Genomic DNA, 70,000 nt, shown 5'->3' with positions numbered 1-70,000 from the left:
GATAAATAAATATATTATCCTGTATATATCTATTATTTGACTCAAATTTACATACTTCTATGTTTCTTATATAATATATACAGTAATATTATAATAAAATATAAATATACATAATATAACAATATAATTAAATATAAATTTATACAAAAATAAAAAAAAAAATATAAAATAATAAAAATAAATACAAATTAAAAAAATATTACAATATAACTATATATATATATATATATTATATATATATATACATACACACACACATAACACACACACACGGTTTATAAATATATATATATATATATATATATATATATATATATATAACACACACACACACACATATATAAATAAACATACACAAACAATTATATATAATATTAAATATAAAAATATAAATATTTTATATATTATATAAAAAAACTATATTTGTATGTTATGCATAATGGCAAAATATATTTATTGCACAGCAAAACTGTTACATCACAACACTATGTGCATCGATATTACAACAATATGTATTTTGATAATATGTTTATTTGTGATTTATGATATATATGATCATTTAATGGCCATATAGGGCAACAGCTTATGGTTGTATAATATCATCTCCCCTGTGATGATGGTTTTACACAAAAAATGCTCATCTAAACTGGCATCAGTCAAGAATTAACTATTATACACCTTTAGACACATTCCTGAAAACTATGACTAAGCGTGAAACTATGAAGCACGAGCGGCTGAGAGCGCTGAGATCATCATCCAGGAGAACGGATGAAAACATGTTGCCTACATTTTTTCCATTTTGATTAGCTTATTTAATCGCAATAATTGCACAGAGAATAGTGTTGGTTTTATCTAATGAAGACTGCACAGAATAAGCCGAGGGACCGTGAAATGGCACACAACTGGAAGCCAAATTTGAGTGAAACTGCGTCAAAGTCTCCAGAGTTATGCACTGGCCCAGTTCATTTACAACCAGTGCACGGTAATGAGAGCTTGTGATGGCATTAAATGAGACATAAACTGGTGATTTGTGCAGAAAAACACTGACCCCTCCTGGTCGATCTGTGTCATGCAGTGACTGTTCAATATGACACGTCTAACCTTTTTTTTTGTATCGTATTCTTAACTTTAACTTAATTTGAGGGCTGTCAGAAGGCGTTTTCCCGCCTGGAGAACCTGAAAATCCATCTGAGGAGCCACACGGGCGAGAAGCCCTACGTGTGTCAACACCCCGGGTGTCAGAAAGCCTTCAGCAACTCCAGCGATCGAGCAAAACACCAGCGAACACACGTCGACACGGTGAGTGGAAAGCGAAAACCTCATGAAACTGAGCCTGTCCACACTTAAACACTCCCACGCAACACAGCCGCAAACACCAGGCAGAGACGTGTGCACTCACAGGTTGTGTCTCTGCAGAAACCCTACGCGTGTCAGATCCAGGGCTGCGCCAAACGCTACACGGACCCCAGCTCTCTGCGCAAACACGTCAAATCACACTCCTTAAAGGAGCAACAAGCACGGAAGAAGGTACGAGAATCACCAAAACACTCCTCATGTCATTCCAAACTCTGATGCTGATCTATTTTTTCATGCACCACAAAAAGGAACGACTAAAGAAGTGTCTTCTGCTCACCGAGGCTGCATTTATTTGATCAAAAATACTTAAAAAAATTGTGAAATATTATTATGATTTAAAATAACTGTTTTCTGTGTGAATATCTGTTAAACTGTAATTTATTTCTGTGATGCGCAGCTGTATTTTCAGCATCATTACTCCAGTCTTCAGTGTCACATGATCTTCAGAAATCATTCTAATATGATGATTTGCTGCTCAAGAAACATTCTAATTATTATCAATGTTGAAAACAGTAATACACAATCATACGTTGTGATAAGTAAAAAAAAAAAAAATAGGGAGAAAATAATACTTTTATTCATCAAGGATGCATTAAATTGATTAAAAGTGACAGTAAAGACATAAATAAACAAAAAAAATATTTCTCAAACAAATAAATGCTGTTCTTTTGAACTTTCTATTCATCTGTGAATCCTGAAAAATAAAATGTATCACAGTTTCCCCAAAAAAAATATTAATGTTTTCAACATTGATAATAATCAGAAATGTTTCTTGATCAGTAAATCATCATATTAGAATGATTTCTGAAGATCATGTGACACTGAAGACTGGAGTAATGATGCTGAAAATACAGCTGCGCATCACAGAAATAAATTACACTTTAACAGAGATTCACAGAGAAAACAGCTGTTTTACATTATAATAATATTTCACTATTTTTACAGTATTTCTGATCAAATAAAAGCAGCCTTGGTGAGCAGAAGAGACTTCTTTTCTTTTTCTTCATTAACAAAGACTTAAAAAAAAGATCCTTTTGTTTTCCACAGACAAAAAAAAAAAAAAAAAAAAAATAAATAAAAGCATACAGGTTTGGCAAAACTATCCACTCAGAAAAGGATTGCACAACACAAGCAGTCTCTCCAAGAACGAACACAGAGCGTTGTGCGTTTGAGACACAGAATGTGTAACATTTGTCAAGAGGGGTGTTGATAACCAAGTCTCTAAACTTGTAACTTGTTAGCAGCCATGTGTTGAAGCCGTTCATTATCACGGAGGAACCAAATAAAGGTCACGTCACCATAGATACAGATTCCTCAGGTAGAGAAAAAATAGTGCAGCGCGTCAACCTGCGCCTCTGCTTATACACCATCTGTCCAGTGTGTGTACATTCATTTCATTCTCATCTATGATTATTACGAATTACTCAGAATATACTGTATTATTAGACAGGCTAAATATAGTCACGCAGGTCGAGAGCTCCAAACGCTGCGATGTTTTAAGCTGTGATATCAAACCATATGCTCATGATTAATTACAGTATATTCCACTCAATTAAGCAAAAGATTAGAAGCCGATTATCCGAGCCATTATCTTGCATTAAACTCGTTTGGAAAGTTAATGCAGTCTTTAATCAACATGAAATCATATTGGACAGCATTTGCTTTTTCGGTCATATTGTGAAAGATTTATCGGTGCGTGTTATTCTAAATATGATTTATCTTTTTTTTTCTCTAATCATAACTGAAATGACTATCCATTTCAGCATCTAAGCTGCAAAACAGGTATTTACACTGTTTTAGCATAAAATTCAGGTACTTCTACAGTAAATAAAACAGTGTAGGATTTACTTTCAAACATCTTTCACTCAGAAGTTACTCTTTAAATTTCACGAATAATTATATAGAGCAAGTAACAGAATTAAATGTGGGATTTTTAGGTGGAAACTGTAAAAATAGTATTTTCTTGTAAAATGTACTCTAATAATCTAATTTTTTTTAATCTAATTTCTTACAGTCAAGTCAGTTTCTCACTGATAAAATCGTTAACACTTAAAGCATTTATTTATATTGCTTTATAAAAGTATTCATAATGTATTTTGTAATGCATTCATAAATAATTGTAACCAAATATAAAATGCATTATAATATTAGAAGTTTTTTTCATGCATTTTAATGCATTGCACTTTCTAAACGGCGTAACAATGAATAGACAAGTATTATAATATAACTGTGCTTATAATTATTCATGAGGTCATACAATGCATTATAAAGTGCATTACAAGGCATAATCAATGCATTAAAACTACTTCTATAATGCATTATATATAAAGGCTTTAAGTGAAGTGTTTCCATAAAGTTGTGAAAGCGTGTCATGTTGATTTGAGGTCAGGAGGTGAACGTGACTGTGTTTGATGTGATGTAGTTGAGACGCTGCACAGATCTCAGTCAGGACGGACTCACCGAGTGTTTGACGGTTCAGCCGCTGCAGCACAGCCTCGCACCACTGGACCTGATTGAGACCAAGTGCCAGTCACCCATTGATGATCTCTACACTGGTACGAAACACTTATGAATACTTCTATACGAGTTAGAATAACAGTGTAAGAGGCTGTTCACAAAGCATTTCTGCGTTCTGCTATAAGCAGAATCAGTGTGTTTTCATGCACTGCTCAGGTTTTGTCTGTTTTGCTTCATATCGTGTCTCTTCTTTCAGACTAGTGGAAAGAAAACACCCCAAATACACATTTAAGTGTTTTTTTTTAATCACACTTTATCTATTTGTGTCTGTAGATTTCAATTCCAATCCATATCTTAAATGGGGTTTTTTTTCTGGCACACACCAGATTTTACAGCTCTCGGTTTTCTGTAGGTTTGTTCATATTTCATTCACACTGATTTAAATGACATATTACTTCTGAAAGCATGGTTAACATGTTTGTTTTGTGACTGGCAGTATTTTCTGATTCTGATTAAAAGAGAAATATCTCAACAAAATCAAAGTAGAATTTTGAATCTGGCTTCATCCGATGTTCAGATTTATCTTCTGGAAATTTATGCAAAATAGTGGATATTTAATTAGATAATGCCTCGTTTGCATATTTAAACATAACATTTCAGAAAGCCTATAAACCAGAAATGTTTGCAATCCTTTAATAGGGGAAGTATGGTGACATCTATTAGTGTTTTTTTTTTTTTTTTTTTTTTACCCCATTCACTTTTTATTTTGCCTTTTGAAATGGAAAAAAAAGCAATGTCTAGAAAATTAATTCTTTTAACTGACAGTGATTTTAAAACAGTGTGAGACGCAAAAGATGCAAACACAGCATCTGTCTGGTGCATATTTACATAGAAAAACACTGGAAAAGCAGTGCAGTGTAATGCAAAAAGTGCATTCTGTGTAAACTTTCAGTATATTTTGGTTATTTCATTTCTTTTTTCATTGTAGTGATGACCCTAAACCAGCCCAGCCAAACACACACCCTGCAGAACGTGATGCAGATCCAAGGCGGTCCACAGACCCACATGCAGCTGCCGCCCTTACAGGGAAACCACAGGTCAGTTTTCAACGAATGACATCCAGCATTACGCCATTTAACTTCTGTGAAAGTGAAAAAGAATATTCAGTGGGAACTAACAAACGGCAGGACTTCAGCTGTAATCTTACTGCTCAAAGTCAGCGTGAACCGAGAATTCAGTCTATTTTCAAAATGCATGTTATTGAAGTTACTGCGAACATTTAATCCGTGCAGGTTTAATTTTTTAAAAATGTTTTGAGCTCGTAATATTAAATCAGAATGTTGTCATCTTTCTGCCGACGTATGCAGGATTTCACCAATCATTTAGTGCACTTACGCTCCGCCCCCGCAAGCTCTGAGAGCCACGCCCACATCTCAACATCCAATCAAAAACCGATTCAAAGAAGCAGGTCCCACCCAACATTTCTTTTTTTTTTTTTTTGATATGGTTGTACATGAAAATACGGATAAAGAAATGTTTTGTGACTACTTCCGACTTTAAGATTCATTTTCCTAAACGGATTTACATTAAATGTATTACATTTTGATGAAACCAGCGTTATTTTAGGATCATTGATGTGATATTATTATTATTTTTCATTTTTAATATTTTTAATATTTAATTTTAATATTTTTTTTAATATTTTTAATTAGATTTTATTTTTAGATTTTCTGTTTTGAGTTTAATTTTAAAGTTTTAGTAGTTTTTTTTTTTTGTCTTTTTTTGTGCTTTTTGTCTATATGGCATGTAGTTTTAGATTATTTAACTTTAGTTATTTTTAAAATAAGAAATGTTGCCTTGGCAACTAGTTGAATAAAATAAGTTAAAAAAAAGTTTTGTTTTTTTTATATTTCATTATAGTTAAAATTTATTTTAAGTAACAACTTTTTGTATGGCTTGTGTTTTAGTTTTTCCTTTAGAATAACATACATTGATAAATCATTCACAATAAGGAACATGAATTATGATTTCATGATGAAATCAAATCAAGCTTTAAAGGGGTCATATGATGCCGCTAAAAAATAACATTATTTTGTGTATTTGGCGTAATGAAATGTGTTTATGCGGTTTAAGGTTAAAAAACACATTATTTTCCACATACTGTACATTATTGTTTCTCCTCTACGCCCCGCCTTCTGAAACATGTCGAGTTTTACAAAGCTAATCATTCTGAAAAGCGAGGTGTGCTCTGATTGGCCAGCTATCCAGTGCGTTGTGATTGGCCGAATGCCTCAAGCATGTGACAGAAATGTTATGCCTCTTAACATACTGTGATGCTGTCTCCCGATGCAACGGGACAAAACCAATAAAACCCATTACAAACAAGGCATTTATTACATCCAGTCGGGACATAATTACTGATTATAATGACTTATACTGTCCATTATGCAATGCATCACGCTGCGTAAACATAAAACCATGTCTGCATTTGTGATCGGAAAAATTACAAACAACAAGCGCTACTCTACACTGCTCGAAACTCGCATTTGAATAATCAGTGGCAATTTTTTTTAAATATGAAAACGTACTTACAGGCTGTGAGTCAGAACAGACGGCATTGTACTCTTCTCTCCCAGCTTCAGGAAGTTCTCCGTAAAATGTGCTACACACATCTGAATATTTGGGTTGAACTGTTCTGGAACAGTGTTGTAAATAAATGCAAATCTTCCCACATCGTGATGTAAATGTGCGTTTAAACGAGGAGTTTTAGGAGGGTGTGGACGAGTCTTAACTTCTATAAAGAATATCTCTTTGGGTTTGAGACTTTAGTCTTTGCTACTTTAGGGATCTTATCTATTCACAAACAGCTCGTAACACTCTAAAGAGAAAGGAAAACTTGAAATCGCATCATATGACCCCTTTAATATTTCTGGTCATGCCATCTTTGTCAAGTGACATGTTCACAAAAACAGATCAGAGATCTTGATTTTACAAATTTAATTAATTGATTGATTAATTGTCTGCTCACATTGAAGGAAACAATAACGATATTCGATTTCCTGGCTGTCGTTATGACAAGTGCGTGCGCGTGAGAGTTTCGTCGCCCTGAGAATCACAGCAGACTCTTTCCTCTGTAACGTCCCTGCTGGGCTCAAAACTGTGAGCTAGTTCACTCAAAGTCTGAAAGACATGAAAAAGGAGAAAAGGCGGCCGTTCATGCATCTATGACCGGAGAAAATGAAGGTACATTTGTATTCACTCAAAGATCAGAGCGCTGAAAGACAGGTTAGCCTCGACACCAAGCTGGCATCACTTCTATGCACCAGTGTCTGTGACGCTCCTTTCAAGCTTGATGAATCGAGTCTAATAATCCGCGCTGGGCCGCTGAATGCCATATGGTTTTTTTTTCCTATTACTATGTTTTTGGTCGAACCTCAATCGAGTAAGTTGCCACAAACTGAATCACTGTCTAGTTGACATTCATTTGGAGTTTCCCTTGGGGGAGTGAATCGCTGTGACCGATTCAAAAGCGTCTTTTCTTTCTCTCTGATCTGCGACAAATGCGTTCCTGGTTGTCATGGCTTTATGGCTGCAATAATCTGATTCAAATAAAGCAGGCTTTTCTCTGGTGAAAGGCTCCACTGCGCTTTTGTGTGTTTTACACGTCTGCTGTGGCAAGAGCGTTTGGGAAGAGGTTTATATTTTTGGAGGCGCATTCCTCCACTTCAAAGGCACAGAGAGGAACCTTTTCTGCCTTTCTGGAACCAGATGCGCATGGCTTCTCGCTGCTTGCGATTGTCCCCGCGCCGGCGGTGGGCACGCCATACGCCACGGGATCCAAGGAAGACAATCAGCATGTGAGATCGAGACCTGCTCTGCCTCATTGGTCCCGCGTTTGCCGACGCTATAGCCACCGACCAGAGAGCACCAGGAATTCAATAAGAGAATCATAAAATGCGAGAAATACCCAGGCAATGGGATCGGCGTAATTACCTCGCTTTGTGCTTAATCAGTTGTGAAATGTACCTCTGACCCCCGATTCTCTGTTGAAATCAGTTCGTCTGTTCCTGTGCCACTGTTCTAATGCACTTTTTACATCCAGGAATAAACACAATGCTGCTTTGGATGCGTGTTAGAAATGGAGCCCTGAAAGAGTGTCACTGATGTCACTGCAAACTAAATCAAACATTTGAGAATTGTGAAACAATATGCTTGAACTTGAAAGGTACGATTCAGGCAAAATTACTCATTTTAAACTCATACTTATTCAGTGGAAAACATCGCATGAAATGTTTAGTAGAACGTTCATGCTGTTATTTCAGGGGAAGCTGGATGCAAACTTTTTTTTTAAAATCTCTACAATGCAGACCCCAGCTCCAAATGAATCAATACTGCACAGACTCTGGCTCCAAATGAATCACCACAGTGCAGACTCAAGCTCCAAATGAATCATTACTGCACAGACTCTGGATCCAAATGAATCACTACAGCATAGACTCTGTATCCAAATGAATCAACACTGCACAGACTCTGGATCCAAATGAATCACTACAGCATAGACTCAAGCTCCAAATGAATCAACACTGCACAGACTCTGGATCCAAATGAATCACTACAGCATAGACTCTGTATCCAAATGAATCAACACTGCACAGACTCTGGATCCAAATGAATCACTACAGCATAGACTCTGTATCCAAATGAATCAACACTGCACAGACTCTGGATCCAAATGAATCACTACAGCATAGACTCTGTATCCAAATGAATCACTACAGTGCAGACTCCAAATGAATCACTACAGTGCAGACTCAAGCTCCAAATGAATCAATACTGCACAGACTCGGGATCCAAATGAATCATTACTGTGCAGACTCTGGCTCCAAATGAATCACCAAAGTGCAAACTCAGACTCCAAATGAATCAATACTGCACAGACTCAAGCTCCAAATGAATCATTACTGCACAGACTCTGAATCCAAATGAATCACCACAGTGCAAACTCCAAATGAATCACTACATCACAGACTCAAGCTCCAAATGAATCATTACTGCGGAGACTCTGGATCCAAATGAATCAACACTGCACAGACTCGGGATCCAAGTTAATCATTACTGAGCAGACTCTGGCTCCAAATGAATCACTACATCAAAGACTCATGCTCCAAATGAATCATTACTGCGCAGACTCAGACTCCATATCAATCAGTACTGGGCAGACTCTGGATCCAAATGAACCATTACTGCACAGAGACACGCCCCTTCCAACAGAGCCTTCAAATCAGAGACTAAATTCAGGATAGAAATTCTAATTCACACACACACACACACACACACACACACACACACACATATATATATATATATAGATTATAAATGCACCTAAGGATACATAAAATGTAAAAAAAAAATGCATTTTATGACCTTTAAAGGTTAAATTACTCGTTGTCAACCCGTATTTGTTCAAATGAAACATTCACGCAGTTATTTCTGAGCTGCATGCAAAAATAGTATAATTTCACAGATCTGACTTGAGCTGTAGTCTAGTATCATAAATCACACCGTGTTCATTCATTTTTTTTTTTTTCATTTCTGTCACGTGTTAGAGTTAGGGTTCCTTGCTGCTGTCGCCTTTGCCTTGCTTAGTGGGGGGTTTAATTAAAAGACTTAATATTCAATATCAATATCTGCACTGATCAGATGCGAACAAACTTGAACCGACATGAACTGAATAATGACACTGTTGTCTTCTGTACACAGTAACATGATAGTAATCATAACAGTAGGGTTAGGATATACTACTGAATAAACACTTTCATTATAGGAAAAAGTCTGGAACAACATATGACAATTTTCTTTTTTGACTGAACTACTGTACTTCTTTAAAATGCATTAAACAGCTGCCTAGATTTAATATAAATATGATTTATTATTTCTCAGGCTCAGGGTTCCTGTGTCACATCAGGTGTCCCCGGGCCCTTCAGCGCTCCTGTCATCTCATCACACGCTGGGCCACAACACTCACAAACTCCCCAGATACTCCAGCCATCCCAGGACATCCCACTCTGACAGTACGTCCCTGCTTTCTGTCATATCTAATCTAATCTATTTCATGCAATAGTGTGATGAAAATATCCATCAAATTAAGTTTCCACATTTAATTGTACTTAAATGTTAAAATGTTTTAGAAATACTAATGATCTCTAGAGAAAGAGATATTTGGCACGTTTTTGCTGCATGAATTGGTAAGATAATTTTTTCCAATTTTTCGTATAAAATTGACAATTAAAACTGAGTAGATAAAAAAAAAAGATACAGGCCAGAATTTTGTGATTCTATATCAATATGGTGATAAAAATACTACTATTTTTAGCAGTAATAGTAGTATTATAATTATTAGATAAAAATACTATTTTTTTAGAAAATAAATAGGAAATATTATTATTGTACCACTACAATAATACAGTGAAAAATTATATTTATATTTTTTTCCTGAAAAAAATTAATAAAGTATTTAAGAAAAATATTATTATTATTATTATTATTATTATTATTATTATTATTATTATTATTAATAATAATAATAATAATAATACTAAAATTAATTTTAAATCACAATTGTAAAATTACAATATTATTTTTATGGGAAAAAAGATACAGGCCAGAATTTTGTGATTGTATATCAATATGGTGATTAAAAAAAATATAACAAATAAAAAAATTTTTTAGCAGTAATAGTAGTATTATAATTATTAAATAAAAATAAAAAAATGTTTAGAAACTAAATAGGAAATATTACTATTGTACCACTACAATTATAAATTGAAAAATGCTGCTGTAATATTTTACTGTAAAAAAATAAAGTATTTAAGAAAAATATTATTAGTATTATTATTATTGATACTAAAATTAATTTTAAATCACAATTGTAAAATGACAATATTATTTTTATGGGAAAAAAAGATAACAGGCCAGAATTTTGTGATTGTATATCAATATGGTGATAAAAAAAATTATTAATAATAAATAATAAAAATATTTTTAGCAGTAATAGTAGTATTATAATTATTAAATAAAAATAAAAATTTAGAAACTAAATAGGAAATATTACTATTGTACCACTACAATAATACAGTCAAAAATGCTACTGTAATATTTTACTGTAAAAAAATAAAGTATTTAAGAAAAATATTATTTTTAAATTTTTTTTTTTTTTTTTATAAAATAAAATATTATAGAGAAAGACAGAAAGCAAACTTTTCCTGACCGATTTAATTATAGATTACAAATGTAAAATATCAATATTAATGGCGTTTGTCACATTACATGTTGTGTGATGATCACACCAAGCCATTCTGTGATTTCAGTTTTTATTTAGATTAATTGTGCAGCAAAACAAAACCTAGCAACCGTCCTAGCAACCAGATAACACCACCCTAGCAACACTAATAGCCAGCACAAGTGTGTGGCATCCAACACTATACACAAGGACATTTAATACAAGCCACATATGCAGTAAGCAGATGCAAAATGCATATTTAAGACGTGACTGTAAGCTGAGGACAAACTGATCACCGCTGAATGATTCACAAACTGGTCCTTCGACTCTTAGAGCAACAGATGGCAGTCTGTCAGGCCAAGTCGAAAATAGATCCATCTAATGCACGTCTAATCTCATCATACAGATTGTATAAAGTATAAAGTTCTCCCAAGCTCAAATGTCGCCCCGAGGAAACATCATTCAAGCCTGGATTCTTAAATGAAGGATGCAGTAGTTGATTACAGCTGTTAGATTGTAATCCGTTTGGTGTTGTCAATAATCACATGGTGTAATGTTTTATTTTTATTTTTTTGCATGAACACCCGTCAGGTTTCTCTGCTGATGCCCAGCCCGTGTTCTCATACGGTGACACACCGCAGGCTGCCAAACACATTACTCCCTGTTCCATGATGCAGATGCCCATGTTTGAGGACAACCTGGGCTCCTCAGACGCGTCTCAGTCCGAGCTGGACCTGCTGCACACAACTCTGTCAGGCATCGCCGGTAAAAACACAGACAGATACTATAAATCAGCCTGGTGTGCGCTGCAGAAACTAGCATGCTTACGGTTCTGTGTGTTTGTGACAGCAGTGTTCGACTGCCAAACCGGACCTGACGAGTTTTTGGGAGAGCAGGTGCCTTCGGTGCAGGAGGACAATTATCTTCACATCTGTAGCGTGGAGAGAAGCCCGAGCCGGATCTCATGCGTCTTTACTGAAGGGTGAACTCATGTTTCCCTACAGAGGATCTCATCAACCTGAGCAGTTTGTGTCAACTCACTAAAACACTGAGGTAGTTTTTTGGAAGGACTTTCCTCATGGACTCCTGATGGATTTTTTATACACTGTATAAGCACAGATGCCCTGAAGTATTTGGACTTTATAGCCACATTAAGCCTTCATTGGATAAAATATTGAAGCAAGTGTCTGTATCTGTGCACCTCAAATGCTGACGGATCTTTTTTTTTTTTTCTTCACACCACAAAACTTTGTTCCAAACCTGATAAACTTAATTTTGCTACTTAAAGGAATCGTTCACCCAAACATGAAAAATGTGCTGTAAACATGTTCACCCTCAGGCCATCCAAGATCATGATGAGTGTGTTTCTTCATCAGGTTTGTAGAAATGTGTCACTGCATCAGTGTCTCAGCAATGGATGCTCTGCAGTGAATGGGTGCCGTCAGAATGAGAGTCCAAACAGCTGATAAAAACATCACAATAATCCACAGCACTCCAGTCCATCAGTTAACATCTGGAGAAGACAAAAGATGAAAACACATCCAGCATTAAGATGCTTTTTAACTCAAATACATAGAGTCTATAATCCATAATAACACTTCCTCCAGTGAAAAAGTGCATCTCCTGCTGTCTCTCACATCAAAATCCAGACACATATTTGTTTAGAGCTGTTTAAACTCTGCTTGATCTGTGCAGATTTCTCTCCTGATTCACACCAGAACACTTTTTCACTGGAGGAAGTGTTATTATGGATTATAGACTCTATGTATTTTAGTTAAAAGCATCTTAATGCTGGGTGTGTTTCAGCTTTTGTCTTCTCCAGATGTTCACTGATGGACTGGAGTGCTGTGGATTACTTGTGGATTATTGTGATGTTTTTATCAGCTGTTTGGACTCTCATTCTGACGGCACCCATTCACTTGCAGTGAGCAAGGGATGCAATGCTACATTTCTACAAACCTGATGAAGAAACAAACTTAACTTCATTATAGAAGGCATGGCAGATTTTTGAGTGAACTATTCCTTTTAAAAGAGTGTTTGTGCATCTTTCTTTACAATAAATGACATGCTTTGATATTTTAAGTATACAAATGTTTTTGGGGGCCACTATATGTAAATATTTCATGAATAAGCAAAAGAATGCACTTATCACAGATTATAGCCATATTGATGTAAATATTTCTACACAAAGGATATGTTTGTAATGTTTTAATAACTAAAATCATCTATGAACATGAATTGCCTTTAAGGTTTACATACCCTCGTCCAGTTTGTGTGTGAGCACCTTTTAATTGCTGATCATTGACAGCAGTAGTTGTGTATTTTTGGATAAATTCCTACATAACAGAGAAAGTGGTTTGGCGCATAAGTCCCGCCTTTCGCTTTCACCTCAACCAGAGCTGCTTTGGAAAGCCCCGCCCACAAAGTGACGGGCGCCTCCTATTGGTGCATTACATACGGTGTGTGAAAAGCCCACAATATTACTTTTAACAATAGACGCTTGCGTTAGTAGTGTGAGATTTTTATGATAACACAATAAATGTTAATAATTGTACTTTATTAAGCACATAATTAATACACACAGCTGGGTAGATTACTTAAATTTATTCCAAATTACATGGCAAAAATTGTAGATAGTAACGTGATCCATTACGATACACATTTTAGGTCAAATAATCGGATTACTTTTAGATTACTTTTGATCTAACTTGTTTCTCCTAATGATTTAAATCGGATAATCTTGTACCATATTAATATAAAAATGCATGAAAAATAAAATATATTACATTTGTTGTTAATAACATAATGAAGTGCATTAAACATTATATTACATTACGCAAGTTTGTGAAGGAATTCTGGGGGAGGTCTTTATGAAAAACTAATAATTAAATCATAAAAGTGTAAAATTAAAATGAACCAATTTTAAAACAACAACATTCAAAATAAAGCACTTACTAAAAAATGTTATATTTGTTTACCTGCATGTCACGTGATCATTAACCAACACCGCAGAACTGTGAACATGCAAATGCATTACTTAATTATTAACTTATTACTTTAAAACCTCAGGGGAGGATTCAAATAAATATTCTGTGAAAGATTCGGCTGATAAAAATTAATAAAAAACAGTTTGGGAATCCCTGCATTATATGTAAATAAGAAATTACACAAATGTGTTTGAAAGAAAAAAGCCTTCCAAAGACACAGTTACACATGGTTAAATAAACTTCTGAGTGATAATTAAAATACAAACTGTTCATTAGTAGATGATGCAATGTTGAAATGCTAAGAAAACGTTTAAAATTCTAATGATTTTTGTAAGTCCAGTGGTCAAATTCTGTTCCTCTCAATGTTGTGTGTAATGACAGCCACCTTTTTTTTTTTTTTTTTTTTGCATTTTAACCCCTTAACTGTCACTCACATTTTTGAATATAGACTTGAAAGTGCACTTTCCAAACAACATTTTTTTTAATTCATGAACAAAAACATTTTATAACATGATATTGATGTACCATTTTCGTGGTAATGCAATGTCTGATTTTAAAATGGGTTTTAAAGGATGAATTTTGAGATTTTAAGTTTTTAGTTGATATATCATTTCTGATTTTTTCTAAAGTGTGACAGAGAAAAAAGCAACGAAGAAGACTTTTTTTTTTTTTTTTGACAAGGTCAGAACTCCTGTTATGATGATGTAGATTTTTGAGGGTGCACTCGTCATAAATTAATCTATTACTTTTCCTACATAATTTTTTAACCAAAAACATTGGTAAAATATCTATTTAGGAGTCTTAGACCTTTCCAACGACATAGTTTGTCATGTTTAGATAAGGATTTAGTGAAGTAAACGTACGCGTCCCGTATACGGGACAGGGTGACAGTTAACAGGTTAAATGCCTTTTTTCCTTTCGTTTTTTGTCTTTGTGTGAAAACTAAGACTTTCTGAATGTGGAGGAATTAGGGAGAATCAGTAAATTATGAATAATTTATTGCCATTGTGTGAATAATACGCAATCATGTAATCAATAAAAAAAAAAAAGTAACTGTAGTCTGATCACGAGGTTTTTTCAAATGTAATTTAATCTAATTACAAGAATCGGATTACGTAATCCAGCCTCCGCCCTCTTTCCAGGTCTGTTGTACGGAGCTCCAACGCAGCCGTCAGCGGCCACGCCCCTTTCCCGCATAGCGTCACGTTTGGTTGCGCGCTGAGCTTTATACGCTCCGCCTCCCTCCGCAGCGTCAAGTTCGTATGCGCGGCGAGCTTTATAGCAACCGTTGCCCTGAGCTGCAGCGCCGTAGTCACCGTAGTCCTGGCGACTGTAACCCACCAACAATAACAACAACAACCTCCTCCTCTCCGCGCCATCCTAACCGCCACCTTCCTACCATCCTCATCCTCATCCACACACCAGTCCAGGTGAATATTATTCAATATTACCCGCTCGCTCAGTGTTTACCCGCTGCATAACGTTACTGCTCGCGGCGTTCCGTTTCTGTGTGCCGGTCAGAGTAAATAAGTAAGAGTGTAAGTGTGTGTAAGTGTGTAGTGAAGGTGTTATCGGTGTCGATCTGCTGCTGCTTTCTCCGATGCTTTATTCCGCTTCTATCGATCCAGATGTTCCTCTTCCCATCTGCTTTCACTCTTCAAACCTAAACCTCACCTAATGTCATCTTTCGCGATCTGAATAGCGTCTACGAATAGCGATTATGAGACCAAACCGCGGAAAACGCGATGAAAATGGTGTTTTATCGACGCGCCGCGTCATTTTCTCTCGAAGCAGGTGTTGCTAAGCGGCTAGCGCTAGCATCGTGAGAACGAACGGAACGGTTGTTCATCACTTAACGTTCAAAATCACAACGTTCTGTATTCTTTTCCATGTCTGTAGTCGCTAAGCGAGCTTCGGTTGTATTAAACATGCGTATCTTTGTCATTTCGATCGCTCGGTGTTGCACTTTATCATTAGCCTCATTCTGACGCTCGTTTGTGGATTTTCTCCTCACCGAAGTGTTTGTGTGTTTGTGTTCGGTTGATAAATGCATCTGGAGGACTGTAAGTGTGCTTCTGTGTGCTGTAATGCCGCACATGTAGGTTATCTATCGGTCTTCTATTGTTATAAAGCAGGAGTGAGCCTTGCTAAGCTATTGGCCCTCAGCTCTGTGGCCGCGTCTCGATACCTAGTGTGCTGCCTACATAGGGCACCAGACGCACCCTTGAGGGTGGCGATCTAGACCTCATTTTTGAGCAGCTGTCTGTCTAGATAGAGGTTATATTGCACACATTCAGTGATTAATTAGTGTCTTCATCACTTGTTGAATCAAACAGTATTATAATTATGATATTATAATTTATAGTTTGTCTGGCTTTATGCGTCTTACATTGGATAAATGATGAAATGCAGGGGAGCTCGTGCAATTGAAGATGCGTCCCAAATCATTTTGCTGATTAATGCTGTCAGAATTGCTCAGCTGGTCCGTATTTTTATTATATTATCGTTATAATTTAAAGCATTTATTTACAGAATAAAAAAATCCTGATGATTTATTTACTCAGCCCCATGCCATCCAAGATGTTCATGTCTTTCTGTCTTCAGTCGTGAAAGAAATTACTTTTTTTTTTTTTTTTTTTAAACATTCCAGGATTTTTCTCCATATAATGGACTTCGATGGGGACCAACAGGTTGAAGGTACAAATCACAGTTTCAGTGCAGAGCTCTACATGACAGGCTTCTCAAGTCTTTGTTGGCGACGTAAACAAACTTATACACTCCCACTGACACAGATGCACCAGCTAAACCTTTTCTGGAGAGCTTGGCAGTTCCCGTTAGTCTGTAACCGCTAAGAGAGCGTGTCAGTTTGAGCAACACGTGTTAGTCGTCTCTTACGCCGGATGCAGAAACGCGAGCGATCCTCACGTATTCCAATCCGCAGCAGGTTCGAGTCACATCGTCTAAACGAATCGCTGAGGGTTTCCTAGAGTTGCATCAGGGTCCCCTGTTGTCTTCATTATAGACGAGGAACAGGTGTGTGTCAGGAGATGCCGGAGAAGACCTGACGTGGGGCAGCATCGCTCCATCCATCCTGCTTCACTGATAGAATACAACTTTTGATATTGTGGAAATCAAAGGATTTAATGAATTTAAAGAGTAGCTATTTTTCTTGGAAAGTTGATCGTGTTATTCCATTGGTTTCTCTCGGGTCCGGTGTTTTAGGTTTATCTTCGGTCGTCCGTTAATGGTCAAACCGAGAGGATGGGGATGTCAGAAACCGCTAGTCATCGGCTCACGTTACCACTTATCTACGGTCAGGTGTGGAGCTGAACCGGGGCCGTGCCACCTGTCCGCAGTATCCCCTTGCCTTTCCAATCTCTTTAAGAGATACCGATTGAGTAAATAATTCATATCCATTTCATTTCAAGCTAAACCCTTTGAGCCTCATGGCTCTCGAGCGTGTGGGCGGATGCTGCTCGGAAAAAATCTTTCAGAGCATCTACAATAGTTTTTTTTTTTTTTAATTAACATTAATCAAGACTCTTTATTTTAGTGTTTTTAATCTAAACCACCCCTGGCAATGCTAAATATACACCAGCTGCTGGAATCACTTCAGATGTCTTTGTTTTATTGATTGTTACTGTATTCTGGTCGGTTTCACTTCAAGCTCGATTGGCGCGGTGGATTCGGGTTTTTTGGACACGCTCTTAAAAATAAAGGCTCTGGAAGGGGGGTTTCGTCACGATGCAATAGATGAATAATTTTTGGTTCCCTTTTCAGTGAACAGTTCTTAAAAGAACCATTTTTATAATATTTTCTTAATCTTTAAATACCTTCTTCAACTACAAAGAACTTTTTGGTCAATTGATGATAAAAGGTTCTTCGTGGAACCATCGATGCCAAAAAAATAACGTTACTTTTAAGTGTGTAGTGTTTTTTTTGTTTTTTTAATGACCGATTCGAATGTCTTAAGATAGCAGTGCACTATTAAAAATCAAGGTTCTATAATGGCATTAAAGGTGCAATGAAGAACCATGCAATCTTTATATTTCACAAAAGGTTCTTTAGGTTATTAAAATGCTTCTTTTAAGTGCTGAGCACTGGATGGTTGGTTGGGGAACCAAAAAATGGTTCTTTCTGTGACACTGTAGCAAAAACCCTGTTGTAGCCTTTGGTTTTAAGAGTGTGTATGTATGTACAATTTAATGATTACAAATGAGACTCAAACTTTACTGGACAATTTATTGGTATGGCGTCCCAAAAGCACATTTGACCCCTCACTCCGTGCCGGGGCAGATTCAGGGCCGTGGGGGAAGAGAGACGGAGAGTGTTGCCCTCCTCTCGGGCCTTTGTTACCCTTCGGCTTTTGAGTCTGCAGTTGCTCAGTGTTGCTCTGGGTTTAAGTGGCCCACAGGGGAGCGGATGAATGAGAGGAGGTGAAGTCAGCCGGGGCGGGGGGGTACGAGGGATCAGACAGGTGCCTGTTTATTCACAGCCACAGGGAGCAGGTGGGGTTACTCAAGACAATATAGAGCAGTGCTTCAAGACATTGGACGTCAAGTGCCATAATTATTTATCAATTGGTTATTTACCAAAAATGTATTTTTTCCATGAACTGCATAGACGGTGAACTAAATTATTAACATTGTGTTTTTTTCACACTGGCACATATTTGATTTCTAAGTGTCTTTAAAAGTGATTTATTTTATTTGCTGTGCTAAATGCATAGCTGTTAATCCTTGTTGCGTGTGAATCTGTATTTAATGTAGCCACGGTTGGATTTTCTTTCACCTTTGTTTGTGATTTTTAGGCTAAGATGAGGGTGTGTCACAACTCATCCGTGTTTCATAGGCCATAAACATCTGTTTCTGCATCCGTCTGATTTATCAAGTGTCTAAGAAACAGATAAATATGTGCTGAAGTACCAAAGAGTTTAACTGGACATCACTAAGTGCACAAATGGATTGTATCATTTGCATTTACCATATTTTCTTTCCTTGAATCTGATGCATAGAGATTAGGGACACCAGAAAGTAATAAACTAGCGACTGTCATCCTTGTAATTTGTCACAAATGCATTCAATGTGTCTCTGATTTCTTAGCATATTTATGAACAGGGTTTTATGTGTGTTTACACTACACATCCTCATCTGTCAGGACATAGCATTTACTAAGAAGGGTTTTAATTGGATTTGAATTAGAATGCAAGTCTGTTTAATGTAGAAAAAAATAGTAATTTAATTATGGTGCCATAAGATGCTTTAAGAGCGGTGCCGATTAACAAAACTGATGTCGATCCACACTGTCTGGCATGAAATGCTTGAATGTTATCTCTGAATAGTTTAAGCGTGTTCTGGATGAAGTCTGTTGACTCGTTAGCGTGTGCATTGGAAATGGCGGTGATTATGTGTGAGTCAGGAATGCTGGGTAATCAGACGTTTAGGGCTGAGGGGGAGGTGAACTGAACACAACACCACCTGCACCCTTCAGGTAAATGAGGAACAGAGGAAGAGGAGGTGGCCGGGAGCTCTGGGGAGAGATGCTCGGCTGTCAGGAGGCACGAGGGTAATTAACCTGCAGAGACCTGATCATGGAAACTTCTGCGGCTCGGATCCTTGGGCTGCGTGTGCGGTCGAGCGCCGCTGCTCAAACACGGCTTGTTTACATGCCGCATTACGACTCGCATGCAGCGGGAGCAAGAAAAACCAATGTGAACCATTCTGACGTACATGTTTTCTTACATTAATGAATACTGAATGCAGGAGGAACGCTAGCAGCGAGCCGTTGCTGTTGAGCGTGAGCGGAGAGACGCCTGCCGAGGGGATTAAATATTAACTACATTTATTGCTTTGGGAACAAGCAGCGATCTCCACACATTGACCTGCCCAGAACACACAGAGCCCGTCCACATCAGCGCTGTGTGTCTATGCAAGCACGATCACACCCTGCCGAGGACAGGAAGTGACCCAAGACAGATAACAAAACATTATCTTTAATTCTGTTTAGTTTAGAATTCTCAGGGGTTAGTATCTTAGTCGTAGCGTTTGCAAGATGAGCATCGCTATTACTAGTGATTGAAGTGTTAATTAGGCACAGCATTTGTGAATGATGTGGGTTTTGTGTCTCCAAGGCGCCATGCAGACCCCAGAGGCAGGCGCGGACTCCTCGTCCAACGTGCCGCTCCAGACCAGCGTGCCTGCGGTCAGTGCCCAGCAGGTGGCGTCTCAGGTGCCTGTCCAGCAACAGGTGAGCCCGTGTGTGTCTAAAAACATATTAGGGGGCGCCCCTTTAGGCTACTTAATTTTATTTTCTCTATATCTCTATATCACAACAGACGGCGTGTCATTTCTCTCATTTCTCATGTTTACTACTTGTACTAAAGCGTGCCTGACGCTTCTGGTGATATTAACGTCTGCCATCTCACTAATGAGATTATAAATACATGAACTGAATCTCCAGAACTGATCTGAGAGTCACTTCATGAGCATTGTACCGTTTCATTTGAGTAAAACTATCCTCATATATATAATAAAAGTTCGGTTTTTATACTGTTTATGGTAAATACACAGGATAATTTCTGTGGATAAAATCATAAAGCTATTGTAAGAATAAATAAAACTTGTTTTTATGCTTTCAAATAATTAGACGTGCTAAAACACAGCATTTGGTAACAATAAAACATAAGGCTGGAAAAATAAAACATTTCATTGGGTCCTAAACATGCAATTTGTTAAACTTTTAATAAATTTATATTAAATTGTTTAGGTTTCATGATTTTAAGTTATTAGACATGCTTTTTGATTAATACAATTTAATTTAGCCATTAAAAAGGAGTCCAGAAATATTAAAACGGAAAAAAACGGATGAGTACATAATCATGAATATTACAGTATTTAAACATTATTTAAAGCACATCCTAAATGACTGAAACAATCTTCGTCATAGAATACACTTGTTTGTTCACTATGTGTTGATAGTTTGAACTAAGGCTGCAACAAACGATTATTTAGATAATAAATTAATCTAACGATTATTAGTACGATTAATCGTCGATTATTTCGCTGATTAATCAATAGACTTTGATTATTCAGCTTTTGCGATTAGTTAAAATATTGAGTTATACATATTCTAACAAATAAAGGTAATCACTTCAGCGTTTGGAAATCCTATTATTATACAATTAATTTATACAAATAAATATATTTGGCTCAAAATGATATGACAGAAACTCAAATTCATCATTTAGTTAGCTATATGAAAAATCATTCTGCGTAACATCTGCTTCTGTAAGGATAAGAAACTAAATAAAGGTAAGAGATAAGATGCTTTATTTTGGGGTAAAGTATTTTATTCACAACATAATCTCTCTTAAAATACCTTATAGTGTTATGATAATCAAAAATCATAATCTGATGCTTTCTTAACTGCTGCTTTCTCACCGCTGCAGCATATGTTTACATAATCATCCAAACGCGCTCAGTAGCTTCAGGTTCGGTTCTGCTGCGTTTGCTCTGAAGCGCTGGGTCTTCTTCTCTTGAATTGCATCAGGAGAGCTGAATTAGTCTTTCGCTACAGCGCCACACTGCATGATATAAAAGATCCTCGTGCACGGGCAGTCCGTAATAATGGTAGCCTTTTAGGTCCATATTGTCGGGGTAATTGTGTCGTGTGTTTTCAGGCGCAGACTGTTCAACAGGTCCAGCATGTGTATCAAGCACAGGTGCAGTACGTTCAGGAGGAAAACAATGCCGTTTACACCAACGGAACCATGTGAGTGTGTTCACGAGGCATACATGAATACATGCATGTGATTTAGTGCACTCCAGCTCTGTCCTGTCACTGACACATGCTGCCTCTGATCGACTCGAGCATCAGTGTGAGAATTGTGTTCAGTCACCTGGAAATGACCACAAGTATCCACGAGTGCCCGGCGTAAGAGGGACGAGAGCACTCTGGGATCGTGTGCTTTTCACAGAAGAAAAACACTCCCATACATTCACCTGAAACTCTCCCAAGTGCTTCTCTCTCGGCAACATTCGGATCGCTCATATTTAGAAATTCACTCAGCAAGAGGCTAAGATCTTTTAAATTGGCTATTATAAATAAAATGTCATCAGACGAGGAGAAAGCACATATCAGAAAGGCAATCAGAAGCAATGTTCTCTATCAAATAGTTATGCTTTGGTGATTTGTGTATCCATGGAAACAGCACTCTCACCTGAAGCTGAAAGGATGCGAAACCATCAAGACACGACTTATGTTTCTCGAGTCAATTAAAGAAAAGCGTGTGCACTGATATAATGTCAGAAATCATTTGAGTGGGAAAAAACCAGCTGGCAGCCGTGTTTCAAGCGCTCTTGTTTTATCGGCAGACGGACGTATTCATACTCAGAACCGCAGCTGTACAACCAGAACAGCGGCGGGAACTACTTCGATACGCAGGGCGCCTCGGCTCAGGTGAGCACTCACAGTATGGCCAACAACGGCAACGGGAACGGCGCTCTGGCCATGGGGCTGTCAGGAGGCCAGATCATCAGCAGCTCAGGAGCGTATCTGATTGGAGGAAACTCCATGGATGGCTCCGCCCCTCACAGTGCGGCTCAGACCACTAGAGCCTCCCCCGCCACGGTGAGCTCCAATCACAGACGCACACGACAGTGTTCAAAAACATGCTGAACTTACTCTGAAAAGTGCTCGGGATGATTAAAGCCAAAAATAGATTTTTTTTAAATTAAGGGCTAGTAATTTTCCTCTGGGTCATTTTTAATGAGAGACATCTATGAGAGCCTAAAACACACTTCAGAATCAAATACTTCAATCTAATTTATTAATCAAGATGAATTGTCAATTTGTATAATTATGTGTGACCCTGGAGCACAAAACCAGTCTTAAGTGTCAATTTTTTGAAAATGAGATGTATGTATCGTCTGAAAGCTGAATAAATAATCTCTCCATTGATGTGTGGTTTGTTAGGAGGACAATATTTGTCTGAGATACAACTATTTGAAAATCTGGAATCTGAGGGAGCAAAAAAATCTAAATATTGAGAAAATCATCTTTAAAGTTGTTCAAATGAAGTTCTTAGCAATGCATATTACTAATCAAAAATTAAGTTTTGATATATTTACGGTAGGAAACTTACAAAATATCTTCATGGAACATGATCTTTACTTAATATGCTAATGATTTTTGGCATAAAAGAGAAATGGATAATTTTGACCCATACAATGTATTTTTGGCTATTGCTACAAATATACACCAGAGACTTAAGAATGCTTTATAGAGTTATTATAGGGTAATTATTTATAATATGTAGTACGTCAGCCAAAGAGAAACCTGTATCAGCTGAGCCAGTGTTATTTAAGTATTATTTATACACTATTATAGTATTTATTAATATTTTGAATTAGATTTTATTTTCATATTTTCAGTAGCTTTATTTTTAGTGATTTAGTATTGCAGGGACACATATATGCTGTTATCTATTAAAGTAAATCAACATATTTCATGATAATTGGTCTGTTTTAAAATGTTGTGAGCTTTCTACTACTACACTATGCTCTTAAAAAAATAAAGATTCCAAAATTCAAAGTAATTAGACATGCAAAAAAATCTAAAAAACCATTTATGCAATGGAACACTCTTACAAATATTGTAATATTCTTTATTGGCATTGATGGTTCCACGAAGAACCTTTTAAGATCCATGGAATCTTTCCATTGCACAAAAGGTCTTTATACTGGAAAAGGATTTTTAGATGATTAAACTATTCTTCTTTATTTTCCACCTTATTTTTCAATGCAGAAGTAAGCTATTTTCTGTGAACGTTCAGAACTTACGACTGATTAGCTAAATAACTAAAGAATCGCATGCACAAATACTACATAACATTTTACATTTTTAATTCGATCGGACCATTTACTGATATAAATAAACACGTGCAGCGCAAATGCAAAACAAGGCAGTAAAACTGAAGCCTTTATGTCAGGTGCACTTACTGCAAGATCTTAAAATATTCCCTATGTAGGCAGCTCATTAGGTTTTGGCACAGAGCCAGTGTCTAGAACAGATTTACTTTCAAATTAGATGTTAAATAAAGAGTAGAGCATAGTTAAAGAGTAATTTTTGATTTTCAGCCAGCTTTTTGTTGTTGCACTCTCAGAACTATATGTAAACAAAAACTTAAAATGCATCCTTTTCTGAAAACTACAGATCGTACTTCAGTGTTTTTGTATCCCCATTCAGAGATAGTTGGATCAGGTATAGTGCATTTGGCAAAAGGAAACACTGCAATCATTTTACTGAAGTCATGTAGAAGCCAAGTTTTATTAAAAGCCCATCTTGTCAGCAGTGAACTAACTTTAATTTCGGACTAATTGGTCTCATTGTCAATGTAATGTTGCTTTCTTAGATGATTCTGTATCTATTATAGTGTGGCGTATCCGCGGTGCAGGGCTGTAGTGTGTGTTTTTGGTGGCTGGGATGCTTTAGTCGGGTCTATTTCTGCTGCTCATCTCTCTGTCGCTACAGCCTTCATTTGATTTATTTCCCCCCTTTTTGTTTTTGTTCTCCTTTATTCTTTTGCTCTTTGGTCTATCAGATTGAAATGGCGATTGAGACGCTCCAAAAGTCTGAAGGTTTGTCCAGTCAGAGAAGTTCGCTGCTCAACAGTCATGTAAGTTGTGAACATGACCAGCACGCACAGCTTTGCTTTGCACGATCTGCTTTGGTTTCTCTCTCTCTCTCGCTCACTCTCTTTCCTGTACTGTGCCATTCAGAAGCGTCACATGATCAAATCGGAACATTTCTTTGCATTCTTTACATTTAAAAAAAAAAAAGTTCTGCAAGTGTGTTTTTTCAGATTACAAGTGTGGACTTTCTAAATGGCACTGTATTTTTTTTTTTAGGTTATGCAAGTGTTATTTTATTGTAAAGTTCTTTTAGCATTTGTAATGTTAACTCTTGTATTGGTGCGGGACGAGATGTTTAATGATTTCTGAGGTTATAGCACCATTGCCATTCCAAACCTGTGACTTTCTTTCTTCCATAGAACACAAGATGCAATTTTTTTTTTAACCCTCTGGGCCTCTTCGCTCATTTTTAACCGAAAAAAATAGTATGTTTTGAAATTTTAAAAATCGTAGCTTCATCGGAATGAGATGACACTTGGTGACTTTTGTTGCATTAGATATGTGAACACACCAAAAAATTATGGACATGATTTGGATATGTTAAAGAGTCAAAACAAAGTCGTACTTAGCTCCTTCGTGGTCAAAAATGACTGACATAGGAAATGAATGTGAAAAAAATAAATAAAATAAACTCTTTTGGTGGTACAAACTACAAATCAGCCACTGTGCAGAAAAAAATGTGAAGCAATCAAGGAGTGACACTCTTAAATATCAAGAATGCAAAATAGACACACGTACATGCAAACGATACGCATCTAACCAAAAATATCTAAACTTTGACAAAACTTAGTCTTTTAGAATGTCTAACTATATATCTAAATGCAAAACCTGATTAAATGAAGGTTAGGTTGTCTAAAATACAATGGGAATCCAAAAGCCTTTGTTTATGGTGATATAGAGAGCTATGCAGGATTTTACGCAACATTACACAAGTTTTTATATTTTAATGCCTCCAGATGGCACAGTTCTCACTTTAAAAAACTGAGTTTAAATGCCTTCACTATTTTAATGTGAAGTATTGTATTTATTTTAAAAATAATACAGAAACGAAGAAATAAAATAAAAAATATGAATTCTAATGGAAAAAAATAGCTCATTAAAATTGTGTAAGTATTGCATAGTATCACAAAATTCCCTTAAAATTATAATTAAGAATCAAAAAATATTATTGAACAAAAATGTATTTGATACATTTTCCTGAGAGAGAGAAAAAAAATATTTTTGAGGCTTTGGTCACTTTGAACGGCGAAGGAGCCAAGTGTGACTCCCATTCGAAGAGGCTCTGAGGGTTAAAGAAATGTGAACTTTGAGAATCCAGCTGACGAATTTATCTGTCCTCCACAGCTGCAGTGGCTCCTGGATAACTACGAGACAGCAGAAGGCGTGAGTCTGCCGCGCTCCACCCTCTACAATCACTACCTGCGCCACTGTCAGGAGCAGAAGCTGGACCCGGTCAATGCTGCGTCATTCGGGAAGCTCATCCGCTCCATCTTCATGGGGCTGCGCACCCGCCGCTTGGGCACCCGGTAAAATCAGCCCCTCCACATCCTCTCTTTGACACATGCTCAGCTCTGTTCTGTACTCTCCACAGCTGCATCCATTCACAGCAGACTCGTTCTCTCACTTTGAATATAGAGGGAACTCTAAATATCACTATTACGGGATTCGCGTGAAGCCGGACTCTCCTCTGAACCGGCTGCAGGAGGACATGCAGTACATGGCACTGAGACAGCAGCCCGTCCAACAGAAGCAGAGGTACTGTAGTCTCCATTAAACTACACGAAAGAGAAGAGCGTGGCGCTAGCAACGCAAATGTCAAGGGTTCAATTCCAAGGAAATGCATGAACTTGTACCTTAAATGTCACTTTGGATAAAAGCATCTGCCAAATGCATGAGCGGAAATTAAATCTCTCGCTCCCTCTTCTGTAGATTCAAGCCAGTACAGAAGTTGGATGGCGTTTCGGGGGAGAACTTCTCCAGCGGGGGGCAGCACACGCCCAACGCTGCAGAGCAGACCTTCATCGCTCAAAGCCAGCACCATCAGCAGTTCCTGGGTAAATCACTGGAGACCGTTAGCTCACGTTCATGTTTCAGAGAAGCTTTTCTGAGTTTCCTCGTATGCCTCATTTAGACGGGTCCAGAGCTCTGCCAGAGTTCGTCGAACTTGACCTCGGAGAGCCCTTGGAAGGCGTCGGAGCTGAAGACGTCAGAGCCCTTCAGACGCTGTACAGAGAGCACTGCGAGGTCAGTCGGTCAGGACATGAGTTACGGTCCAATTCTTAGTTCAAAGTTTAAAGGTGGTGTCGCCGTTTTCACATGTAGGCCATTTTGGACGTAGTGGTGAACCTCCAGTTCAATCTCATTGAGAACCTGTGGCAGACCTTCTGGCGCTATTCTCCATCCAGCTCCGTCGAGGGCGTCACCATCACAGAAAACAGGTGTGTCACTCGTTACCGACCTCACTGGTGCATCATCAAGTTTATTATTAGATTAAACAAGTACTGTTAAAATATGATGATTTGTGATTCAGTGGCATGAGCGAGATCGAGGGCCGCCTGCCGCGGAGCACACTGACTCTTCTCTGCCGAAACGAGGCGGTGCTGAAGTGGATGAACACCTGCGATCACCTGATGTATCAGGCCCTTGTGGAGATCCTCATCCCTGACGTTCTGAGACCCATTCCTAGTGAGTCAGAAGACACACATCATTACGGATCATCACGACACTCCTTGTTATAAAGCGGATAGCTCCTTGATTCTGATTGGTTGAGCCACGTTCAAAGCTGTTGTAAATTACAAAGTAACATACACCTTTGTTTATGTTTGTGTGTTGCTCGGCAACCACTTTGTTGCAACCACAACTGTTTCTGAGGAAGTACATCGTTTGGTGGAAGAATACTGTTTTACTAAAATCATCACACATTATTTGCTGTTTTATTTAAGCCTTACTACGTACAGTACAGGTCAAAAGTTTGGAAACATTACTATTTTTAATGTTTTTGAAAGAAGTCTCTTCTGCTCATCAAGCCTGCATTTATTTGATCAAAAATACAGAAAAAAACAGTAATATTGTGAAATATTATTACAACTTAAAATAATAGTTTTCTATTTGAATATACTTTAAAAAAAATAATTTATTCCTGCGATGCAAAGCTGAATTTTCAGAATCATTACTCCAGCCTTCAGTGTCACATGTAACATCCAGTCTATCACATGATCATTTAGAAATCATTCTAATATTCTGATTTATTATGAGTGTTGGAAACACTTCTGCTGTCTAATATATTTGATGAATAAAAGGTTAAAAAGAACTGCATTTATTCAAAATAAAAAAAAATTCTAATAATATGTATTCTAATAATATATTTTCTTTACTATCACTTTTTATCAATTTAACACATCCTTGCTGAATAAAAGTATTGATTTTATTTAAAAAAAAAGAAAGAAAGAAAAAATTACTGACCCCAAATTACTGACCAGTAGTGTATATTGTTATTACAAAATATTTATATTTTATAGCTTTTTTTTTTTTTTTTTTTTTACTTTTTATTCTTCAAAGTATCCTAAAAAAGTATCACGTTCTGAAAAAATATTAAGCAGCAGAACTGTTTCCAACTTTGATAATGAATCATCATATTAGAATGATTTCTAAAGGATCATGTGATAATGATCCTAAAAATTCAGCTTTGCATCACAGAAATAAATGATAATTTAAAGTATAATAAATTTAAAAACAATTATTTTAAATTGTAATGATATATCACAATATTACATTTTTTTTCTGTATTTTTGATCAAATAAATGCAGGCTTGATGAGCAGAAGAAACTTCTTTCAAAAACATTAAAAATAGTAATGTTTCCAGACTTTTGACCTGTACTGTATGTGGAATAACCGTTTTATAAAAACAGTAAGCCCTGTGAAGCCGTGGTTTCTTGGGGCTTATTGCTTAATTAAACACTAGCCTATTATTGCACCAAATTACAAATACTAAGTGTAAACACTAGTCTGATAACACCTTTGTATAATTGGCTGGTTCTCACCAGACTTTGTTGATAGTCTGTAATCTGGCTGATAACACTTGTGTTCGACAGGTGCCTTGACTCAAGCCATCCGTAACTTTGCCAAAAGCCTTGAGGGCTGGCTCACCAACGCCATGAGCAGCATCCCCCAGAGGATGATCCAGACCAAGGTAAGAGCGCAGAGGCTTGCCAGCTGTTTTACTGCAGTCCCACAGTCGATAATGAAAGCCTTTGTCCACCATAGAAATCCCGAAGAGTTGATCCTTTGTTTGGCAGGTTTCCGCTGTTAGTGCCTTCGCTCAGACGCTCCGCAGATACACGTCTCTGAATCATCTGGCGCAGGCGGCCCGTGCAGTGCTGCAGAACACCTCTCAGATCAACCAGATGCTCAGCGATCTCAACCGGGTTGACTTCGCCAACGTACAGGTGCGTCGTGCGCTTTGTGGCATCCATTCTTAACAGGAAAAGCTGTCCATTTTGGGGGCGGGTATTAAAAATAAATCTTATTTAATCATAAAATTACTACTGTTTTGGATTAATAACTGCAGCTATTAATAATATTACACGTTTATTTCTTGGTAATACAGTAAAGCACCAAGCTTGAGTTGGGAAGCACGTAAAATCTACTTTTATTAACAGTAATGTGCAAAATCTAATTTTTATCAGAAAATGTATATTTTCTACTCTTTTTAAATGTACTAATATTCTTATATAGTATAATATTAAACTGACCGACATCTTCAGTGATTATAAAAGGAGTGCTCTTTACTTGCTTTATATGTGATTCAGTCACAAATTGAAGAAAAGTGTGTGTTTTTTTAAGGCACTTTGTGACTTTTCTTACTTTATACACAAAAAGAGCAAAATGTGATTTTCTTTTTTTTTATATAATAGTGATTTTTATAATATCGTAATTTAAAGCAAAAAAAATTGGAAATAAATGACTAATAAGCCAATCAGTGCTGCCATCTACAGGATTTGTTGTGCTAATTTGCCTTTTTTAATTTTAAACAAGTGTTTATTTATCACAATGTCTAATTTGGTCATCCCATTAAAAATAACATTTGAATTGGATAATTTTCAGAGATTTAAAGTGCTGGACATAGTCATAGTCAAACCCTGAAATAAATAATATAATAACATTTGACTATTTCTGCCACAACACCATGGTTATAGTTGTCCTTACTACTTCTGGTATTCTACGTCAGCGCTGTTTGATCCGTTTATAACAGAGAATTCAGAATCTCCAGACCGGCTCTGACTTTTGGGAACTTGTCCAGACTGCAAATCAGGGTCAGAAATCAGTGCAGAAGTTTTGTAGCCATGTCCATTATAAGATCCATGGCAGTGATGTTCTGACCGTTGTTGATGACGTACAGGAGCAGGCCTCGTGGGTGTGCCAGTGTGAAGAGGGCGTAGTTCAACGCCTCGAGCAGGACTTCAAGGCCACCCTCCAGCAGCAGAGCTCCTTGGAACAGTGGGCAGCTTGGCTGGACAACGTGGTCACTCAAATGCTCAAGCCGTACGAGGATAAACCCAGCCTCCCCAAAGCTGCACGCCAGTTCCTGCTCAAGTGGTCCTTCTACAGGCAAGACTTTTCACACTCGGTTCAGTTTGTGTAGATTGTAACCACACTGGGATCTCCCCAGATCCTTGTTTTTAAGTAGACCAACCAACTACCCCCTTACGATCGAACTCTACTTTTTACTTGCATGCTTTGCTGGACTCTCACAGCTCTATGGTCATCAGAGACTTGACCCTCCGCAGCGCGGCGAGTTTCGGCTCTTTCCACCTGATCCGGCTGCTGTACGACGAGTACATGTTCTATCTGGTGGAGCACCGCGTCGCACAGGCCACGGGAGAGACGCCCATCGGAGTCATGGGAGAGGTACAGACCGTCTGTGTAGCTCAGCGTGAGCCGGAAAGAGCCACGAAGCCAGTCTTTCTCTCTAATCACCATTTCTTTGTGCAGTTTCAGGACCTGAATACCATGTCACCTGCCAACATCGACAAAGGTAAGCTCAGACTGCAAGCTGAGACCCCATTACACACACAGTTACATAATTACAGTCCAGACTAACGAGCCCAGTAGGGGACTCTCAGATGCAGTCGCTTTGCTTTAAAAGACTGGATTGCTGGATGAGCCATTACTGTACGAATGCTGTACTGTTTGTGTTCCTTCATCATGAGGCAGGGATTCATCATTGCACATTACATTCTGTTTGGCTGACATCACCAATCCCTCTTCATTTTCTTAAACTCGTGTCCTTTTAACTAATAGAGACCCTGCTGGTTGTCCAGTTTTATTTTGATGGATAAAATCAAGCTAGATTGTGTGAATAATTTTGCGAGCAGGACATTTAAAAAAAAAAAGTGGTCCGAAAAAGAAAGAAAGGCATACTGCATTAGAACAACAAAAGTCTGAGTAAACTTCTGAAGTGACGCTGGTTGTGAACGCCATTTCTTTCTCATTCTGGTGTCTGCTAGACGAGGTGAGCGAGATGGACAGTGATCTGGACGAGGAGATGGAGGAGTCTGACGAGCCTCTGGCCAAGCGGGAGAAAGCGGAGACGGAGGTCATCCAGGTGCTGCAGGTGGGAGCGATGGAGGACGGCAGCAGCGCGGTGGTGAGCGTGGTTCAACCCAGCATGCTCAGCGCTCTACCCTCGACCGAGCACATCCTCAGCTCGAGCGGAACCAGCACCATCCGTCACTGCGGCAGCCTGGGAAACACCTACGCCTCGGTCTGAACGCCCGTCCGTTTCGCTCTCATCTCTCATCTCTTTCAGTACCATCCGTCTCCAAGACATCCGTTCTTGAAAGCTCCCACGAGCTGTTAAATCAACTCTATGATGTGACGAGATGCTGATTGTAAAGTTTAAAGCCCTGATGTTAATAGAAAACATTCCTGGATGACCCAGAACTCAAATCCAAGCCACTAGTTCCACCAGCCTAGTCGATATTCATCACTTCTCGATTACTGTACTGGATATTGTTTACAGTTTTGTTTAGAGCGTGTAATCGGCCAAATGTTGCTTGCTGTTTGGTTAGGGAGTGGAAAGTCTCGCTGGGTAACTGCTGCTATAATCGAAGCAGGCTAGACGGCTCGTACCGAACGTAACGAGCTTGCCTTTTCACCTTACGTCAATGCAGTCCGAGTTTTTCCAATTGCCTTCTGTTTGTAGATTTAATCGTTTGGTAGCTATAAAGGAGTTGCTGTTTTTTTTGTCATTGTACAGATATGCTGCATGTGCGAATTGTGTTGAGTTTTTCTTTTACCGACTGGACCAAAAACACAAGTGTGAGAGGCGACAGGGCCGTTTCGAAGCTTCGTTGCTTCTCGCGCCGGTGCGATGTTGCAGAACAGAGCGAATGTCAGGGATTTTATGTACCTCGGGTTCATCTTAGTGCCTTAACCCAAACAACAGCTTTTCATTTCGTCTGAACCGGTGAAGCCACACCGAGGAGGCCGTTCGTGTTTGTACTGAAAACCACACCGCCGGAGAATATTCATAGTGGACATCTGCCGCCCGATTCGTGACGGTGGACACGTGGCTGGATTTGTGATCTGACACCGAGCACCTACATCAAAATTCAGGGTCATGGTTTGCTAAAACGTGTCTGTGGCTCCCTAACTAACGTCAACGTTCGTTCCTTCGCCTCTGGAATCGGGTGAAGTTATATGTGTGAAAGCGTGGATTTGGTCGAGTTGTTTCGTCGTGGTGTGTTTTGCGTCGCCCTACCTCACGCCGGCGCTGCCGGTCTTAATCACAAGTCCTGATGGGATTGTGTCTCGTCTTTGCTGACCCACATGTTCTTGTTTTAAGTTCACATCGGCTGCCTCCACATCACGATTGGTGGACCAAAAGCTGATAAAGAGTTAAAACATTGGGTCCCGTTCACAAACAAGCAGATCTCAGTATGAAAACATTTACGTTAATTGTACGACTGACAAACCATTTGTTTCATGTACGAGACTTTTGATTTTATAATTTTTTTGTAATGTGCATGAATAGATGATGAGTTTAGGAATCTGTTTAGTTTGCTGTTTAATTACTGTGAATGGGAAATGTTAACCCTCTTCTGGAGACCACAGCATATGTTCGTAAAGTTCAGGATCACGTCGGCTGTTTGGTTTCAGACTCACTTATGGATAATTTTTGTACTGCTGTACTATTGTGGAAAACACTGGAAAATTGTAGTTTTATTTTCTTCACTACTGATGTTATTTTCAACGAGTGACTGTGTGCGCCGAAGCGGTTCCATGTATGTTTTATGCATCTTTTTAATCGGAACGTATTATGAATCTTAATTTTAATGACCATTTTAAACACCATCAACTGAAGAGATCTTACGCGTCCAACTTTCTGATAATCGTGATGTTGATTTATATTTACGTGTGCAATCTGTGAAAGTCACCTTTTTAAGCGTAACGACGAGCGAGCTACTAAAGATTTTCTACAGCTGGAGAATCGTTTCTGAGATTACGTAATTTGCTCGTTATGGTTTTTGTACTCGCGTATAGAAGAGAGTTTTAGTTCAGGTGGTTTTCTCACAGAAGTCTGTGTTTCTTCTGTCCTCGTGCCTGGACTACAGACAGCTCTTCACTCTTGGATAGTTCGGTAGATGTGTTGATGACACTACGCAAAGTGCTTTCGGTCTTGCATGCCTTTTCTCGTGCTGCTAGAATATCATGAGTTCGCTTTCGGACACCGTGCCAGAAAGTATAGAACAGTTCAGTGCGTTCATTTCAAACCACATGCCTGTTTCTACTCAAACTCTGCCAAAACGCGGTTCATGTTTTCTTTTGCCTTTGCTTTGCTTTGTCGTGGTTTTATTTCCTTTTCTGAACAAGACACTAAAATTTAAATGGAAATCCTCTATGGACCTTACTCTGGATCTCAATGCAAAGAAACCTGCCCTTCTTTTGATATCAACATATCAACCCCTGAGGAGCGTGAAGACAGCTTCACTGACTAGAGACTTCAGTGCCTTTGATTTCACCAAGACCTCCAGTACAAGCCAACGCACGGACGGACGTCTCCCAGAACTCACCTCTGACACATATGCAGTTTCAAGGCACCCAAACTGATTCACCTGCTGATGAGATGATGACCTGAACAGAACTATATTGGGACTCCACCAATACGAGCACTGCACTATCAGTGTCATCATGAGGTGTTTCTGTTTCGTTTCGGTTTCTTTCTATCGTGACATGCTTGGTTTCTATGTGGTCTTATTTCGGGGGTTTTTCGGGATATATTTAAGTGCCATCTGACTGTTTACGTAGTGAGTCGTGGCCTGCTGTAGCGCGTTCGAATGCAAGCACAAGCATACTCTGAGAAAACTCAGAACTGAAGTCCTAGATGTAAATATTCAGATGAAATGGAAGGATATTTATTTACAGTCCCTTACTTCGAGCAGTTTAATGACAGATATGCTTTGAAAGTGTAAATTGTGTTATCCCCCCCCTCTCTCTCTCGCTCTCTCTTTATCGTTTTTGGATGATGTATCTTACATATACAGTACATATGTATTTTTTTTTTTCCTTTTCTTTTTTTGTGTGTTGTTCCAATTTACCTCTTAGTAAATTATATCCTCTGAAAATTGGTAAAAGCTGACTAATATGTGTAGAGTGATTTGTATTGTGTATTTTACATGAAGGATAACAAACCGGGGAACTTTTATATTTATAAAATGATATATTAACATTTAGTGTGTCGATATGAGGGAAATATAGGAATTATCCGAGACACATGTAGTTTGTTTTTTCTGAATATTTCAGACTCGAGCTCAGGCTAGCTTATTAGTGTCGTTTTCTTAAATCTGTGGCTTGTCTTTCAATTAATAAACCTTTTCTTGTTGAAACGAGACCTTGTCGTGAAAATGACTCACCCTCACGTCGCTCCAAAACCTGGACGCTGTTGTTTTTATCTGTGGAACGGAGAAGGAGAAACGATGGAGAATCAAGAGAAAAACAATCACTTTTTCATACAGTGACAAAAGCTCTCAATTAAATGTTCTGTTACAGTAATAGTATTTACATCAATAATGACACCTTCAATGATTTTACAGGAAAAGTAAGTTTCTTGAAAAGGAAAAAGTACATTTTAAATTATTAAACAATCAAAAAAGGGATTTTTCTGGCTAGCAATTCCAGCTGCAGTGCTGAACCGCTTCCACATTACCTGTCTTCTCCTGCGTTAGTCTCGAACCCAATAGTATGCTCCTGCAATTCCTGCTGCAGTGGACTGAAGGACCCCTGGACGACTAGCTATTTTGAGGAACTCAAATAATTTAATCATTCCAAATACTCAATATACTATAAATCAATTACAAACTTAAAATATTCTATAAATTCAAAAGTTGCAAAATACTATAAATCAGCTAATTACTGAGGAGAGTCTCGTTTACTTATCATTAAAGTTGAGGAGAGTCTTACGTTTTTACTTCACGACACAAGAATGTTGGCTTAAATAAGCTTACCTAAAATTAAACATGAAGCACATATATTCGGGATAGCAAACTTGTACTGTTTCAAAACGCAATTCAAAGTAATGAAGCACATATATTCGGGATAGCAAACTTGTAATCTCACAAAACACAATAAAAAGTAAGGCATATTAGAAGTTACTACACCACAATACAAACATTTACAATAATTAAACAACCCCCGATGTTTGTAGCTCAGCCGACAAACCTGTAAAAATTATTGTCTTTAAAGATCCCACGCCCACTTCATGAATATTCATATTAGGAGGTACGTCACTGCTGGCGTAAGCGCACAAATAGTCCTAATAAATCCCTAAATTAACCAATAAATTTAAATATTATTGTCTTTGCAGATCAGGTAACATTTGGAGTAAATAAATAGTTAAATACGAATACTTTGAAATCTAATTTCTATAAAAAAACATATAAAAAAATAAACTTGGTCTGATTGCGAGAGAAGAGAGACGAAAAGAGTGCACATTACAATAATGAAAAAAATATTTTTCTATTTGTAATTCATCATTTAGCAAATATTTTCTAAATATATGTTTTTGGTCTATTTGTGTTTCATCAGTGCACATTACAATAATGAAAAAAAGAGTTTTGTGTTTGTAATGTTTCATTAAAATGTAAATGAAGCTATATATATAAAAAAATGCTTAGGTATTTAACAAACGTTTCAGGATCAAATCAACACCTCACCTAAACATAAGCTTTTTTTACTTGCAATAATTCTGTTTTATGTTGATTTTTAAATTGAAGGAGGTTTTTCTCGGATATGAAAAGCACAAAAACACATTTCTGTGAAGATGAATAAATATGCACACAAGACTTCAAAATCAATTTAATAACATACTGTATTTGATAACCTGCTAAAAGTACGAGCTATCTGAGGAAATGCTCACTTCTCGTTCAGAAATTTCTCATTTCTTATTAAACAGAGTATGAATTCGGGCTCAACAGAAGTATTGATCTGTCACCTAGCCTCACTCCCAGACATGATTGTGTAAGTTACCTCTGTGTGACATCTCAAGAGCAAGTCACACATCAAAAACAAAAAACACACCACATATAAAAAACACAACACCTCCAATTAATACAGAAAACACACCACCACATATTAATACGTCACTGCTGGTGTAAGCGCACCATACAGGGCCATTCACATCAAAACACTCTTCCAGTTCATCTCATATCCATACAGGGCCATCACTTATTATAACATCAAAACACTCTTCCAGTTCATCTCATATCCATACAGGGCCATCACTTATTATAACTGATAATCTCAGGCATCAGAGGGGAACATGATGTGCACTCTACAAAACAGAGATTAATGGTATAAAAGGATCTTTAGAAACAGATCAAATCAAGCCCTTGTGACCTCTGACCAGCTGTGAAAGCTGCATTTAAACAATAATGTGTTAAACGAATACTTCAAGATACTTGTACAAGATCAGGATGAGTTTGTGTCTTCATCAGGTTTGTAGAAATGTAGCACTGCATCAGTGTCTCAGCAATGGATGCGCTCTGCAAAACAGAGATTAATGGGGTGCCGTCAGAATGAGAGTCCAAACAGCTGATAAAAAATATCACAATAATCCACAGGAGCAATCCACAGCAGTGTCTCAGCAGTCCATCAATGAGAGTCCAAACAGTGAACATCTGGAGAAGACAGAAGATGAAACACATCCAGCATTAAGACGCTTTTAACTCAAATACATAGAGTCTATAATCCATAATAACACTTCCTCCAGTGAAAAAGTGTTCTGGTGTGAATCAGGAGAGAAATCTGCACAGATCAATCTTTTGTCTTCTCCAGATGTTAACTGATGGACTGGAGTGCTGTGGATTATTGTGATCTGTGATTTTTTATCAGCTGTTTGGACTCTCATTCTGACGGCACCCATTCACTGCAGAGCATCCATTGCTGAGACACTGATGCAGTGCTACATTTCTACAAACCTGATGAAGAAACTAACTCATCCTGATCTCAGATGAACTGAGGATGAGCACACTTTCATGTTTGGTTGAACTATTCCTATAAAGTCAAATTAGTTTTTCTGTAAAAGAGCTGCATTTTTATTCACAGGCTGCAAAGAAGAGAAACTGAAAGATGGAAAGAAAAAGAAACATACATAAAGTCCTAAAACAAATACATGGCTAAAAGAAAATAAAAAGCATTCAGCATTCACTGGTTGTTATTGGTTGTGCATGAATGAGTTAATGCATCTTGCTATGATGGATAACAGAACGCAGTCAGAAACTAGCAAAAAAAAGAAAAATAAGTCAAGCTAATTAGCTGCTAGTGAGAAGCTCAAAAGAAACGCACATCTTCTCATACAACCGTGAGTCCAAACCTCTTTAACCCAGACACTGCAACTCAAGAGAAAGGAAATGATGTCACATGATACTTCCAGACCACTGCGTTCGGCCGGAGAGAGACCGGTCTGCATTAAGAGATGATGACCAAAACAAAGTAGAAAAGAAAAAAAAAAGAGTGAAATTAGACCGTCTGATTGAAACGGACACAATGGGAGACTCTAGTGAAGCAACAGCATGAAGCAAACGTCTAAGAACAAATTCATTTACACAGCTCAAATGAATCCCAGCATGCACCTCTGCAGAGCTGGCAAACACACATCAGCTTCATGCAAACACTTCTGAAGCTTTAGATGATCGGTTCGGTTACTACAACACTGGGTCCTGTGCACGTCAAGATCTGAATGTTAGAAGAACATAAGCAACACGGGCAGAAACAAAAGAAGCAAATGAAATAAACGCAGCCGTGACGTTGACCCCTGAACCCTGTTGGTGTCTCTGCAGCGCTCGCACAGTTCGGCGGTCCTGGTGTGTCGGGTCTCAGTCCAGCGGCGTGGGGTCAGCGATGGGCATGGTGTGCAGAACCTCGTCCAGCAGCTGCAGCGCGCGGTGCAGGTGGATCTCGATCCAGCAGGGCGTCTCCTTGATGCTCTGTCGGGGGTAATCAGGACCCCAGCCCTTGACGAAGCTCATGCGCAGGATGCAGAGCCGGCGGAGGTCATCCACACCGATCCCAGCCGCCGCAGACAAACCTACACGAGCGAATGACATCGAGTGAATCTGTGATAACACCTGACCACATGATGCACTTCACACCTAAACAGATTCAGAACTACGGAAGCTTGTTTCTGCCGTGCAATGAAAAAATGCAAAGGTAGCCGCGGATTTTTAAACTGCACAATTATTCGTTTTTCCTTACAATCGCGAGAGAGAAAGTCAGAATTGTAAGATTGAGAATTCTAAGAAAAAAAAAGTAAAAAACTCAAAATAAAAACATTTATGAAAAAAAAATATAAAGAAAAAATATTAAATATAAAAAAAAAAACTAAATAAAAAAAAAATTAATACTAATAAAATTATAATAAAAAATAATAATAAAATAAAACTAGAAATATTACTAATTGCAAGATATGAACTCATTCTGAGAAAAATTAACATTGCAAGACTGTAGGATTATCAATTTGGGATATAAAATAAGATTAAAAAAAAAAACTAATTTTCACATGCATAACTTGCAATTGCTAAATATAAACTTGCAATTCTGAGGAAAAATGTCAGAACTGAGAGAGGTATATTCACAATTTAACAAAAAAAAACAACAGATTTTTAAGATAAAAAGTTGCAAGTAACTTTTTTTTTAATTTTGTCAGAAAAAAAGAAATATTACAAATTGCAAGATATGAACTCATTATTCTGAGAAAAATTAACATTGCAAGATGTAAACTAAGAGTTCTGGGGGGGGAAACAGATTTTCACATGCATAACTTGCAATTGCTAAATATAAACTTAAAACAGATTTTCACATGCATAACTTGCAATTGCTAAATATAAACTTGCAATTCTGAGAAAAATAAAGTCAGTAAATTGTGAGATGAAAAACTCTCGACTGCAAAAAAAAAAAAAAAAACTGAATTCCATTCAAAGTCTCAATTATCTTTATTTAGTTTATTCCGTTGCAGAAACAAGCTTCCACACATAATACTACTGCAGCAGAAATCAATCCGGAAAACTCTGATATAACAACAGAACCACGCTTGTTTAGGAAGAGACTTTGTTTTAAAACAACACCGATGTCTGTGCTATTAAAATCTGCCATTTAAACTGCCTCTATTGTGGATTTTTTTTTAAAGGACCTTTCATGCAGTGTGTAATGTGAATGCAAACAGTCTGCAAAGTTGTAAAGCTAAAAGTGCGTCTCTCAGAGTCGAAACGAGTCGTTTGTAATTCAAATCCCATTTCTGCGAATCCAAAGATGAAAGCAAAAACACCATCAAAACTATGAATAAAAACTCCTGGGATCTGCACAAATCATATGAATCATGCGTGTGCAGGTATGAGACGATATGATCGACTTTATGACAAAGTAAAGGTAGGAGCACTTACTGATAGCAGGAGCGATTCCTCCCACGGATCCGGGGCCCGGGATGTTTCCGGCCACCGCTGCTGCTTGAGCGGCCGCCGCTGCTTGTGCCGTCGCCGCCTGCTGCTGCATCTGTCTGTGACACTGACGCAGATCAAACACCTGCAGGACAGGACACCAGCTCAGGTCAAGCTCCTGAGATCAGCATCGACCGAGAGACAAGACAAGACCGCTTGACCAACGAACAGTCCCCGCTCAGTCCTGTGCACCCACAATCTAAAATGTGCACCGATTACAAATGTGACGCTGGAGCACAAAACCAGTCTTAAGGGTTAATTTCTCGAAACTGAGGTTTCTACATCATGTGAAAGCTGAATAAATAATCTCTCCATTGATGTATGGTTTGTTAGGAGGACAATATTTGTCTGAGATACAACTATTTGAAAATCTGGAATCTGAGGGAGCAAAAAAATCTAAATATTGAGAAAATCATCTTTAAAGTTGTTCAAATGAAGTTCTTAGCAATGCATATTACTAATCAAAAATTAAGTTTTGATTTATATACAGTAGTAAATTTACAAAATATCTTCATGGAACATGATCTTTACTTAATATCCTAATTTTTGGCATAAAAGAAAAATGGATAATTTTGACCCATACAATTTAATTATCAATAAAACAAAAAATAAAAACCAAAAACATAATACTTCTTGATTTCAAAATAAATAAAAAAATACATAACTTGAAGCACATTTTTGATTTTCAAATATTTTGGAGTAAATACTTGTTTTATGTATCTTGCATTGCATATCAGGAAATATACAGTGAGGTTCAAAAGCCTGGGCTCCAGTAAAAAAAAAAAAAAAAAAAAAAAAAATCCACCTTCTGTATATCACAAAAATTATTTTAAAAGATGAGTGAATTATCTTTTTTATATTTTAAAAAAAGTATATTTTTAGGCCATTTATTATTACCAACTAACAGGCTGCATATTTATTATTGATAATTAACAGAAGTTTAAGTCCTATGTAGTGTTTTTGATTATATTTAGTTTTTTTTTTTTATTGATTACAGTGATTAGTTTCTTCTATTTCAGTTAGTATTGTTTTGGTTGTCTAACCTACTCGGTTTATTGATCTTGGATCCACAAATAATTAAAATGAGGGCCGTTCTTCAGCACTGGTCCAACTAAAAAACACATTTAATAAGCATTTAATTATTCAAATCTTAGATGTTTACTAAGATCCTTCTCTTCTCTGTTGAAACCTACACTAATATTAAAAATGTTAGCAAGCTTAATATATATAAAATTATCATTTATTGGGTACTTTCATTTGGGAGGTAGCTGTCCCGAACCCTAACCCACTAAATTTAGAAACATGGGATGTTTAGTCAAAAATAGAGTATACTGAATTATCAAGTAAGATGTTATGATAGTTTTTGGTTGAATGTATATTCAAACTAAAGAATCCTTAACTTTGATCAACTTTATGCCTTTTACAAAGAAAGATCGGATTCAAAATGCAACAAATCTCATAAATTACACATGAAATATTATTAAAAATGTAATTGTTATTGATTTACCTCTGAATTCTTTTTTTTATAAAATAGCAAAAATATATATTTACAATTTAGATGCAAGCAAAAACTAAATATGTCAATATAACCCTTCTAATTAAATCATTACAACATTACTTTATTTAATAAATAAATTTGAAAAAACAAAAAATATTCCAAAACTTTCTGAAAATACAATATGAGAATTAACTGTGCATTTACTAGAAATGTGTACCTTGGATATTATACAATTTGCATACATATAATTTTTTTTGGAATAAGACCAAAAATAAAAAAATCAAATTTAACTGAAATAAGACCAATCCTCTAAAAAAGCCCATATATATATATATACATACAGTAAAGGTCAAAAGTTTAGAAAAATTATTATTTTTAATGTTTTTGAAAGAAGTCTCTTCTGCTCATCAAGCCTGCATTTATTTGATCAAAAATACAGAAAAAACAGTAATATTGTGATATATTATTACAATTTAAAATAATTATTTTTTAAATTTATTATACTTTAAATTATCATTTATTTCTGTGATGCAAAGCTGAATTTTTAGGATCATTATCACATGATCCTTTAGAAATCATTCTAATATGATGATTCATTATCAAAGTTGGAAACAGTTCTGCTGCTTAATATTTTTTCAGAACATGTGATACTTTTTTAGGATACTTTGATGAATAAAAAGTAAAAAAAAAGAAAAAAAAGAAGCTATGTTTTAAAAATATAAATATTTTATAATAACAATATACACTACTGGTCAGTAATTTGGGGTCAGTATTTTTTTTTTCGTTCTTTTTTTTAAATAAAATCAATACTTTAATTCAGCAAGGATGTGTTAAATTGATAAAAAGTGATAGTAAAGAAAATATATTACTAGAATATATATTATTAGAATTTTTTTTTTATTTTGAATAAATGCAGTTCTTTTTAAGCTTTTATTCATCAAATATATTAGACAGTAGAACTGTTTCCAACACTCATAATAAATCAGAATATTAGAATGATTTCTAAATGATCATGTGATAGACTGGATGTTACATGTGACACTGAAGGCTGGAGTAATGATGCTGAAAATTCAGCTTAGCATCACAGGAATAAATTATTTTTTTAAAGTACATTCAAATAGAAAACTGTTATTTTAAGTTGTAATAATATTTCACAATATTACTGTTTTTTTCTGTATTTTTGATCAAATAAATGCAGGCTTGATGAGCAGAAGAAACTTCTTTCAAAACATTAAAAATAGTAATGTTTCCAAACTTTTGGTCTGTACTGTATATATATTTTTTTTTTTCTCCCCAATATATTCCGATATTTCTGATATATTTTTTATTTCCGATGACTTCAGAGAATTTCAGAATCGATGCAGAATTATCTCTGGATTGGTGATGCATCCCTCTCGTTCTGACCTTGATGTATGCGCTGGGGTAGATCTTGTGCACAGCGTCTCCAGGAGCTCGACCGGCTTCACGGTCCAAGTAGTAGCTCTGGACGAAGACGGCGTGATCGCTCAGACAGCGAACCCAAACGTCCCCCTCGCCTTTACACTCCAGCTGGACGCCCTTCCCGATGTGCAGTCTGAAAACAGACCACAACACACCAGATCAAGCCGAGAAACCATCAGTATCATCAGGACCTCGGTGTCAGCTGTACCTCGCTCTCTCGATGGCCTCCGTTCTGTGGACGTTGCTGAGCTGGCCGAGGCAGAAGCGATCTCCTCCGGAGGGGTCCACATACCCGTCCACGGTCACGATGGGACAGGACGAGGGAACTTTGAAGGTCTCGCCCACTTGAACGTCCATCTCGAAGTAAGCGATGGAGCACCAGTACTCTGGAGCTGCCCGAGAGCAGGAGACCATAAGACATCCGCACACGAGCGAGACGAGATCGTAACAGAATCAAACTCTTACCAGGGTGGTTGGATATCGGAGGCTGGAACGCGATTTCATTGTGAACAGGCCCTGAAGATGAAAATAACACAGACTGAGTCCATCCCGCACAAATCACATTAATACTGTACGACCAAACCATATAAATCTCAGATCGTTTTACTCTGTTAACAGGCTGTGGCACACGTTCAGCTACAAAGCAACTGAAAGTACTTCAGCTTAAATAATCAAGACGTGCTTTATTCAATATAAACATGGGTCAAAGATGTTAAGCTGTCCGCGTCAAAAATTAACAAAAGTGATTTTATGTCCATAGAAAGCACATTAACCCCTTAACTGTCACCCCCATTTTTTAAAATAGGCATTAAAGAGCACTATCCAAACTTAAGTTGTTGTATTTTATGAACACTTTGGAATATAGACCTAAGGTTGGTCTCTTTTTAATGTAGAAAATTAGCTTAGAAATTAAATTGCCTTAGATTTTCGCAAAAGTGGGAAAATCTGAAAAAAAAAAAAGAATTTTGTCAAAAAATTAAAGTATCAAAAAGTTATAGAAGTTAAATGTACTGTAAATAAAATGCGCTATATTAATTTTTATTTTATTTATTATAAATATTTTACATAACAGGTTTTACTCTAAAATCGGTATAAAATTAAAGCCTTGTCTAAATAAGTTATGTTCCAAATTTGAAGTTGATATAAAAAAAAATGAGGTTCCTGTGAGATTGTATTTAGGGCGTCATACCACAAACAGCCACTGGGAGCCACCAAAACTCCTTTGAATTTTGTTTAATGAATTGTTCCCTAGATTTGTCTGTCAATTTTACTTCAGTACTCAAAAGAACCACCAAATATGGAATCCTGAGACTCAGACCTTTCCAATGATATGTTTGTTGCCAAGATTATAACAAGTTTTGATTGTAAAAGACCGTAATGCATTTTGTAATATGACACTTGACTCCGCCCCCACTAGGGGGGAGGAGACCCACCATAAGATTTTAAAGTACCATTTCCATGGTAACGCAATGTCCGATTTCAAAATGGTTTTCACAGGATGAATCTTGGGCTTCTAAGCTTTCAAATGATATATCATTTATGATGATTACTAAAAGATTTTATAGAGAAAAAGGACAACAAAAAAAAGAGCGCCAAGCATCCCACAGGTGGGACGGTGAAGTGTCTACATTTAAAGTTTCAAATTAGTTTTGGGAAAATAAAATGTCAAAATTTGGTTGAAATAATGTTACATTGTCATTCAGTGTAACGATGTTTATGTAAAAATTCAAACATGCTTATTCTGACATGTACTTATTAAAATATATAAAAGAATAAGGGAGCATATTAAATTTGTTTGTTTTAAATTCTTGCTGACAAATAGGCAAAATTTTACGGATTAGTGGCAAATTAAAAAAAAAAGTAAACTAACAACTAATTAGTATTTGGGGTGAAAGTAATTAGTTTTTTAATGTGTCATAAATTGATTTTTGTTGTAAATATGCCTGACGATGTTGTTACACTGAATGAGATTTTAGTGGGTCTCTTCTGTAAATCAGAAGAAATATATATTTATTTTTTGCTCAGAAAAACAAAAATACAATTACATGAAACATTTTTTTGGAAAAACATTAACAGTTTAAAGCGCTATTGTTTTTATGCTTAAACCCTTTTTCATCTTTGACCTACATGTATTTTTTTTTTGTACTGTACTGTTGATGATCATAAGTGTTTATGTTATCCCTTACTGTAAAAACTCCAGACAACTGTTACAGCAAAAATTCATTTTAAAGTTTACTTCATTATATTACAAATAAATCCTAATCTAATCATGACAAACTCCTAAATAGATATTTAACCACTGTTTTTTGTTAAAAAAATTATGTAGGAAAAAAACAGATTAATTTATGACGAGAGTGTACCTTTAAAAATCTACATCATAACAGGAGTTCTGACCTTTGTTCTTCGTTGCCTTTTATCACACTTTAGAAATCATCAGAAATTATACATCAATTGAAAACTTAAAAATTAATCTTTTGAAAACCATTTTAAAATCAGACATTGCATTATCATGAAAATGGTACATCAATATCATGTTACAAAATGTTTTCATTCATGAATTATAAAAATTTAAGTTTTGATCGTGCACTTTTACGTCTATGTTCAGGGGTTAAAAAAAAAGATTATGTGCCAGTAATAGACAGTTAAGGGGTTAAAAATATATATATTGTGCCAATATATAGTAAAAATATATATATATATATGTAAGACATGATAATGTTCTTGGCCTCCTTTCTGTGATGGGTGGTGATTATTCTATTATTTTTATGTCTTCAAATTCTGCTTTAATTAAACTCTTCCCCCGTTTATTATTTTTTGGACTGCATTTAAATTAAATTTTATAAATAAAAAAAACATGTATAATTAATTGAAATCATGAAACTTGTACTATTTAACTAATAAATTTGTTAAAAGTAAAAAAAAAAAAAAAAAAAAAAAAAAAAACATTTTTAGAGCCTTATGAAATACTTTTTTTCTCTTCAAATTCAGTTTTATTTTTTACCAAATTCTGTGTTTTCCATTTTAATTTTCCTGGATTCAATTGTAATGGTTAAAATAATTGAATTTAAATAATCACAAATCATGTGTATTGAATTGAATTCGTAAAAACAACTTTTTAAAACTTTTTCTGCATTTTATTTCACAATAATAGGGCCCTAACAAATTTTTTTAGTGCTTTTTTGTTTGTTTGTGTTTAAATTTTTCCTAATATAGTCACTCTGCTTGTGTCTAACGATGCATTTTCTCATTTATAAGATCCAGAAGAGCTCTAGCCTGGAGCTCAGTGTAGTTCTGTCTGAGGTGAGACTCACAGAAGTGTGCTGGGTGGGCCATGGGCGGATGATGCTGCAGATGGCCGTTCTCACGGTGAGGCACAGTGGGGGGGAAGTTACTGTTCCTCGTCCAGCTGGAGCTGGCGTCTGTGGACAGAAGAGCAGAGAGCGCACGTCTGACTCCGCACATCAGATTAACTCATGCTCTGAATACTGAATGCAGGAGATGCTGAAAAGCTTTCGGACTCTAGGAGGAGCTGCTGGGTGAGGTACACTGAGGGCTTACTGTGATGGTACGTGGAGGGCTGGCCGGGGGGGAAGCCATTCTGCTGTGAGCCCTGCCCCGTCCCAGAGGCAATCTGCAGCAGACCATCGCTGCTGTGGCTTCCTGAGAGAACGCTATTGGGCTGAGCTGGGGAGAGAGAGGGCGGCATGCACACATCAACACACACACAAACCATGAAACACCAGGACTGAGCGCAAGCGTGCATCGCTGTACCAGCCATTTACATCAGGTTTAACTGCATGCACACGACAGGTAAACAAGCCAGCTGTGTGAACACTAGGACTGAATTAAAGAAGATTTGTCATTCTGATGAACCGAGATCTTTTAGTCTGTGCTGTTTTCTGTTGATGCATGAACAAAACTTACTCCTACCATCAAATATTTGCATTAAGCTTTGTGCTTTTTTTTTTTTTAACTTTTGATATGAAAGACAAACAAGAAACAAAATACAAACAATAAAAGTGGTTCTGTCGCTCTTTAATGTGAATTAATGAAATATTTAAAACGAATTAATGAAATGTGCAATTTTCAATTTTATATACAATTTTACATTTAATCAAAATACATCTGATATATGTGTCTCTGCAGCACAGAAGCAGTCTTAAGTCTCTGGGGGATTTTTGTAGCAATAGCCAAAAATACATTGCATGGATGAAAATTATAGATTTTTCTTTTATGCCAAAAATCATTAGGATATTAAGTAAAGATCATGTTCCATGAAGATATTTTGTAAATTTCCTACCGTAAATATATCAAAACGTAATTTTTGATTAGTAATATGCATTGATAAGAACTTCATTTGAACAACTTTAAAGATGATTTTCTCAATATTTAGATTTTTTTGCTCCCTCAGATTCCAGACTTTCAAATAGTTGTGTCTCAGACAAATATTGTCCTCCTAACAAACCATACATCAATGGAGAGATGATTTATTCAGCTTTCAGATGATGTAGGAATGACTGGTTTTGTGCTCCAGGGTCACATATAGCATTAAAAAGCTGATATAAAAACTGAAACTGCCTTGTCTGCAATAAACATTATATACAAAAATTATAGTATTGATTAATTTGAATGCATTATATGAACTGAATATTAAATAAACTTTGTATTTAGTGTCAGTTTTTGTCTGAACAAAAACTTTATTGCTAGCTTTCTGTGTTTCAGTAAAAAATTAATTACGGTGCATCACTAATAATATTTGTTTTTTGCTGGAAATTCGATGCATTTACGTTTTATACCTTACAACAGCTGAAGTGTAGTTTCTGAAGCAACGAGAAGGTCATGAGTTTGATTCCCAGGGAATGCATGAACTGATCAAATGTATACCTTCAATGCAGTGGAAATGCATAGAAATACATTTGCATATGGATTTGCACATTTACAGGAAGCTGCTCTAGTTTCCGTGTCGTTCTGGTGTGTAAATAACATAATGGTACAAACGCAACAGCTGAAGCTCTACGACGGTCACAGCGTAAACACCAATCAAGAATACGACGCCTCCACGAACGAGAAAGCTTTTCAGCATGGCCTGTGTGTTTAAGGATATGAGGGAGGGACTGTGATGCATGTCGTACTTGTGGATCCCACTGCGATGCTGGAGAAGGCGGAGGTGGAGGCCGAGCTGCTGCCCTCTGCTGGCGGGAGCATGGAGGGCGTGTTGAAGGGCTCCGGGGCCACCGCTCGAGAGGGAGGGTGTTGAATCGTCTGCATGTGTCCCTCAGTGCCAGACAGAGACTGCTGGCCTTCATAATCATACTCATCCTTCACCATCAGACCCGACGGACCTGAAACAATCACATGGACTTACACTTTAAAGCACGCCAAAATGAAACCGCATCTAAAAAAACTGGGGTTTTTTTATGTATTCACGTTAACACAGTTATGTCTTAAATGAACATAAACAGTTGGGTATATATCAGATATTAGAATATCAGATGTGTGTCTGTAAACTGGATCCGTGCAAAAACAAAAAACAAATAACACTGGGTCTTAAAGTGACAGCAGCCTAATAAATCTGCTGCATACACACATGTATATATGTATAGTATTTATATATACATTTTTTGTGTATATACAGTGCTTAGTAAGGTTGTAAAATAAGGTTTAAACCTCAGCAGCCCTAAACTAACAGTATTGGAGATTACCAAAATAATTTTTTATGTTTCTGTAATGGTTAATCCACCACTATGTGTAAGCTCTTAAGTCACAGTAGGGATACTAATGCTAAAATATAATTGTTGTTATCCATGAATTTTCAAATTTACTGTTTTATTTAATTTATTTATTCAGATGCCCAATTACAGTTAATAAATACAGTATGTGCTTAATTTTATTAAAGTGAACATAAATATTTTAGGAATGTGTCAAAAACAGTTTAAAACTAAAAATTGCATTGTCTTTTATTAGGCAAATAACAAATTGAAACAACCAACTATTCTTTATTCACACATAATAATAAAAAAATAATAATATTTTGCATGGCCTCCTTTAACGGCTTGCATTCTTGCTGCTGTTTTTATTTACTTTTCCACAGTCTCTGTTGTTACTGACTGTAATTACGCATCTTAATAAATGATAAAAAAAAAATGATAAAGTGCTTAACTATTTTTTCTGCCTTTCTTGTAAAACAGTCAATTAGAAAATTCATAGATAACAACAATTATTATATAATACAGTTTTACAAGTCAACATGAAATCAAAATCAGACCCATATGGGTTTATATACATAATAAGTATTATACACAAAACACTAATATATATATATATTTATTAATTATTGGGTCTTAAAGTGACAGCAGCAGCCTAATACATCTGCTGCTGTCTGTGTCCTTAAAGGGACATTTCACCCAAAAATAAAAATTCTGTCATCATTTACTCTCCCTCATGTTGTTCCAAACCCGTACGCATGTCTTTATAGATATTTATAGATACAGTTGCTGGTCCCCATTGACTCCCATAGTATGGAAAAAACCTACTATGAAGTCAATAGTGACCGTCACCTGTCTGGTTACCAACATTCTTCAAAACATCTTTTTTAAAGTTCCACACAAGAAAGAACAACACGAGGGCATTTTAGGGTGAATTATCCCTTTTAATTTGGATTAATCTCGACAAAAACACCCAGAAACCAATTCTTTTTCAACAGAATATCACTCACCAGATCCTGACAGTGTGAGTCCTGATAAGTCTGGAAGAAAACACAGGATAGTTGACTTAAACCGAGGCCATCACGAACAAGCGTTACGCTATTAAACAGACATCAGACGGACCTATTCCTGGAGACACGACTCTCTCGTAATGGTAAGGGTTCACACACACGCTGTCACACTTCAGGTCAAAGGCAAACTGGCAGTACTTGACGTGTTTCAACTCGTTCTTATGAAGGTCCGGCCATCGCCATAACCGTGCGTAGATGACATGTGGGAATCCTTTACGACCAGCCACCTAAAGGCAGAAGAGAGTTTCAGGAACACACACACACACACACACACGAGAGCGTGGAAGCAGTCCTGGCGCACCTGCAGACGGCCGTCTAGTGTTCTCTGTATGGTCACACACTTGCTGGGATGAGCGCCGTTGGTGGTGATGGCGGTGATGAGCGAATCCAGCTCGTCTTTCTTCTCCTTCAGTTTCTTCACCAGACTCTCGATGGCCCGCTTGGCGAACGTCTCGCTCTCGCCGCCCTGTCTGTGACACATCAGACTGTGCACGATGCTCAGACAGGCGTCGTTACTGGTGGGGGTGTTCGTGATGGACATCCTGCGCTGGTTATGGGCCTCAGAGAGGCTCCCGTGTGCCGCTTCAAACTCGTTTCAGGAATACACTGCCGCCGGTGAAGGGTCCATCCAAACGTCCCCTGCGGAAGGATCGAGATCGATGATCATTCTGAACATATTTACAATTAGCTGACAGACACAGATATAGACGGAAGCCTTGTGGCTTTTCATCTCAAAATTCTGCCTTTTTTTCTTGCAATTCAGAGTTTGCATCCCAGAATTATTTTCTCAGAATTGTGAGATATAAAGTCCAATTCTGAAAAATAAAAGTCAATTCACACATTTTCTTACAAGTGTATATCACACAATTCCAACTTTATAACTTAGACACACACACATTGCAAGTTTATATCCGATAAAATTCTGAGAAAAATAATAAAAAAATAAATTCTACTATTTATATATATATATATATATATATATATATATATATATATATATATATATAATAGTATATATATGCATTATAGTATATACTAATACAATATAAAATAAATATATGTAAAATATATATATATATATTTTTTTTAACATATTTTATATTATATTTAGTATTACTATATAATGAGTATATATATATATATATATATATATAATACTATATAAAAATACACATTACATACAAATACCACATTACATGACCATTGCTGTTCAAAAGTTTGGGAATTATTAAAAATTTTCATGTTATTTAAGAAGTTTCTTCTGCTCATCAAGGCTGCATTTATTTGATCAAAAATACAGAAAAGAAAACCGTAAAATTGTGAAATATTATTGCAATGTAAGATAACTGTTTAATGAGCTGAAGAGACTTCATTAAAAAGTAATAAAAATCTTATTGATCCCAAACCTTTGAACAGCAATGTATATAAATACTATAAAATAAAATAGTAATAATGTCAGGATATCAATTTCATATCAGGATACTGGTTTTACTAAAGCTAAATGTGCTTGTTCAAAGTAAACACATACCTGAAGTTGTTTAAAGCAAATATAAGCACCTAAAATAAATCTTACAGTGACCTGATCAATACTCTGACCGCGCAAACACGGTGTTTACTGAGAGTTTAATCAAAAAAATTTAAAAAAACCAAGATCTACCCTTCACACACTTTACTTCACACGAGCTGTGGAGTCTTACACAGGTGCAGAAGTGTCGAGAACTCGTGAATGTGGTGACAGTGATGAGTATAAAAGAGCCGAACAGAATGTAAACAACGTGAGATCTGCGGGTTAGCATAACATGCTACATGCTAACACACGAGCGGCGGTTATTTCAGACCGAAACTTATGACGGAGACAAACAAAACACATTTAAATACGAAAGCGGGTATTAAAATGACATACCTGCTATCTCTCCTGTGAATGAATCTGTCTTTATCTGTGCAGTTTTGGTGTGAATCTTGTTAGCGGCTAACGCGCTAAGCAGTCTTCAGCCGGAGTAACGCGATATCTAACGATTTAAAGCGACAGCAGATGTCCAGAGATCTTCATTTGAGCGAGAACTCTGTTAGACGTGATTTGTATCAACAGGAGGGCAAAAACAGTCACTGCGAGCAGCGCAATCAAACAATGTAGTCGCGATGGTCTCACACCCTGCTGCGCAATATGGCGAGCCGCGCATGCGCACTGCGCCTCTAAACACACCGCGCGGACTGCGTGTACAGCTGGCATTTCTGCTAACATTTGGCACTTATACTGTCATGTATAAACACCCAATTAATTCTGTGGATTTATTATATGCTACTATATATTATAGTTCTCTCCTGTGACCTTTCTTTCTGTTTTAAAGATTTTTTTTGTTTGGATTGTTTGACTACTCAGAAGAGAATATAAGGAAATGTCACTTAATTAATTTGTGTTTCCTGCCAGGTAAATTTAACATACATAAACAAATCTAAAGTTCTGTTATTCCTGCAGTGAAAACTGCATCTCTATATTCATCCAATGCGTCCTCTTAAGGTGTAAACTTATAAAAATGTTATACCTGTACTCTGAATCGAGCACTTCGAAACAGTAGTGAATCATATTTCAACGCATTCAAATCATATATATACTGTATATCCATATAAATATATATATATATATATATATATATATATATATATATATATATATATATATATATATATTTAAACCAAATCTTTTTTATTTATTAATCAAATATCTTTGAATATCATTCATTATTTATTGCTTTAAATTAGATTTTTTTTTAAGTAATTAAATTTTTATTTAAATTTAGTTAGAATGTGTAGTTTACTTTGCAAAACAAATTAAGTTTAACAATAAGGTGATAAATATAACTCAAATTAATAATTTAAAATTTGGCATTTTTTTCTTTCAATTATTATTTTGGTCAAAAGTTGTTGTTTTTTTTAATGAATGAATTATGTATTAATTTTTATTTTATTTCTTACAATCAGTGCATTTTAATAATATATTATTTATTTGTTTAGATTACATTTGATTTATTTTAATTATTTTTAGAATTATAATGAAAATTTATAATAGGGTAAAGCTCAGGCTACACCTCCTGCAGTTAATATTTATAACTATAGCCTGCTGTGTGTGTTTTTCCGAGCGGTGCTGAGGAATGATTTCTCGTGGTCTTGTGTGTGTGTGTACTGTATATCAGTTCTGTTGTGTATGGCTCCCGATATGCCTCTGTATCTCCACTGCTAAAGGTCTTTACACTGAAACACTTAGTGCCCCAGATAAGACGTCCAGTTTAAACAGATACCGGTGCGATTTTATTGACACATGAGAGAACGGTTGCTTAAGTGAGCATCTGCAGGATTATTCACATTACACACACTCATGAAGAATAAATACATTTCATGTCAGATTTAACACTGCAAGGAAATAAAGCAGAAAAATGGAAAATGTACTGTAATTTTGTGCCAGGATGCTATCTTTTGAGCTCATGGACATTTTCTTGAACCATACACTCGTTCTTTGTCAGTTCTAGGAGGGTTGCCAGATCCCAGGAGAAAAAACAAACAAACAAACAAACAAACAAAAAACGGTTGACAGCTTAATCTGTATTTTATCTTCTTTAGTTCCTTTTTTTATTTTGGTACTTTGAATTATTTTACTCTGCCTTTGGTTTTATTTTCCATCACTTTGCATGATAAATTGCTTAAAATATAAGCACAAGTCAAGTCATATTTAGGCTATTTATATCGCACTTTTCACATCGTTTCAAATTAGTTGCCCATTGCTCAAAGAAGTTTTTGCTTCAAAAGATGTATTGTCTGTGCACTTCCCCAATTCTTTTAACACAATGTAGATTGTACACATCTTCATAACAATAAATGAAAACTTTTTATATATATATATATATATATAAAGCCTAGAAAAGTCAACATACTCTTCGGTCCTTGGGTTGCCAGGTATTCATTCCAAGAATCAACACACATTAGTAAAATTATGTATTTACATTTTCTTTGTCTAAATATAAACTTTGTGGTGTCTGTGGTACATAAGTAGCCCAAAAAACAAAAGCAAAAAAATCTCTGAATTCTCAAAACAGCCCAATTGTGCAGGAAAATAAATCACCAATCTGGCAACCCCATCGAAACCTTTTTATTGCGCAAAAGGCTCTTTATAATGGAAAAAGGTTCAACAGATTACTAAAATGTTCTACACACTTAGAAAACAATTTTTATTTAAAGAAATCTTCCAGCCAAAATGGTTCTTCTACGGAACCTTTATTTTTAAAAAACTTAAAAAGCTGTTTTCAAGCACAGTCAAAGATACCTCACTCTTAAAAAAAAAAGGTTCTTCATGGACATCGATGGTTTCATGAAGAACATTTAACATCCACAGAAGCTTTCCAATACAAAAATGCAGTTCTTTATAGTGGAGAAAGTTTCTATAGATGATTAAAATGTTCGTCACACTAGGAAATAAATGGTGAACTGTTCACTGAAAGGTTCTTTGAGGAAACAGAACTATTCTTCTGCACTCTTAAAAATAAAGGTTCTTTCTTTGGCATCGATGGCTCCATGAAGAACCTTTAACATCCATGGATTCACTAAAGGCTCTTTACAGTGGAAAAGATAAACACACACTGAGCCCTATGTTTACGTATGTATCTCAGGCTGAAGTTCAGGAGGAAGCGGAGGCATCGTTGGAGACCGTTGCTGTTGGCGCTCAGGAATCTGACGGCTCTCGGCTCCAGCGACACAGCACTTGGAGTGAGGTCTCATCCTGAGTGAGGGGTCCAACACGTCTGGCTTTTTCACACCTCCTTATCACGGCTGTGGAAGAGAACGTGGCTGTGGCTCGCACGGCATGTGGCCATCAGGGCTCCAATATTCACACTCGTTTTGGTTACAATCGGCGCTGTTCGACTGTACAGCTGCAGCACAAAACATTCACATCCACTGGACAACAGCATCTTTACACACTCTCAACTCTCAAGATTCCAAAAGGTGTGTCATAGAAGAATTATATTTGGTTTCCCACATTTCACAGTTCAAAATGTATTTCAGGAGCAAGAAAATACATTTCAAATCTTACAGTATATAGCCCATATTTAGGCTAAATCCAGATGTGGATGGAAAATACCAGCGTGTCACATAACAAACACTGTAAAAATGATATGATCAATAAGTCATATATGTTTCTGTTAAGTTTAGCTCATCAAATTAAACTGGTATAAACTTAAGTTTTCAAGTTATACAAGACTCAACTCAATTTTTTAAATCAGTTTAATATGATTTAAATTGAAACGTCTTGTACAGCCAATTATTGATCATACTTTTAAAAAATTAATAAAAAAAAAATTAAGGCAGCAACTGAACTGAAGTTAAAAAGTTGAAGCAGGTGGACATTTTTTACAGTGAATAAAGCTTTTCTTTAACTGTGACTTGAATGTATTTCCTTGGATTGATTTTATTTATATATTTATAAATATTTATATTTTTTAAACATTTTCAGAAAATGTCTCCAAGATCAATTTACTTTTGAATTTTAAAAATTATTTTAGCTTTATATACAGGTCCTTCTCAAAAAATTAGCATATTGTGAAAAAGTTCATTATTTTCCATAATGTAATGATAAAAATTAAACTTTCATATATTTTATGATTCATTGCACACCAACTGAAATATTTTAGGTCTTTTATTTTTTTAATACTGATGATTTTGGCATACAGCTCATGAAAACCCAAACTTCCTATCTCAAAAAATTAGCATATTTCATCCGACCAATAAAAGAAAAGTGTTTTTAATACAAAAAAAGTCAACCTTCAAATAATTATGTTCAGTTATGCACTCAATACTTGGTCGGGAATCCCTTTTGCAGAAATGACTGCTTCAATGCGGCGTGGCATGGAGGCAATCAGCCTGTGGGCACTGCTGAGGTGTTATGGAGGCCCAGGATGCTTCGATAGCGCCTTAAGCTCATCCAGAGTGTTGGGTCTTGCGTCTCTCAACTTTCTCTTCACAATATCCCACAGATTCTCTATGGGGTTCAGGTCAGGAGAGTTGGCAGGCCAATTGAGCACAGTAATACCATGGTCAGTAAACCATTTACCAGTGGTTTTGGCACTGTGAGCAGGTGCCAGGTCGTGCTGAAAAACTAAATCTTCATCTCCATAAAGCTTTTCAGCAGATGGAAGCATGAAGTGCTCCAAAATCTCCTGATAGCTAGCTGCATTGACCCTGCCCTTGATAAAACACAGTGGACCAACACCAGCAGCTGACATGGCACCCCAGACCATCACTGACTGTGGGTACTTGACACTGGACTTCAGGCATTTTGGCATTTCCTTCTCCCCAGTCTTCCTCCAGACTCTGGCACCTTGATTTCCGAATGACATGCAAAATTTTTCTTTCATCCGAAAAAAGTACTTTGGACCACTGAGCAACAGTCCAGTGCTGCTTCTCTGTAGCCCAGGTCAGGCGCTTCTGCCGCTGTTTCTGGTTCAAAAGCTCACGCCTGTGCACGGTGGCTCTGGATGTTTTCTACTCCAGACTCAGTCCACTGCTTCCGCAGGTCCCCCAAGGTCTGGAATAGGTCCTTCTCCACAATCTTCCTCAGGGTCCGGTCACCTCTTCTCGTTGTGTGCAGCGTTTTTTTGCCACACTTTTTCCTTCCCACAGACTTCCCACTGAGGTGCCTTGATACAGCAGCACTCTGGGAACAGCCTATTCGTTCAGAAATTTCTTTCTGTGTCTTACCCTCTCGCTTGAGGGTGTCAATGATGGCCTTCTGGACAGCAGTCAGGTCGGCAGTCTTACCCATGATTGCGGTTTTGAGTAATGAACCAGGCTGGGAGTTTTTAAAAGCCTCAGGAATCTTTTTGCAGGTGTTTAGAGTTAATTAGTTGATTCAGATGATTAGGTTAATAGCTCGTTTAGAGAACCTTTTCATGATATGCTAATTTTTTTGAGATAGGAATTTTGGGTTTTCATGAGCTGTATGCCAAAATCATCAGTATTAAAACAATAAAAGACCTGAAATATTTCAGTTGGTGTGCAATGAATCTAAAATATATGAAAGTTAATTTTTATCATTACATTATGGAAAATAATGAACTTTTTCACCAATATGCTAATTTTTTGAGAAGGACCTGTATATATATATATATATATATATATATATACAAAATCATTTATGCCAAAATGTTTTAAAATAAATTGTTTTGCCGTATGGTCCAAAGAAGCTTTCGGTGAGGATCATCTTTTTTTAGTGTGAAGAACATTCTAATAATCTAAAGAATCCACTATAAAGAAGGTTTATTGGTTTCATGGATGCCAACGAAGAACCTTTATTTTTGAGAATGTATCAGAAAATGTTCTTTAGATTTCTAAATGTTCTTCAACTAAGAAAAAAAAGAAAACTTTTAATAATAAGAAACTAAAACAAGAACAAAAAATAAAAATTCCTCTTCCAAAACTACAAAAACACCCTATTTATTTAAAAAAAACAAAAACAAATGCACAGCTCAAATCAAGCAGGTTTAGTTTGAGTGTCTCTCATTTAAAGTGACAAATGATTAAACACCCCAAAGCAGCGTGTTGTATATTACAACAGAAAACTAATTTACACCTAATAAATAAACATGAGGACTAAATAAAAAAAAGCTCTTAGGGGCGCCAAGACTCTGAATGTTTAGTTCATGAAGAAGCACGTGTGTGAAACTACTACGATTTCATCCTGTTTCAGTTGATGAGCTGCAGAGGATTCACATGTGGGTTCAGTCTTTTCTTCCGGTGTTTTGGACTATCTGCATCCGCATTCCTTGACCACCATGCCCTCGTATTTATTATTCAAAACCAGCACGCCGTTCTCGTTCTCGTAGAGCAGGGAGATGGGCTTGAGCTCGGTGGGAACGCAGCAGGCCTGCGCCGCTCTCTGAGGACTCTTCAGATTGAGCAGCGTCTGGACGATGGCGTGTTTGGTGGGCGTCACTTCTCGGGTCAGAGGATAATTGCACGCTCCGCGGCAGGTGAACGCCTGATAACCGGATGGAGCCAGGACGAACGAGTCCCAGCCGATGTCTTTAAAATCCACGTACATCTCGGCTTTCCTGCAGTTCTCTCGTTTAGCGCTGCGCCGGACTCTCGGCCCGTCGTCGTAGATCAGGTTCGAGCGCGTTTGGGTCAACAGCGCCTCGTCTTGACCCTCGCTCTCATCCCTCCAGCGTTGGTTCTCCTTCCTTTTGAGTTCACTCCGGGCTTCCTGATGGATGTCACTCGTGTCGTCTGAGAAGACGATCAGCGCAGGCTCGTGTTTTCCATCAGGATTCCCATCGACGTCCAGATCTAGCACTGGCCAGTCGTTGGTATTCCTAAACGCTTGCAGGTTTTCGATACGGACCTCCAGGCTGGGGGTCACAGTATTGATCTTCCTCCAGTGCTGGACGGCGTTGGTCATATCGAACACCTCCCAGCCGCTCTCCCTGCGATGCACGTGTTTTGACGCCAGCGGATCTCTCTCGTAGCGGCCCTCGAACACGCTCACCCTCCACCCGGCTCCGGTGCGCTGCTGCGAGTCTGTCTTGAGGAGCACGTGGAGCCGCAGCTCGGCGCTGTCCACACGCTCGTGACGCGGGACAGAGATGTTGAAGAGCAGACGGTGCGTCCGCAGGCTCTCGCCGTGTGAGGTGTGTTCTGCAGATCAGAGACAGATCAATAAAACAAAGAATCTGAATTTTCAATTTAAAGAACGGTTGCATAATTTGAATAATAAGAATCATGTGTCTGTCTGTCTGTGGATGTGTGTGTGTGGTGTGTGTGTGTGTGTGTGTGTGTGTGTGTGTGTGTGTGTGTGTGTGTGTGAGGAAAGAATCTGAATTTTCAATTTAAAGAATGGTTGCATAATTTGAATAATAAGAATCAGAATAATAAATAAATAATATCATATTTATTATAATAATGATTTTAAATAATTATTGTTTAAAATAATTAAAAATGGGCTATATAGTTATAATGTTATTAATAACAAATAACATATTTGTTAAAATAATAATATTTTAAAATAATTATTTAAAAAGTTGAATTTAAAGAATGGTTAAATAATAATAAATATAATATTTTTTATTAAAGTAATAATACTAATAATAATAATCAAAATGAATTATATAAAATGTGTATGAATGAATGGTTAAATAAATCTAATAATAATAATGAAGAGAAATAATATCGTATTTATTAAAATAATAATAATTTAAATAATAATTGTTTTTATTTAAAGAATGGTTGTTAAATATAAATTATTATTATTGTTATAAAAATAAGAATAATGATTTTAAGTAATAATTTTGTTTTTTAAATTAAATAATGGTTAAATAATTCTAATAATAATAATAAATATCATATTTAATAAAATTATAATCATTTTAAATGATTATTTAAAAATGTTAATTGAAAAACTGGTTAAATAATTCAAATTCTAATAATAATAATATTATATAATATGAAGTGAAGTAATAATAATCATTAAAAATAATTATTATTTAAAAACTTTTAATATAATTATAATAATAATAATAAAATAAATTATTATTTTTTATTTACAAATGGTTAAATAATTCTAGTAATAATAATATTAAAATAATAATAATAATTCAAATAAAAAAGTAACATTTAAAATAATTATTTGTAATAATAATTTCATAAGTTAATCTAATCATTACTGGAAAAACTGCAAAGCACAAAAACATAAAAATGGACAGATCTCTGATCTCTAATGGTCAAATTCAAGACACAATATATACACACAACAATATTCAACAATAAAGGATTAATACATCACAGTCAGTGAACTTTGCAACATTGAAGCTAAACTGAATGAATCTTGAACTGAACGGATCTGAATAATGACACTGTTGTCTGTAGAGCTGCTTTACAGCTGAAATTGAATGTTACATAATCCATTAATAAAATAAAAAAAAAGTTATTTTCCTGTTTATTAATGCTTTGAGACAATCTGTGGTGTATAAAGAGCTACGGAAATAAAAGATTCTGAAAATGGATTCCTTTGCGTTTTGTTATAAATATTCACCAAAACAACTGAGCGTCCTCACCTTCACTCCTGAAGCTCCTGACGATGTTAGCTGACGGCGCGGCGCTGCGGTCGCTGGTGAATCGCTCGTACAGTTCCAGCATGTACTCGGGTGGTTCAGTGCGGGGCCTCGGCCGGGGCCCCTGATCCGTCCAGTTCAACACCTGCAGAAACTGACCCAGAACCTCCTGCATGTCCACTTCATCCACAACACCAGGAGCGGAGCGAACCAGAGACGGCAGCAGGACGCAGAGGCTCAGGACACAAACACACCCAGAAACAGGCATGACTGCGCTCGGAGACGTGATGATGTGAAGGATCAGGATGATGTGAGGGTCAGGGACACCTGCGCAGGTCCGTCCGTGTTGGCCTGACAGCTCGATGTGGTGCGAGAGGAAAAACAGCCTCGTCCTTGTGGATCTCGTGATGGAGTGTGGAGGGCAGGACTACGCTGTCGACCCGCTTGTGCTGACAAGTTTGGAGATGTTGCATTTCATAGTGTGTCCGGGTTCTTCACACTTCCTGTATCTTCTTTCCATGCATGCCTTTCTCAGACGTCCAGCTCAAACCTATGTGCTTGCTACATTCACATTTACACTGAGCAGACGCTCCAGAGCTACCTATAGACAGCGCTTTAGCTTCTCCCTCGCAATCAAAGGATGGCAAACACGTCATTACAAACAAGAAAAAGTGACTCCTGTCCAAATACTAATAGAAAAAAGAGCATCAGGTTGAAGCTGGGTTATTATTTCACTAATTAGTTAACTAAAACTAAAACTAAAACCATTAAAAAAAAACATTTTTGTTACTTGAAATAAATTCAACTTTAAAATAAAATACACACAACCTTAAATTTATGTCATTTCAGCTAATTGCCTGGCCAACTCATTTCCATTTAGTTTAAGTTGATCTTCTAAAATAACTAAAACTAAAACTGAAAATAGACATATTTAAAAAAATAAAATAAAATACACAAAATTACTGAAATGTTAACTTTAAAATAAATAAATAAATAAATAAATAAATATATATGACTTGACCTTTATTGATCACAATTATTATATTAACCTGATTATTTTTCTCTTTCAGGAACGGGCTTGACTTGCCCTTTATTGATCACAATTATTATATTAACCTGATTATTTTGCATTTAAAACACATTTATGTTTATTAGCATTAATACAGAAATCTGACCGGGTTCATTTATGTATGACTGACAAAAATGCATAGAAATATTATTTCAAATATTACTTTGTTAAAACTCTGTAATCCAAAGGAATGTAAATTTCATGCGCCATTCAAACACGTCTCCTGAATCCAGGCCTGAATGTTATCATGAGAGCACCAGTTTGAGCAGGATTCTCCTGTGTTTCTGAACATCCACCAGGTGTCAGAGTAAAGCCATGCAGGTGCTGTAAGACTCTTCCTGTAATAACATTATCAGTTTGATGAGATGTGTATGCAAGCATCACTCTGAAAGAGAGTTTTCAGAGAGAGTCGCACATCATTACAGTTTTCCTGATGCTTGATTGAGCTTCTGGCATTTATTGTGTTTCTTTTGCTTCTTTATGTACAGCACCAGTGACACACATGTACAGCCTCTAATATTTGCTGCAAAAAAAAAATAAAAATAAATAAATCATAGCATCATTTATTAAAGGGATAATGCACCCAAAAAAATGTTGGTGTACATGAATTTCTTCGTTCAGAATACAGTCGGAGTTATATTAAAAATATCCTGGTTCTTCCAAGCTTTATAATGGCAGTGAATGGGTGTTGAGTATTTGAAGCTAAATAAAGTGCATGAATCCATCATAAAAAGTGCTCCACGCGGCTCCGGGGGTTAATAAAGGCCTTCTGAAGCGAATCAATGTGTTTTTGTACGAACAAGTCATATACAGCTGATGGCTTGATGGTGAGTAAATCATGGGGTCATTTTTTTTCTTTCTTGGGTGAACTATCTCTTTAAATATTTGCATCTGTTTGATTTTAACGTACAGTTGGTTTTATAAACGTAATTTTAACTTTAAGTTGAGTGATTTCAACTTCTTTTTATAAGTTATCCAATTCAAAAATAAGCTAAAAATAATCTAAATATAACTTAACTTGAACATCAAATTTAAAAACAATTTTAAAATCAATGCAAAAACAAAACATAAACTTAAAATAAGTTTTTAATATTTCTTTTTTGATTCCATTCAGTTGCTATTCAAGTACCTAAATCACTAAATTAATTAATTGATATATTTATGTACTTATTTATTGTGCAAGGGGAGGATTATGAGGGAATAATATCTTAAAGTTCAGTTCATATAGTATATACTATATAGTGTATAAGTGTATGAACTATTTATATCTCCTGTGCAGACAGCTTTGGTTCTCATGATTGTGAGTAAATGATTGTCAAATTGGGTCGATTAATTCCTGAAGTATAATTGCAGATGACTGTGTTTTTCTGACTTCTGATCACTTCAGTGACCTCTCCTCTGATTGTGTTAAAAATAAAACCCATAAACCGCAGGACATGTCTCTCAGGACCTGAGCCAAACTGACCGCTCTTCAGCGGCTGTACGGTGTAATCATTAGAGTCCAAACTTTGACAATCTGTCCTGTAAAAGGAAACTCATGTCTCATATTCCAGTTTAATCTTTATTTTTGTCTATCTATATGCTGATGCCAATTTATGCATAAATTACACATTTCACCTCTAACCCGTTTAAAAAAAAAAAATTAATAAAAAAACAAAACACTTCAAATTTCAACTACACATATGCATCACAATCACACCAAAACAATGTTAATTAAGCATACAGTTTAGCTCAGATTGTAAAGAGATTAAAATCATAATTCATTTAATAACCAAAAACATTTCTGCAGTGTGCAATTATTTATTTAATCTCGCAAAGTATCAGACAATTTTACATTCCAGTTAAAACGGTTTACAAATGTACATATAAATCACAATGAATCAGACCGGAAGTGAAATAATTCAGTGTCTGTAAACACAATGTTATACATCTGCAACATATTGACAGTTTAATTTTGGTGTTTTTTATTATTATTAAACTAGCCCACTAGTTGAAACAAATATCTGTGTAGAGACATGGCACTACAGATACTGACATAGTGTTTAAAGACAGTAAAGAAATCAATGAGATGACACCAAAATATATCAATAATGATTCAAAGTAAAGAAACTGTTCACACAAAATGAAAACATCTGAGATCAGGATGAGTTTTGTTTCTTCATCAAGTTTGTAGAAATGTAGCATTGCATCAGTGACTCAGCAATGGATGCTCTGCAGTGAATGGGTGCCGTCAGAATGAGAGTCCAAACAGCTGATAAAAACATCACAATAACAAATAACAAAACTAAACTCCAACAATCCAAACAAAAAAAACCAACAACCCCCCCAAATACCCTACCAAAGCGCAAAACAAAAACCTAGCAACCACCCCGAGTACTCTACCAACCGCAGAGCAACACCCTAGCAACCACCCAGAGTACCTTAGCAGCCGCATAGCCACACCTTAGCAACTGCCCCGGGTACCCTAGCAACCGCATAGCAAAACCCTAGCAACCATTCAGGGTACCCTAGCAACCGCATAGCAACACCCTAGCAACCATCCCGGGTACCCTGCCAATCGCATAGCAACACCCTAGCAACTGCCCTGGGTACCCTAGCAACCGCATAGCAGCACTTTAGCAATCGCCTCGTGTACCCTAGCAACCGCACAGCAACACCCTAGCAACCACCCCAAGTACCTTAGCAGCCGCATAGCCACACCTTAGCAACTGCCCCGGGTACCCTAGCAACCACATAGCAAAACCCTAGCAACCATTCAGGGTACCCTAGCAACCACATAGCAACACCCTAGTAACCATCCCGGGTACCCTAGCAATCGCATAGCGACACCCTAGCAACTGCCCTGGGTACCCTAGCAACCGCATAGCAGCACCCTAGCAACCACCCAGGGTGCCGTAGCAACCGCACAGTTAACATCTGGAGAAGACAAAAGATGAAACAAATCCATCAAGATGTTATTAGTTAACATAATCCATAATAACACTTCCTCCAGTGAAAAAGTGTTCTGGTGTGAATCAGGAGAGAAATCTGCACAGATCAAGCACTGTTTAAACAGATCTAAACAAATATGTGTATGGATTTTGATGAGAGAGACTACAGGAGATGCATTTTTTTCACTGGAGGAAGTGTTATTATGGACTACTTGTGGATTACGGTGATGTTTCTATAAGCATTTTTTACACCCATTCTCACCTCAACATGTTTACTGATGGACTGGAGTGCTGTGGATTACTTGTGGATTACGGTGATGTTTTTATCAGCTGTTTGGACTCTCATTCTGACGGCACCCATTCACTGCAGAGCATCCATTGCTGAGACACTGATGCAGTGCTACATTTCTACAAACCTGATGAAGAAACAAACTCATCCTGATCTCAGATGATCTGAGGATGAGCACGTTTTCAGCAGATTTTTGAGTGAACTGCTCCTTTAAGATCAAAGCGTGAACTTGGATCAGGATCGTTCCTCAGTTAAAGGTCTCTCATATAAATTGTCAGTCATATTGGTAGCACAACAGCAAGACAAACAACATCCAATAATAAAAGCGTGATGTGGTTCACGTCAGTGAGCTGCAGAATATTACACCACTGCAAGCTCTGAAAGACACAGAGACACACACTGCACAAGAACACTTCAAAACAGGCTAATAAACCTTATGAAAACGTCAGTTTCACTCAGATTAATGCCACACTGTGTTCCATGATAAATGACTGACTGCATGTGCCATTTGTCACAGTACTATAAATATTACAGAAAATGTAAATAAAACCACTCTCATATTTGAAATTGTGCTGCATATAAATCAATCTTACTCAGGATTATTTTATACCTCACTACGCAAAAGAAAAACAGTATGAAACAGCACATTTACTTCTGCAATTTAGGATAGAAACAGAACAAAAAAAGGAAGGCATGATTCAATTTTGACGGGAAATTTTTATATAGACTGAAAAAGTGGATGTTTCATAATGAAGTTTGCGGTCAGTTAACAAAACACTGTTGAATGAAACCTAAGTGATGTCAGTGAAAAGGAAACGTTTAATGAGACTTTATGAAGACACACATTTCTTCTTAAGAACAATGTCACTGATGTATAACTTGAATTAAGAAAGTGAACGTGGACTTTAATAACGTAGAGCAGCATACAGCAAAGTTTCAGTGAAATACTAAAAACACATCTGAGGTTCCAGTGGCTCTGAGGACATTTGATTTTCATCTTCAATACTCCAGGTACGTAAACAAAGTAATCCTTCATTTTCCAGCGTATTCTTGCTGGTCAGGAACACAGCTTCGTCTCTCAAGGGAAATTCTGACTTTCTGCCGTGAGAGAGGCTCACAGTGCTGTAATTTGCTGCAGGTGTGTGTAGTTTTTCTGTCATTTTCTCAGAAACGCTTCCGTTTGTCAATAGCTCTATTGTTTTTCTAGAGAGAGGGAGAGCAGTTCATTTCACTCGTTAAATGTCAGCTCACACATTTCCTCTGTAAGGCTAAATGATAAAAGGCTTTACAGTCAATCATTTACAGTTATTATGGAATATAATTTTACAGGCAACGCTGCAATCACGTTCATCTTGTGTATTAAACTCTTCTCTAACTAACATTCATGATTAGTTTATAAAATCTGAGAGCTTTCTTCTGGTTAGTTTTATGTCTGCAGTACTGCACCAAAATACTGCTTCTCATACGAGCTGCTTCTCATATATATATATATATCCATACTTTTTTAATCAAGGATGCATTATATTGATCAAAAATAACAGTAAGGACATTTATTATGTTACAAATGATTTCTGTTTCAAATAAATGTTGCTCTTTTGAACTTTCTATTCATCTGTGAACCCTGAAAAATAAAATGTATCACAGTTTCCACAAAAAAATATTGTGCAGCACAACTGTTTTCATCACTGTCAACATGATAATAATCAGAAATGTTTCTTGAGCAGCAGATCATCATATTAGAATGATTTCTGAAGATCATGTGACACTGAAGACTGGAGTAATGATGCTGAAAATACAGCTGCACATCACAGAAATAAATTACAGTTTAACAGAGATTCACATAGAAAACAGCTGTTTTAAATTATAATAATATTTCACTATTTTTACTGTATATTTGATCAAATAAATGCAGCTTGCTGAGCAGTAGACTTGTTTTTAAAAATGTAAATAAAATTGTAAATAATTAAATTTTACTCATTTATAAATAAATAAAATGATTCCAAACCTTTTACCACTAGCACAAATTATAAATATATATATATATATTATATATATATATATATATATATATATATATATATATATATATATATATATATATATATATATATATATATATATTTTTATTTTTTTTTTTTTTTTTTAATTATATGGGTTTATCATTATTGTCTTTTAGGGCTGCTTTGCAGCAAAATACGAATTTTCTCCATAACTTGTTTCCATAATTGAATGTCATTTTCCTGTTCATTACTGTGAAGCTGTTTTGAAGCCATTTGTATTGTATAAAGCGCTACAGAAATAAATGTGACTAAGAAATTGAGAATTAAAACCAGAACCATGTCAGCGCCAATAAATCAGCAGATTAATCAGGATGGCTGATAAATCAACGCTCCCAGGCGTTATATATTTTCCCTCCTGCTGAAGACACTTTCTCGATCTCTTCAAAGTGAATTTCCCTTTTTGTGGACATGCTGCTGTTTCCGCCTTCGGCCGAAGAGCCCTTGGTGTCCATCTCCAGACGAACACATCCCGTCAGGTCACTTTCGGTGAAGATCCGGTTCGTTCTCGAGCCTAAGCTGAGCGGGTGACCGCTACCAGCCGTATTCAAAGGGCTTCCGGCTCTGGGCCGTTTGATGCTGAATCTCGTCTTCTTTCGGCCCCAGCAACAAGCCTGATGCTGACACGCGGCCTGGAAGCCTCTCTTGAAGTTCTCGTTGAAGTAGCCGTAGATAATAGGGTTTACGCTGGAATTGGAGAAGGCCAGCCAGTGAGAGAGAGGGAATATATAGCTAGTGAGGAGCTCTAGATTGTCCTCGTCTGGACTGGCGTAATCGGTCAGCAGCATGAGCGTCCACAGCGGCAGCCAGGACAGCATGAAGAGCAGAGCCACCACAATCAGCATCTTTATCACTCGGATCTTCCTTTGAGACACGGGAACATCGGGCTGCTCGGCCAGGACGGCTGTGGCGTACAGCTTTGCTCCGATCCGGCCGTACATGAGCACGATGAGCGCCAGGGGAATGACGTATATGTGTAGGAACAGGACGGTAGTGTACACTTTCCTCATCTCCGGGTCGGGCCAGGTCTCGTAGCAGGAGTACAGCGGGTATGTGCTGTTGTCACCGTGAACCAAACTGTAAATATATACCATGACATGCCCTTTTTCTTGCTCGACGGTCAACATTAACACGGAGGGAAACATTATGGTGAGCGCGAGCACCCATATCGTCCCTATAGACACCTTTGCCACAAAGAGCGTAAGTTTGGGCTTGAACGGGTGAACGATGCAGCGAAACCTGGGTTTCAGACGAGGAGAAAACACATACGGGGACATTAACCCAGATTTACTGCTTTCTACTCTCTTAAATCTTGCACACATATATTTTTATTCATATACTCTCTCGCTCTCTCTCTCTCTCTCTCTCTATATATATATATATATATATATATATATATATATATATCCACTAAACGATTAAATGTAAATATATACACTGAACAAAAGTATAAACGCAACACTTTTGTTTTTGCCCCTATTTTTCATGAGCTGAACTCAAAGATCTAAGACTTTTTTATTTCTATTTCTCTCAAATATTGTTCACAAATCTGTCTAAATCTGTGTTAGTGAGCACTTCTCCTTTGCTGAGATAATTCATCCACCTCACAGGTGTGGCATATCAAGATGCTGATTATACAGCATGATTATTGCACAGGTGTGCCTTAGGCTGGCCACAATTAAAGGCCACTGTAAAATATGCAGTTTTATCACACAGCACAATGCCACAGATGTCGCAAGTTTTGAGGGAGCGTGCCATTGTCATGCTGACTGCAGAAATGTCCACCAGAGCTGTTGCATTTGAATTTAAGCTACTTTTCTGTGGGCAATTGCAATTGCAGGTTTCTAACAGAGATGGCGACAAAGAGACAAAATGTTAAACTGAAACTTAAACATATATAATTATGTTTCACTTATATTTCATACATCTTGAGGAGTTTTGGTGATAATTCATTCATCAATAAATTTACATTTATAAATAAGAAAAAAAAAATCTGACAAATGACTGTGAGTTTCAGTTCATTTTTGTAAAAGGGTTAAAGCTTTGCACGGCATTAAAACACTGATATATTTAAGTGTCTCTCCAAACATACATGTTAATTACACTGACCTGCAAGTACTGCTGAGCTCAGCCTTTACAGTTCTCATCTAGTGTTTTCTGAACCTCAGTTAACTCTAACAATGTTCTAATAAGTGCTTCCAGCCGAGCTGCACACTTCTGATGTGAGCAACGACTGACACAATACCGCTGCTCTGTTTCCTTCACAAACATTTTTTGTTCAATGTTTATTTCATTTCATTTCATTCCCAAAATGATACACACTTACCTGTCCACAGCAATGGCGACTAATGTGAAAACGGAGGCACAGACGGACGTTCCTTGCACCAGACCACTCAGTTTACATACTGTGTTGCTGAAAGGCCAGCCTGACAAAGACAGAAGCATTAAATCTAGAATTTCAATATACTATACTTGAGACCTTGAGAGAGTCTGAATGTTTGAAATGAATTTAAAGGCTTGACATTTGAAGGTTTTACTCAGAAAGACAGTAAAATGTTGGTAACCTTTTAACAAAATGTTAGTAGCGTGTTAACAAGTGTTCCTGTGGCTCAGTGGTAGAGCGTTGTGTAAGCAGAGCAAAAGGTTGTGGGTTCGATTCCTAGGGGAACACATGTTAGGTAAAACAAACAAACAAATAAACAAATGTATAGCCTGAATGCGCTGTAAGTCGCTTTGGCTAAATGTAAATGTAACATAACGTTATTAGACTGAATCAATATGTTGATATTTTTGCTACCACCATTTAGCACATTGTTAGAATGATTTAATGTTTCTAACAAGATTTAGCATTTTGATAACATTTTAACACATTGCTAGCATGTTTTACCATCTTGGTAACATGTTTTAGCATGTTGCTATTGTTTTAATATGTTGCTAACAAATTGCCAGAATGTTTTAGCATTTCGCTAACAAGTTTTACCATGTTGATAGCATTATTTAGCATGTTGCTCGCATGTTTTAACTTGTTGCTAACATGTTTTACCAAGTTGCTAAGGTTTAAATATGTTGCTAACAAATTGCCAGCATGTTTTAAAATTTTTCTAACAAGTTTTAGTATGTTGCTAGCATGTTTTAACATGTTGCTAGCATGTTTTAACATTTTGCTAACAAGTTTTAGCATTTTGCTAGCATGTTTTAACATGTTGCTAGCATGTTTTAACATTTTGCTAACAAGTTTTAGCATTTTGCTAGCATGTTTTAACATGTTGCTAGCATGTTTTAACATTTTGCTAACAAGTTTTAGCATTTTGCTAGCATGTTTTAACATTTTGCTAACAAGTTTTAGCATTTTGCTAGCATGTTTTACCATGTTGCTAGCATTATTTAGCATGTTGCTCACGTTTTAACAAGTTGCTAACATTTTAATATGTTGCTAACAAATTGCCAGCATGTTTTACCATTTTGCTAACAAGTTTTATCATGTTGCTAGCATGATTTAACACACTGATAACTTTTTAGAACATTGCTAGCATCTTGACAAGTGGCAAGCATGTTGTAACTATGTTAACATGTTTTAGCACATTGCTAGCATGATTTAACATACTGAATCCGGTCCATGAACTTCCGTCCGCTTGCCACCAGAGGTCACCCTACCGTTTACTGACTCTCACACCACACAGACTGTCACACATCACCCTGGACTACACTTCCCATGCTCCATTACACTAATCACAAGTTACCCCTCTTCAAGCCCTCTGGACGTTGTTTGCAGATCATTTACCCACGCTTGCCCTAGGAATACTGTCTTGTCCTCGCCTTCCATTGTCTGACCCTTGGCTGTTTTGACCAAGTTTATGAATAAAGCGTTGCACATGGATCCGCACGTCTCACGTCTCGTCAGCCCCCTTACAGATAGAACGTTTTAACATTGTTAACATGTTTTTCAACTATGTTAACATGTCTTAACACATTGTTAGTATGTCTTATCAAGTTGCTATCATATTTTAATGTTGTAAGCATGTTTTTATAAATCTTGGCAAGTTGCTAGCATGTTTTACCAACTTTCTAACATTAGTTTTACAGTTTTAACA

General features: G+C 36.7%; 4 protein-coding genes, 1 long non-coding RNA gene and 1 pseudogene across 16 annotated transcripts in view; 2 read left to right on the top strand and 4 right to left on the bottom strand.

Annotated features, from left to right (window-relative positions):
* LOC109067994 (zinc finger protein GLIS3-like) overlaps nt 1–12,427 on the top strand; it is a 27,060-nt gene extending 14,633 nt beyond the window's left edge. For 3 of the 4 annotated variants that reach the window (XM_019084862.2, XM_019084861.2, XM_042765697.1), the window contains 7 exons: nt 1,138–1,299; nt 1,417–1,527; nt 3,779–3,911; nt 4,802–4,910; nt 9,754–9,884; nt 11,684–11,857; nt 11,942–12,427. In XM_019084862.2, the coding sequence (XP_018940407.1) occupies nt 1,138–1,299; nt 1,417–1,527; nt 3,779–3,911; nt 4,802–4,910; nt 9,754–9,884; nt 11,684–11,857; nt 11,942–12,078 (957 nt within the window). In that variant the 3' untranslated portion in view covers nt 12,079–12,427. The remainder of the gene's footprint in view (nt 1–1,137; nt 1,300–1,416; nt 1,528–3,778; nt 3,912–4,801; nt 4,911–9,753; nt 9,885–11,683; nt 11,858–11,941) is intronic. The other variant, XM_019084863.2, reaches the window with a different exon arrangement.
* A 2,801-nt stretch (nt 12,428–15,228) lies between these two features.
* On the top strand, nt 15,229–34,660 carry LOC109063034 (transcription factor RFX3). 5 transcript variants are annotated; one of them, XM_042765701.1, is made up of 17 exons: nt 16,753–16,776; nt 20,210–20,325; nt 21,758–21,849; nt 22,452–22,707; nt 24,680–24,754; nt 26,115–26,296; nt 26,406–26,525; nt 26,700–26,824; nt 26,902–27,014; nt 27,093–27,208; nt 27,301–27,455; nt 28,862–28,959; nt 29,066–29,215; nt 30,169–30,377; nt 30,524–30,677; nt 30,762–30,804; nt 31,277–34,660. In XM_042765701.1, exons 2-17 carry the CDS (start codon nt 20,215–20,217, stop codon nt 31,537–31,539), a joined length of 2,262 nt encoding a protein of 753 aa, XP_042621635.1. In that variant the 5' UTR covers nt 16,753–16,776; nt 20,210–20,214; the 3' UTR covers nt 31,540–34,660. The 5 variants fall into 5 exon arrangements, with proteins under 5 accessions (XP_042621633.1, XP_042621632.1, XP_042621635.1 ...); XM_042765699.1 differs by lacking the exon at nt 16,753–16,776 and adding an exon at nt 15,229–15,509 and having other exon boundaries at nt 30,524–30,804; XM_042765698.1 differs by having other exon boundaries at nt 16,752–16,776; nt 30,524–30,804.
* On the bottom strand, nt 32,527–35,351 carry LOC122146501. Of its 2 annotated transcripts, none has more exons than XR_006161025.1 (3): nt 35,276–35,351; nt 34,685–34,723; nt 32,527–32,658 (listed from the first exon to the last, which is right to left on the bottom strand). It is a non-coding gene; the product is annotated as an uncharacterized LOC122146501 (long non-coding RNA). The 2 variants fall into 2 exon arrangements; XR_006161026.1 differs by lacking the exon at nt 35,276–35,351 and adding an exon at nt 34,978–35,000.
* A 1,996-nt stretch (nt 35,352–37,347) lies between these two features.
* LOC109109954 (mothers against decapentaplegic homolog 4) lies at nt 37,348–51,629 on the bottom strand. Of its 3 annotated transcripts, none has more exons than XM_042765694.1 (12): nt 51,377–51,629; nt 49,775–50,112; nt 49,526–49,700; nt 49,414–49,443; nt 47,831–48,040; nt 46,257–46,382; nt 46,010–46,117; nt 43,164–43,214; nt 42,907–43,090; nt 42,663–42,831; nt 39,707–39,845; nt 37,348–38,355 (listed from the first exon to the last, which is right to left on the bottom strand). In XM_042765694.1, the coding sequence occupies exons 2-12, from the start codon at nt 50,012–50,014 to the stop codon at nt 38,144–38,146; spliced, it is 1,644 nt and encodes a 547-aa protein (XP_042621628.1). In that variant the 5' UTR covers nt 50,015–50,112; nt 51,377–51,629; the 3' UTR covers nt 37,348–38,143. The 3 variants fall into 3 exon arrangements, with proteins under 3 accessions (XP_042621628.1, XP_042621629.1, XP_042621630.1); XM_042765695.1 differs by having other exon boundaries at nt 42,907–43,084; XM_042765696.1 differs by lacking the exon at nt 46,257–46,382.
* Nucleotides 51,630–56,944: 5,315 nt separating this feature from the next.
* On the bottom strand, nt 56,945–60,206 carry LOC109097582 (annotated as a pseudogene). The gene is made up of 2 exons (XR_006161024.1): nt 59,568–60,206; nt 56,945–58,152 (listed from the first exon to the last, which is right to left on the bottom strand). The product of XR_006161024.1 is annotated as a bone morphogenetic protein 10-like (transcript).
* A 5,802-nt stretch (nt 60,207–66,008) lies between these two features.
* LOC109098169 (neuropeptide FF receptor 1-like) overlaps nt 66,009–70,000 on the bottom strand; it is an 8,829-nt gene continuing 4,837 nt past the window's right edge. Inside the window, exons 3-4 of the mRNA XM_042765693.1 lie at nt 68,236–68,335; nt 66,009–67,148 (exon numbers count right to left, since the gene is read on the bottom strand). Coding sequence (XP_042621627.1) covers nt 66,236–67,148; nt 68,236–68,335 — 1,013 coding nt within the window. The 3' untranslated portion in view covers nt 66,009–66,235. The remainder of the gene's footprint in view (nt 67,149–68,235; nt 68,336–70,000) is intronic.

Source organism: Cyprinus carpio, chromosome A10, assembly GCF_018340385.1.
Source record: "Cyprinus carpio isolate SPL01 chromosome A10, ASM1834038v1, whole genome shotgun sequence".
NCBI lineage: Eukaryota > Metazoa > Chordata > Actinopteri > Cypriniformes > Cyprinidae > Cyprinus > Cyprinus carpio.
The sequence above is the reverse complement of the archived record's forward strand: the minus strand, read 5'-3'. Positions and strand labels throughout refer to the sequence as shown.

Coding starts and splice junctions, on each gene's coding strand:
- LOC109063034 (XM_042765699.1), top strand. CDS start 20,215: ATGCAGACCCCAGAGGCAGGCGCGGACTCCTCGTCCAACGTGCCGCTC. Junction 20,326..21,757: donor AGGTGCCTGTCCAGCAACAG/GTGAGCCCGTGT, acceptor GTGTGTTTTCAG/GCGCAGACTGTTCAACAGGT. Junction 24,755..26,114: donor GTTCGCTGCTCAACAGTCAT/GTAAGTTGTGAA, acceptor TGTCCTCCACAG/CTGCAGTGGCTCCTGGATAA.
- LOC109109954 (XM_042765694.1), bottom strand. CDS start 50,014: ATGTCCATCACGAACACCCCCACCAGTAACGACGCCTGTCTGAGCATC. Junction 49,701..49,774: donor CACTAGACGGCCGTCTGCAG/GTGCGCCAGGAC, acceptor TTCTGCCTTTAG/GTGGCTGGTCGTAAAGGATT. Junction 38,356..39,706: donor AGGAATCGCTCCTGCTATCA/GTAAGTGCTCCT, acceptor TCGCTCGTGTAG/GTTTGTCTGCGGCGGCTGGG.